Consider the following 61,910-nt stretch of genomic DNA (forward strand, 5'->3'; position numbering starts at 1 on the left):
GAACCCTACTTGTCTCCTCCTTATTAATAATATTAAATGCATTTCAATTATTTATCATGTTATTATCATTTCCATTGACATGGTATTGAGTTAATTTTGTACACCAACTTTATTAACAATTTTATCAATACACAAAGGCAAAGTCAAAATTTTTTTTTTAGGGGGCTGAGATTAAATTATAATTTTTTACAATAATAAAAATACAATTGCACTGCTTTAATAACCTATATCTTTATAATTTTAAAAAGATTAAATAAAAAATTTAACATTTTTAGGGGACCAAAGTGCAATTTTAACTTTACTAATTTAAAATTTTTAAAAATTGAAAGGAACTAAATGAAAAAAAAATCATTTTAGAGGTGGTCGGGTCCCTACCAACCCCTAACTACGCCCCTGTCAATAGATATACAAATAATGTGAGCAAAACAATTTATATAATAACATCAAAATGTATAATAAGATATTGATTAAAGTGGGAAACAAATTATAGATGGTAGTGGATGGGTTCAATATTAACATTTGTTTTGTTTTTTTTGGTTCTTCTTGGAAATAAGAGAACAACAAACTACTTTGTAATGTTATAATTTATTTAAAATATACAAGGCTATCTTATTCCACCACTTTACATTATCAATCTCAACGCTGCCTTGGATTGAGTTGGACTCGGTTGTATGAAAAAAAGAGTAAAGAATTTAAAAAGAGAAAGCAAAATGATTTCCCTTAATTATGGTCGGTTAAAGTCAATGATGTAAATTTCAAAGAGAAAAACAATAATGTAATTGCGGGAATGAATTATTTCTAATTGCATTTGATTAGTATGGTAATGGGGCAGAATTAGATGAACAGTAGTCAATTTCTCTACTTTTAGTATTTTAACTTTTTATCTGATATTTGAATTTAAAATCGGATAATTTAACACTCTCAAATCAGCAATTAGAATTTTAGATGATGTGAAATTAAAAAAAAATATTGAAGAATTACTTGAAGCCAGACGAGGAGAGCGAAGATTTTCGTCTTTACGCCCTATACTATTTAGATTTTACTTCAATTGCCGCTCATCTTACACGTGCCAATAGAATGGAAGGGCCCGCACTCCTACCCGTTTCAGTTTACAAATTATAAATACTCTTTTTCCCGATGCTTGCTTCCCTCAAAACCAAAAGTAATTCCTTCTCCCACAGAAGGTGATGTCAGCCTGTTTCCTTCCTCCGATCGGGTTTTTGCATTGAAGACAAGGAAAGAAGTACAAGGAAATAAGGGACTCGTGGAAGGCTCGCGTGATTCGTGGCATAGTGATGACTCCATCAACACATTGCTACCGATGATTTCCCTCTGATTTTCTTCGCTCCTACTTCAGATTGGCTTTTCTCGTATTTCATGAGTCATAGACAAAATAAACCCTAAAAGTCCCCCTTTTTTCCTCTCTCTTCCCCATTCGGGCAATTGTTTCTTGTTTTTCTTTTCAGGTGATTTCGCTGTATATAATTTCAGGTTGGATTTCTCTACTGCTCTTCATCTATTATCCTGCATTGCGTTATTTCACAACGTTGACGTTCTGATTTGATTTATTTTTTTCTTTTTTCATTTTGGTGCGCAGAGATACTGAAGATGGGAGAGTTAGCGAAGGTGTTGTATATAGTGGTGGTCGACGAAGGTGAGAAGAGGGACAAGGAGACGTCGTCGTTCCGATACACGCGTCCTGTTCTTCAAAGCACCCTCCAACTCATGGGCTGCAAAGCTCGTCATGCTTTCAAGGTTTTTTTTTTTTTTTTTTAAATTTCAGCGAATTATGGTTTTTTCGTTTGATAAAACTTTTTTTTTCCTTTTTGATCGATTGATAAACTATACTTATGAAATTATAAAATTAAAATGTGGATGCTGAGTTGTTAGATCTGTATTTCTGATAACGTGTTCATAAAATTCCTTTCCAATTTTATATGCTTTTTAGTTTTAATGCCGAGTCAAAACTATCATATTTTAAGATTTTGATAGTAGCAGCGATTTTATTTTATTTTTGCTTCAGTTTGTCAAAGAATCATCTTTCTGTCGTTGTCATAGAATTTCGACTGAATATAACTTCTCATTCTACCTTTAAAAACGAGATGCTCCTATTTATTTCCGGAAAATTTGTTGGGACTTCTGCAAATGAACGAAATCAATTATGACGGAATTAGTTCTGATCTGTTTCCATTTAGCTGTCATCGCCGGGTTCTGGATCTTGTTCTACCATGTCATGATGTGGGCCCTAGTGATTTTATTGCCTAATAATATTCATGTTGTCTGTTTAATTTTCTATTTGTAAATTGCTTTCTGCTTCCAATTGGGAGAGAAATCTTCCTTATCATCTTCAGTGAGAGGTTGAGACTAGAATCAGTTGCTTTATGTATGTATGCATGTTGAGATTGACGCTTGGTCATTTCCTCAATCAGAATTCTTGTCTGCTTTTACGCTGTAGTTGTTGAGATATGTCGTTTCATATTTAATTTTCTAGTTTGACATAAGTGTTTTTTTCTCTTGTTCCTTAGTTGTTATGGAAAGTAGATCCTCTTGCTGAATGCATTCTCTGTATTTCTTACCAGATTAGCAGCCGGGTTTTTGAGTTGGTAAGAAGTGAAGCTTCTTACAGTTCACTTCTTCAACAGGGAAGTGAGACATTGAATTCTGATGGTTTGAGATGGAACTCTGAAAAGGAAGATGCCTATTCTAACTTTAATGACTTCCAAAGAGCAGAGGCAGGCAGCCGTTTAACTTCAAACGAAGATGATAGAAATAAGGGTATACCATTTGAGCTGTACAAAAGACGTACATCTGTAGTTGTTAAAAGAGAAGCTTTCTTAGATGTTGTCTGTGATGCTCTGGCTGAATACAAGTATGTTGGTCCTAACCAGAGGGCTGACTTGGTTCTGGCATGCAGGTATTGTATGACTACTTATACTTGCAATAAGAAATTGCTATAATGTATGTCATAAATTCAATTCTTGCGTGGGGAATATGCCCCAATTCGTTTAAATTTCCTCTTCTCTTGCAAATTTCTAGAGGTGATTGTGTTGTGATAGCATGGAGATTTGTAATTCACACTTTTTTATTGTGTCTTATTTGACATGACAAAACATTCCTAGAATATATTTCAATAGATAGACTATTCAAGCATGATTTTCTTTATTATCACAAGTACCAAGTAAATTTTTAATGTAAGGTGTATTGTCTCCCATTGTAATTGTATTTGGTCTTCATTGCAGAATCCGAGAGAAGAAGGAATCTGTTACTGTGCTGTTGTGTGGCACTAGTGGTTGTGGCAAATCTACTTTGTCTGCTTTGCTGGTATCTTTATTTTACATATCTACAATTTGCGTGGTGCTAGTGGCTCTCTAACTACATTCTCTTACATCGCTAATCTTTGTGCTTTTGATAATTACATGCAGGGTAGTAGGTTGGGAATTACAACTGTGATTTCAACAGACTCTATTCGTCACATGATGCGGAGTTTTGTAAATGAGAAGGAAAATCCTTTACTCTGGGCTTCAACCTACCATGCTGGGGAGTGCTTGGATCCTGTGGCTGTTACAGAAGCTAAGGCTAAAAAAAGAGCAAAAAAGTTGGCTGGCATTTCTCAGTCACTGTCGAAGAGTGAGCTAGCTGATCTTACTTCAGCTGGCAAGTCTGATGCCAGGCCAGGGGAGAGTAATTCTACTGGTACTGAATTGATCGGTCCCAGACAGATGGCAGTCGAAGGATTCAAGGCACAAAGTGAGATGGTCATTGACAGTCTAGACAGACTAATTACTGCATGGGAAGAGAGGAAAGAGTCTGTAGTAGTCGAGGGTGTTCACCTAAGCCTTAATTTTGTTGTAAGTAGACATTTGGTTGTTTCCCTGCCATCGGATCTCATTGCCTCTTTTATTTTTTATATTTATTCTTTATCTTCATGTGCAGATGGGGCTTATGAAGAAACACCCCTCAATCATACCATTCATGATTTACATTACAAATGAAGACAAACACTTGGAAAGATTTGCAGTTCGTGCGAAGTACATGACATTGGACCCTGCTAAAAATAAGTATGTGAAGTATATAAGGAATATCAGGACAATACAAGATTATCTATGTAAACGAGCTGACAAGCATTTTGTCCCCAAAATAAACAACACAAATGTTGACAAAAGTGTGGCAGCCATACATGCAACAGTTTTCAGTTGCCTCCGTAGGCGCGAAGCTGGGGAGACACTGTATGATCCTATAACAAATACAGTCGCTGTCATTGATGAGGAATACCGGAATCAGTGTGCTGCCAATTCACTGAGCTCCAAGGGTATGTTTCAATTGATCCACAGGAGTGGTTCTTCTAGGCAACTAATGGCTCTTCTTAACAAAGATGGATCTGTGGCGAAGGCTTGGTCAGTTGAATCCATTGATAGTAATGGGAGGCCCATCTCTGGCCATGGAACTGAGGGTTTGAGTGGCATGCCCTTGTATGGACCTTTAACAATCGGCAAGGCTGAACCTGTTAATCTTCAATTTGGCCACTATGGAATTAGTGCCTGGCCTAGTGATGGAGGCACAAGTCATGCTGGAAGTGTAGATGAGTCGAGATTTGATGGGACTGATAATGGTAGTAGATACCAATCTTCCTGCTGCAGCTCACCAAGAATGTCTGATGGTCCTTCAAAGGAGGTAGTATCTTACAGTTTTTTTCTTTTCCTTTTAGAAATTTCTTTATCAATGCTTGTAGTTATCTTTGATGTGCTAATGTCAAATGAGATGAACAAAAAAAACTGAATTTACTTTTAATGCTACTAGTCTTAATTATTATTGCTTTATTATATTAGACTCAGTTTTTTTATTCTATTTCTGTCTGACAGCTAATGGAGGAAAACTCAGTGTTCGGCAGTGATGAAGAAGTTGACGATCCACCCGAGGTGGACAGTGATGAGGATTTTAGTGATGACTGTGACAAACGAGACCTTGAAGAGGTATGACAATGAACTTGTGTTAGATTGTCCAAGAGATGAAAAATGTATATCATTATGACATTGGTTTTAGAGAGAATTTGCAAGCTACGCAATTATACCTAGAGGAGTTATTATTAGTTCGTTATATATGTTGTTTTATGACATTCATTTTGTGAAAGTTGAATGATTGAAATGGCATTAAGTTCCTACAGCTTTAAGATTGGGAATGAATGCTACTAAAAATTTTATTGATTTCTGTTGTATAGGTAGGCTCTGTTGATGAGGGGTCAACAAAGTCGGATGAAGAGTATGATGACCTGGCAATGCAGGATGTGTGGGACCAAGCAATCCACACAAGAGAGGATCAATATAACAACAATTTGAATGCCTACCATAAAAGCGGAGGAGAGCAGTTGTCTGAGCCACTCTGCTATTACCACCCTTCGGTGTTATGGAGAAGGATGAGAGGGGATTGTCATTAGGTAATGTGCAGACAACAAAACCCTCCCTCGGCATTCCGCCCATGGGGAATAATAATGGATCCATAATCAGTGATCCCATTCTTTCTGGGGCTCCTTAGAATTAGCGGAACAAATTTTGTTCATCGCATTTTAGTTTTATAACTAATCTTTTCCTGGCTTTGTGTAATTTACCGGGTCATTTAGTTTACTCTCATGTTGGGAAAGGGCAATGATGCTTTAAAAAGCGAGGATTCCAGTAACCATTTTATCCCTCGCCAGCACCCCCCCCCCCCCAAAAAAATCATTATGTGTGATGCCAACGGGTATAAATAAGCGCCTCTATGAAATAGGAAGAAATGTTCAAATACGCCATAATCTTATTTAAAGGAAACAAAGACAACATAAAATAACATAGTTTGAAAATTTAAAACTTATATAAAAAGAAACACGAAGACAAAGCAAAATAAAATAAAATAGTTCCAAGCCCAACTAGTTCATCGCACCTAAATCCTCACAACGCAGTGATGATGGAAGATTTCAACATGTATATAAATGGAGCAAAGAAAACTATTCTCCATTCATGTTTCAGAGTAGCTCCGTATTGTTCATTTTAAACCCTCTTTTGTCAATAAATGAGCTACTCTATGAGCATGAATGAGCCTACACTATCTGAAATGTTTGATTAGAACTTTCCATCTTCAACATGGGCATTGATCTTATGTGCTGAGCTTTTTAATTATTGAGAGAGAATCTCTTTCAATTTCGATCTGACGCAAATAGTAAAAGCCTAATTACATGCCAATGCATTTACTACAAAAACGTCAAGTACGTTTTTATTGTTATAAACCCATGCTGCCATTATTTGTTTCTCATGATTTCTGCTAATCACTCCTGCACTTGCTTGGTTCAATGTTTACAGAAACCCCACATTGAAATTGAGTTTGACCAAGGGGCAATAAGCGGTGACCAGGTTATTGTAATAAGAACCAGTGATGAAGCTACCATGGAAATCAAATTAAGCTCACAGAAAAAAGAGACAGTGAAGGTATGAGTCTCTTTAGCACCTTCATGGATATGTGCTCTAACCATTCTGTCAAGTTAAAAAAATATAGAGATAAAAAACACTATATATACATTTTTTTTTCATTGACGTTCTAGGTAGGAAAAATGTAAAATCTAAAAAAAAAAAAAATTTGTCTGTTCATTACTCAGTAGAGTTGAAAAAATATGAAAGAAAAATAAATAAAACATATTTAAATTTGCGTAAGTTTGAACTTACATCTCTCAATTTCTCTCCTCTTATAATTTTTTATTATGTATTAAAATGAAAAATAGTCAACTCTTTTATTTTCTTGAATACCAAACACACTCAAATTTTATTTTCTTTTCACTTTTCCTTCCAGTTTTTCACTCAACCTTAGCATGAAGGGTGAACAACAAGAAAGAAGAGAGAAAACATGCAGGAAAAAAGCAATAATTCTTTACAAGTGGAAATGCTAATTGTCTAGGAGGAAATTGGAATACAAATCTTATTGCATAAACAATTAAGCGGGAGAACTACCTCATCTAGGATGTCAATTTAAGACACGAATCCTACGTTAACATTGTATATATTGGCGTTGGAGCACTTAGATGCATCTGATACAAAAATGCTCAACCAAATCAAATAAGTTCCAAGTCACTGAGTAACATTATGAGTCTCATGACGCAGCATCCCCACTCCTGCAATATTAGCTGATTGCAGATGTGAAGCTTACCGCCTTCGGGCATATACCCCTTTTAATCATTATGTTCATAAGCATCTTTGCTTTCTCAGTCTGATAAGTTTCACACAATATTTCCCCCATCTGATTAAATACAGCTATATCAGCTTGAAATCCTTTCCTCTCCATATCGATTCGCAACTCAAAAGCTTCATCAGCCATTCCATTCTGGCAAAATCTATCAATCAACATGTCATACATAACCTTGTCCAACTCAAATCCCATCTTTTGCATCTCCTCCACATACTTCATAGCCACTTCCATTCCTCCAACCTTAGAGTACCAATTTATTATAGGGCAAAATGTATCAGCATTTGGCTTTACACCTCTATCCCTCATTCTGCCTAACAACAATAACACACTCTCTATCGCTCCTAATTTACAATACCCATTTATCATCAAATTATACAAATAAGTATCAACTCTCAAACCCTTGTCATGCATCTCCATAACCAACCTTTCAGCTGCTTCAATTTTCCAATAGCTTGAATACCCATCAATCAGAAATTTATATGTCTCCACATTAAATCCTACTCCCCCTTTTCTCATCAAACCTAACACCAAATCCAACTCCTCAAAGTCCCATCTTTTTACACACGAATCTATCAATATATTAAAAGTTATTACATTAGGTTTAATCCCTCTGCCAGACATCTCCTCCATTATCTCTCTAGCTTTCTTTATATCCCCATTTCTACACATTCCATCAATCACACATGTCAATGAATAAACAGAAATTTCAAGACCTGATTGTACCATTTGACCAAAGAAATCTAAAACCAACCCCAATTCATCCGCTTTCTTAAGAGTATTTAAATGAACAGTACAAGTTCTCTCATTGATCTTAATCCCATTATCCTTCATATAATCAAATGTCTTGGATGCCTCACTAAAATTCCCATTATCAGAGTAAACTTTAAGCATGAAATTAAACAACTTTGTGGTAACTTTAGACTCAAAACAGCAATTCTCAACAGCGGAAGCTATAACAAGAAAAGGGTACCTGAGATTCTCATCAACAGACAAAGTTTTCAACATGGCTTCAGCATCGGCAAACAGCCTGGCTTTCAGGAGCCTACAAATAAGGATCAAGTGATCCTGAAGATGGGGTTTGAAGGAAAGCAAAGATTGGTTATTGGCAACAAAGTTGAAGAAACGAAAGCACTTGGAGGCTTTGAGATCTGGGTTAGAGAGGATATCACGAAAAGTGGTGGGGGTGAGAGAGGGGAGAGCAGAGGCATCGAGGGGGGTGGCAGGTTTTAGAAAGTGGGAGATAAAGTCGGGAAGGTGTTGAAAGTGTTTGGGGGAAAGGGTTGAAGCCGAGGATTTCTTAACAGTTTTGAGGGTGTTGAGAAAGTTTTGGAGAGTCATTTGGAGTTGGGGACCCAACTGGACTGCCAATACCTCTAAATCAATCCTTCTTTTCTTTTTTCACAAATCACCTCTCAAGAGTCTTACATAAATATTCATCTAAATTATACTTTTAAATAATTTATAAATAAATTATTGATTTAGAAGAAAAAAAGGACAATTTCCTTTTCTGAATTTGAGGGATAAATTGTTTATTTAAATTCTTAAAATCCATTAAGGATGAACCATTCTCAACTATTTATATGTTTGTATTCAGGATTTCAATCTCTTCTCTAAATCATATTACTGTAAAATTGAATTCAGGTGTCCTCTCAGCTTGGATTTCGGTTCTGCTTCACCACCTTCTTTCTCGGGCTGTGACTGAATCTAAAACTGGGCCTAATCTGTTGGTTTCTTGTTGAAGGGACTTACCTTTTTGTTTTGCTTGCTTTTTAATTTTTATTTATTTATAGAATAAAAAGTTATTATTTTAATTATAATTTGTAAATTCTATTATTATTTGATTTCAGTCTTTAATCCTGCTGTTAGTTTTTAGGAATGTTATCTGAATTGATTAAGATATTAATTCAAGAAAAGTTTTAGACCAATTGAAATAAACCAATTCAATTAAATTCACACTTAAATTGATTTTAATATTTTTATTAATTACTTTTTAATTATTTTTATGAGTATTATTGTCCATACAGAAAGACCTGAATTCGAATATGCTGAAGCACATTATTTTCTAATTTATGAGATGAGAAGAAACTTTTAATTATGTTGAGAATAATTTACAATCGATTAAAAATTCAAAACTGAAATCTGATGTCCAATAAATCAATTTATCGATTTGAAGAAACTAAATTGCGAGCACGGTGGGTGAGTGGTTGACAGGAAGCACAAGACCATCTGTTCTCAAACACCAAGCAGTAAGTCTAACTTTGGAAGGTCGCTTCTACTGAATTGCCATTCAAAGCCACTAGAAGATGTTTAGGGATATGGGGGACGAACAGATTAGCTTTGCCCCACTCAACCTTATCCTGCTTTATTCTCAATGCAATTTTGCTATCAAATTCAACTGCGCCTGCCACTTCTCTAAGATGCAAAAGTTTAATACTCCATACACATCTGCCTTATTAACAGCTTTGAGTTTTTGACCCACTAGCGTCTTCATAACAATAACGTTGCATGAATTACTGCACCCTTTCAGCTTCATTACATTATTATGGGCACGGCTGCCCTTTTCTTTTTTCAGTGAAAGATCTCATTCCATAGACCCATCTGCTGGTCCTTCACTTGCATGCCTGCCACGTGCACGCCCACTGATCAGATGGACCATAATCGGACCATTCTGGCTTTTGGAGACCATTCAACAAACATTCTATCACCATTTGACAAAATTTTGCTGGGGACCAGCTTGCTTGAAATGGCTAATCCCACTTTTCATACGCACGCACATGCATCGGCATGAACCAGTCTAAGACGAAAACCTATACGATAATATATCAATATCATTTTTCCTTCATGGGGTGCCGAAGCATATAGACATAATTTCATCAATACTTGTAAACTAAGAAGGAAAAGCTTCTTCTTTTTTTAAGTATTACTTCATCAAATTTCTTTTCCCCATATGTGTATTTCCCATGTGTTGTTTAGTTGTTGTATGTGCGCAGCATCGAGATGAGTTGGAAACCATCACCCATCATTCGTTCAAACAACAGCTAGCATCTCAAATATCTGAATTCTTCTTTTGATATTCACACTGTACCACATGCACTTCAACTTTCGTTATCAGTAACTAATGTGCACTACCTCTAATTTCCCAAAAGAACACAAATATCAGAGAGAATTCACAGTTATCTTGTATTATGCCTAAGACCAAGATCAATTGTCGACATATATATTTGCTCTGAAAATTTTATTGATATTATTGAAGGTAAAAAGGTATTACAGCAAACAATATTACCACGCAAGCAGGCCCTACAGTCCTGTGAATAACATCATCAACAACAAAATAGTCCACCGAAGACGAAGACAATTCAAACAACCCCGAAAGCTGGAACGGCAGCCCACATAGCAACCAGCAAAGCAATACCATCCAACCAGCATAAGCACAGCAACAAGAACATGAAGATATTGGAGCCATCCACTCCACCTTTTGCAAAGCAGTTCGATTCTCTATGACCCATCCAGCATTTGAAAAAGTTTGAGAAACAGTGAAGATGTCAAATCCAGTAGCTACAACCAAGCATTGCCTCTCTTTTAATTGATTTGCCATGGAAACGATGGAATCATAGAGAAATCATACTTTTTGCTTAACCCCGTTCCCAACCTCGGAAAACAATAAAAAACTAACAAAAATAATTTGATGAAAAAATATCTAAATGACAACTTAACTAGATCACAGCATAACTAACATTACAGCATTAATTCTGCAAAAGAACTGAAAATCATCATAATCCAAGTGTACCAGCGGACAGCCTATAACACGACATGACATGGAATCTCACCACAAGAATATGTTTTACAAAGTAGTAGGACCACTTATAGAAATCATTACTGCGAAATATTTTGTTGACAAAATACTAATTTACCTCTGAGTCCCAGCTGGTGAATCCTACAATTAGATTTCTTTCTTCCATCACAGCTGCAGTACTAATGTTTTTATTAGACATGGTTCCTATAGCTAAGATGCCCTAGGCATATGTAGTGCTTGATTATAACCAGTACTTTAGATTTTCAGATGTGCATTAAGAATAGCTGAAAGGAGAATGAATCATATCGATATATATTCGGTCATGTCTCAAAAAATGACCGATAGATAAGAGATATAAGTACAAGAACGAACAAGTCTATTGATTGAGCACAAGCTTAGACTTTAGGATGCCAACTCATTTATATATACACAATTAACACTGCAAGAGATGACAATACAAAGTAAAATTATCATACACGTGTACTAAAATATGTTACAGTAGACAAGGGGAAAATTGGGTTGTAATTTGATTAGATAAACTGTTGTATTTCATAGTCAACAATGTTTGCTGAAAGGGGAAAATATTAAGTCATTTTGGACTGGAGTATTACTAAGCTTACAGTTTGTGAACCAACATATAAGGCGGTGAGAAATAAGAGAAGATCTCAAATAGAGTAACAAGTATGATAAAAACCACAATATCATGATAAGCTAATGCTTTAGGCTAAGCTTGAAAATATTCCACTCTTATAACTGGCTTCTTGTTTTAGCAGATATATATGAGAAAAAGAAATATATATATATATATATATAGTGATTCCTGTTACTGCATATGTGTACTAGCTGCAGCCATTGTACGGTATCAATGCATCCTTGTCTTTCTTTTGGAGAACGAGAGAAAAATTAAAATGGGGCCACCATTAACTAATGATAAGATGAGACTTCAATTTTCTAATCCATGAGCATCTGTAATTCTGATGATTATTAAGATTAAAGCAGATGGTAAGGGTAATGTTTCATATGAGTACCAGTCAGAGTTGATGAACAAGAATTTCAGAATAATTTCTCTCAAACAAGCATTTGCAATGCTTTTAAGGAAGAATATACGATATATATATTTACCAGCTAACTATTATAAAAGTTTGAAATAACATGATTTCAAGTTTATTAGGTTTAAAATTATTCAGTGAGTTTTGTAAAAAGCATTCTAAGCAAATATGAAGGAACTAACGATTGAAGTTTACTTGGTTCAGCTATTGATCATTGAGTTTGTGGGAGAACTATTCTTTCACAACTACTCAAGTATAATATCCCAAAAGTCAAACTGAAAAAATAGCACAAAGTATATTTTGTAAGCTAGCTTGTTAATCAACTTCTGAACATGAAATATAAGAACATTTAAGTTGTTGATTTGACTGTCATAAATGAATAAACAGAAGTCGATAAGAAACTGTGTAAGTATATAATGTTCAAATAACTGCCATAAAAATAGGAGAGACGGATATAATCCAAGGTATAATGATGAGTGGATGACTACACTCACTCACGGGAGAGAACTAAACGGATCAAAATAAAGATTAGAGAAGAAAACAAAGCTAAAGGCCCAAGTTCCAATGCCCACTCATTACAAATTTCCATATGTAATACTTGCTAGACCACAATATATACACAGAAAACCCTGAAATATTTTTTCTTCTAAGAACTTGTTTAACATATAATATATATAAATTCTAAATGCTTTTCGAACCAAAGTAAAACTAAGAGCTTCATAAGACCTATAAGCCAAATCTAGAGAAGAACCCCATTTCTAACAGATGGAAACATTGAAATTACAACATGCAAAAGGAAAGTTGATTCACACTACGCATGCTAACGACGTAGTACTGCTACTTTCTTCGCTTAACGCTTTATTTCTCTTTAAAGTAGAACAGACTGTAAAAAAAGGATTTCCCAGAATTAGTAACTTATAATAAGGTTATACGGTGTTAGAGTTGATAATTAGTGGGCCAAACTTTTCGTGTCAGTTTTGGCTTAGAATTAATGCAGCAGTAAGGAACTTAGCTGAAAGAAACTATGGGCATATACCTTTAACATATACATATATATGATTACCAAAGCTTGGAAAGTGATAGAGGCACACGGATATCCATAATTTTACACACACTGAATTATCCCTTTCATGACTGAAGAAGCAAATTTAGAGACTTTTATGAAGCAAGTTAATGTGTTACGTGTATTATTGAAAGGGATGACATATAGGTGGGGCTGGATAGTCTGAGAGAGAAAGAGAGAACATGTTTCAGGGTCCAAGTTGCAAAGATGCGCCTCTGGTGGATGGTCCACCAACAAAGGGTGATGGCTGATTAGTGCAAAAGCCCATCAAACTCAAAACAATGGCAATGGCAATGGCAATGTGACATGTTCCCACCATCATCTCTCCTCCACACATGAAGTTCCGGACAGCAGTTCCATTTTTCAACGATCTACTGATTCTACAGTTATAATCCACTTGGAAAAATGCCCACAATGTTTTGTTTTTATAAAGTATGTAATCAAATTTCTTTTGAATCTTTTTCCCTAGTGAAGACAAAGGTGGTGGGAAGAACCAAAATTTTAGCAGTAAGCTATTTAGCTGATATCATCAAATCCCATAAACAAACAAATCTAGTATATACCTCATTTCTCTAACCCTTCTTTCCACAGTTTCTGCTTGAACCACTCCTGGAGCCGACCATCCCTAGCTTGTTTAGCTTTCATCGAAGCTCATTAGACCAGAAAGATTGTTCCTTTGCCTGTATATCTGCAAATAACTTGAGTATGAGATAATCAAAATCAAAGATCTGCAGAGTATAGGAATGGATCTAATTTCTTTTAATAGAAGATAACACAAGAGACGAAAAGAAATGGATCAATGATAAAAGTTCACCTTTTTGACATATTCTCTTAAGAGCTTCTTATGTCAAGGCTCCCATCTTTTTCGGTTGCAGGGCAAAGTCTGTTCTCCATGAAAAGGTACCCATTTCCACTGTAGCAGTTTATTTGACTCAGAAGAATAATCATAGATCTACAAGTCAAAGTCCTTTAGAAACACCCTAGTATTCACTATTCGTTAGGCTTAACATACCCTGCAAAGCGAAAAAAAGAAAAAGAGAAAGGCCGTGTAATAAAAGCATCAAATCCATTTTATGGAGAAACCCTTCATTAGTACTTAAAGATTAGCCCGTGAAATCAAGACTGGTATAAAAGAAAAATAAAAACCCACCTGACAACAACAGAAAACAATAGAAGGTGGGGGAAGTTGCAAAGAAAGAATCAACTTCTTTTTGTTGACAAGTGCAAAACTGTACATTTGCAACTGAGATATCTCGAAAGACTCGTATAATTTTTTTTTCCTTGTTTTGTATAGTCGTTTATTGCCGATGCAGCATCATCAAGATTCTCACTTTCAAAGATGTTTGGCAATAAAATTTAGGACAGGGAGGGAAGAAAGGAGAAAGAGGAAAGAGAGTTAGTATTATTATCATCGCCACCGTGCAGTTGCATGTGAATCTTGATGATGCTACTCCCGCAAACAACGACTGTTAATCCATCCATCCATCTATCTCTCCCATATCCTTGCACACATATATAGAAAGAGAGACCGCTTTCGCTAAAACTCGATATCTATCTATATATACACATGAGCTTTATATAAATGGAGACGAGACGGGAGAAAGATCAAGGAGAGTTGAGACGTCGAGTTTGACCCAAAGGACCCAAGAACATCGAAATTTTAGGATGAAAAAAAAAAAGAAAATTAAAGAAAAAAACTTAATGTCCATTAGTTATTCTTTTATTATATTTTTGTATAGCATCAAAGGAGGAGGGGGCACGAGGGCCAGCTGATGTGGCCTGTTACCACTGGATCAAAAATAAAGTGATTACGTGAGAGCTACCCAAGAAGAATCAAACAAGTTGAAGCCTTGAAGTAAAGTTGGATATCTTCTTATTATTTCGACTCAAATGTGTTTGATTTTTCTAAAAAAATGTATTAGTTAATTTTACCACATTTGGATTTGTTCATCCCCACCACTAAATCAACTAAACAATTTTATCCACTAAATATACGTAGGGTCTAGACCTGTCCATGGGCCGGGCGGTCCGGCCTGGCCCGACGGCCCGCCCGAAATATGGGCTTGGGTAAAAAATGAGGCCCGTTTAAAAAAAAGGGCCGAGCCTCGGGCACCACTTTTTTAGCCCGGGCCCGGTCCGGCCCGAATATAATAAATATATATTTTTTAATTTTAAAATACTTTTAAAATATTTTTTATTTTTTTATTTTTAAAATAATTTTTAATGTTTATTAAAAAATGGGTCGGGCCGGGCCAAGCTCGGGCGTATGATATTTTTCCCGGGTCAAGCCTGGGCAAAATTTCAGGCCCATATTTTAGGCCAGGCCAGGCCCGGGCCTAGGAGGCGGGCCGAAAATTTTTTCCGGGCCCGGCCCATGGACAGGTCTACGTAGGGTGAACGTTGGATGAAATTTAGTAATTTTTTTAATTAATCGAGTTTACAGATCGTATTTTATTATCTTAATTTAATTTGAATTTTTTTAAAATCAAGTCAAGTGAAATGAAATTCGAGTCAAGTTGAATCGAATGAAATTATTCAAGTTAAATTAAAAAAAATAAAAGTGTCAAATTAAAATCTCGTTACAGTTTAACTAATTCCATGTTAATCCACTAATTGTACGTAGGAGTGAGCATTCGATCAAATCGAGTGGAAAACTTTCAAGATAATCGAGTGGAAAATTTTCAAGATAATCGAGTTGACAAATCCTATTTGACCATCCTAACTCGATTTGAAATTTTTTTCGAATCAAGTCGAGTGAAATGAAATTCAAGTCGAGCCAAGTCGAATCGAACCGAGTGAATTTGTTTGAGTTAAATTAAAAAATTTAAACATGACAAGTTAAAATCTTGTTACAATCTAATTAATTTTATGTTAGAGCACATAAATTTGAAACCATATATATTTGAAATTTTTTTTGAAAATTATTTTGATTTTTTTTTTTGTAAATTTTGTTGAGACTAATTTACTCATTTTCAAAATTGATAGCGACTAAAAAAGTATTTACATCAATTTATTATTCAAATTATTAGAATTATTTAAGTTATTCGAATTGTAAAATTTAGCTCGACTCGAACTTGAAATTCGAACTACATAACACGATTTTTTTAAATTTTTTCGAATCGAATTGAGTTTTGCTCATCCCCAATTATAGATAATGAATCACAACCTACAATATGTTAGAAAATATTATAGTTATATTTGTTGTAATGACTTTTTAAATTATTTTATTAGTAATGTATCTTAATATGATTATTGAAAAGATTATCTTAATATAGTACACTTATTATATAGAATTATTAATACATTAAATATAAAATATATAAAACCATTGTTTTTTTTCATTATTTTTAATATATTAATCATTATCATTTATACGTAGAAAATCAACTTATTAATATGATAAAGAAAATTAACATATTAATTGTGAATGCCATATTTATAACTAAAGGTGTATGGATCATTTACCTGCCAAATATTGTATTGAAATAAAATCTTAAAATAAATGAAAATTGAAAGTTAAATAAAAAAACTTTTTAATACAATAAGATCTTAAATTTACACGCATATCTAATTAAATTATCATACAGACATAACATGTGTAAGTCCACGAGCACCCTTAATTAATATGTTAAATGCCGGAAAAAACTTAAATATGAGGCCTGCAAATGTGATTTATAAGTTTATAAGATTGAAGAAAATATTTCATTGAGGTTGTAAATAGTTTTTTAATCTAAATATGATTTCAAATCAAAACATAAACATCAAGCAAAATCATGTTTTTAAACTTGGATACTAACGTTAAAAGTACTATGGAAGTCTTTGTACAAAGAGTCGGATTATATTTTGTTCCATTTATTCGATCAGCCACATCAATTTTTAACAGTGAAAACGGATGAAAATTTTATCAGAAATGATCAGTTTGCTCTTTGATCTAACGTGTAGGGACTGATTTGCCCTTTTTTTAGGTAAAGGGGGTAAAATACAATCTAACTTCTAAAATAGAGGTCTTCATGGTACTTTTATTTCATTTTAACTCAAATCAAAATCCCAATATTTTTAGTTTTTGACTCTTTATTAAAGTGTTTTTATTTGAAATTACTTTCTTATCCTCGTTGAAGAAGTTCAACATATTTTTTACTTTATAAGATATGTCTAAAATAGATATATTTTTTACAAAAACACTTTTTAACAGTAATAATAAATATTATCAAAATTTTCAAAAATACATTCCCATGAATATTTTCTAAAATATGTTTTAACTTCAAAAGTGTAGGAGGGAGTCTAGAAGTGATCATGGGTTGGGCTACCCGGCCCGGCCCAACGGCCCACCCAAAAATAGGAGGGATTGGTAAAAATATAGGCCCGAAATATGAGTTTGGACAAAAAATAAGGCCCGTTTAGAAAACGGGCAGGGCCTCAGGTAAATTTTTTTGGCCCGAGCCCGGCCCAAATTATATATTAAATATATAATTTTATTTTTAATCAAATATACTTTTTAAAATTTAATATGCTATTTTCTTTTTAAAATATGCTATTTTGGTGTTATAAAATTTAATATGGGCCGGGTCGGGCTGGGCTCGGGCTTAGCAAATTTTTTTCAGGCCGAGCTTGGACAAATTTTTAGGCCCATATTTCGGGCCAGGCTCGGGCCTAGAAAACAGGCCTAAAATTTTGTCTGGGCCTAGCCCGACCCATGATCACCTCTAGAAGGGACTAGTGACAAAAAGGTTTTTTTTTTTTATAGATAGAGAAGTAATTATTACTTTGAGTTAATTGTGTCATACATCTCAAATTATAACCTTCATTCTAAATTGACCTCAACCTTTAAAACATTCTAATTATATTTTCAAACTATTGAGGTTATATCAATAAGGTCCTTTCATTACCAAAGTCATTAATTTAATTGTTAAATCATATGCTAAATCTCATGTGGCATAGTTTAAAATGAAAATTGCAAAATGAATATTTTAAAAGTCTTGATTTGAGGTTTTGAAATTTTTACGAAAGTTTTATCTTCCATTCCCATTTATTCGGTTTTACTTTATTTTTAGTTTAAATTTTAAAACTTATGCTATAACATTCTATTTTTCTTTAAAAATTTATTTAAATTGTGCACATAAAATTTGGCATGTTATTTAATGGTTTTAATAATAAGACTTAATTGATATAACATCAAAATTTTAAATATATATTTAAAACATTTTAAAGTATAAAGACTAATTTAAAATAAAGATGATAGTAGAATTAACTTTATTGCTTTTACTATATTATATTTCAAATTAAGATATATATATAACACTAAAAACTTAATTGAGTGGGCTTTAATTTAATTGGAGTTTTACAGTCGTTGGGTTTTCATTGGTTGATGCTTGGCTGTACAGTACAGCAATAAGGTTGCCTATCTTCCTCAAGCCCTAGCTTTTATCTATACTTGTGGGTAATGGGGTTTGGTATATTTAACAATGACATGTAGGAAACCCACTATTAATGTACTGTATAATAACAATAATTATTTTGTAAAATAAATAAGATATTTTTTTACAAATAAATGAGATATTTTGACTTTATTCCTTAAACCATTTAAAAAAACTAAGTGTGAATATATAAAATATTATTTATTTAAAAAAAGAGATTGAAACTTTATTCCTTTAATCATTGAGTTGATTTAGGATTTAATGGATTATAGGATGAGATTATGGTTATGTTTGATTTGATAAGGATTTCTTTCATGTTTGCTTTGAAGTTATATAAGTATGGTGGATATTAATTAAAAATCTAGTGATTGGTTTGAAAGTGAAGACATGGCTGCACACTAGAAGTTAGTCAGTCCATGGTTTTGTATCACGTTCATCCACATGACAAGAAAGTCGACAAACATCCCAATTATATACGCTTTTATTCCATCCGCGTTTAATTTTGAAATTTAAACAGCCTGCCAATCCCATTGCCTTAAAAAACATGGGATCAAATAGCCCAATTACCTAGTGATATTTACTAAAATCAGATGCATGGCATGATTTTGCTATTGTTAGTCATATAGATAAGGTGCAGGGAAGGATGATGATATGAGGAAAGAGAACCCAAAAATCCTTTTCCACCTGTGTGTTGCAGAGTGATGTTTTTGGCACAGGAAAAAGTAGATAAATTAATAATAATAATATAAGTGAATTGATAGATTCTTTCAATCAAGCCTCCACCTGAACCCTGGCCCAGATTCGAACAATCTGATGTGGCTGGTGCTCGTTTTTCTTCTCATTTTGTTCGCCACTTGGCCTCTTTTTCTTTTCAATCACCATGATTGAGAAATATATAATTTTATATTACTTTTTCCTATTTATCACTCTTCTTCCTTCGACAAATTTGATGCAGATATTAATAAAACTTGGATTCAGCTCAATTACATTTTTTTTTTGGGGATTTTAATTTTTACGTTTAATATAACAGATGGTCCTGCCAAATATTTTAATCATCACATAAATAAAAGCCATCCATTAACGAATAAAATGAATGGCTGTCATAAAATCAAAATCCGGAAGCATAGACGCGTAGTGGTTAACACCGAAATTCACTCTACTTTTGCTAATAAAATTCCTGTTTCATGTGAAAAATATATTTATAAATAAATCCAAAAACTGTACTCTGTATGTCAGAGATTCAGTTTATATATTATTAAATTAAATTAAAGAAATTAAAAAAAAAACTGTATGTATTGCGTTTGTAAGAGATTCAGTCCGCAGGTCTATATATTATTTAACAATCTTTAATGTCTTTTTTTAATAGAATAAGTTGCTTTAATTAAAATATGTTCTGATGTGATCAGAAACCCAAGCAATGATTCCACAGTAACACTTGGAGAAGTGCCAAAACCCTCGATGGAAGATTAGGAGTTTAGTGTCTGCACCAAGGACAATGACAGCTAAGCACAAATGCTCTTTCTTTCAACAACGGTGAATTTTCTTTGAAATTCAATCTTTAATTAATTAGTACAATGGTATATGTGGAATTTGAGATCAGATCTTGCACACGTTGCATGTTCCAACCAACGTAATCATGATAACGATGTAACATCAAGAACAAAAGGCCATTGCCTCTTTTTGTCAATGTAAGATTTATATTTATTTAGAATATTTTACCTGAATTTAAATGTGGAGGCTTAGATATGCTTAAGCAAATTTAAGAAGTAGTTTGAACCAAACAAGTAATACAATGTTTGATTAAGACGGATGAGGGAAAAGAATGAGTAAAGAGGAGAGGTAATGAAAAAGGGATTGAAATTGAAGTGCCAAGTAAGGAGGGCTTTTTGCAAATGAAAATGAACCGTAGTTGCTGAGTATAGGGTTAGCTATAAATGGATGGTGATTGGGATAGAGATAGAAGGTAGGCGGTTCGCCATAAAATGATGATTGGCCTTTTCAGAGTCAAAAACGTGCCACGCCTTTCACCTTTTAGCCACTTCATCCTTCCGCGCTTTTCCCATTTTCTATTTCACACTAAATAAAACTTAATATATGATCTTTCAGGGTAAATAAATAAATATTTTTTTAATTTTTGCTATGGTTTTTCTAATTACAAATTTGGAGATGAGCGGCACGACTCCAACTTTAATATATGACGTCAATAAACACATAAAAATAATTATATTTGATGAATTTTAGTTAATATATGAGACTAACTTTAATATGTTTGTCGTATTAGATTTTGAAAAATCACAACCTAATTTAATAAATCTAATAATTATCATTTTTAATGACTAAATTTTTAAAATTTGAAAATATAAAAACTAAAACTAACCGAATTAAAGTATAAAATAACAAATCCACAAAATTAATAACATAATTTAACTCAATTTTCTTCAAACTAACAAAAGAAGTTGGCCAGAAAGAGAAACTAATAAGAGACAAAGAAGATACACACATGTGCGCGTGTGTGAACCGAGATGAAAGAGTTTTAGTTTTTAATGATATTTGTTGTGTAGTTTAATCTAGTAAGTCTTTTATTCGACTTCTTCTCTCTCGATATGATTAATCTCTCAAGTGAAACTTAATAAAAACTTCCCATTTAAAGTTGAAAATAGGTTTGAAAGAAGAGGCAGAATCAAAAGCTTCATCTACGTGTTGCATGCATCACGTGTGCATTACGTTTTAATGACTTCAAAAACAATATAATTAATCATTTTATTAGATGTCATATTTAATTTAGAAAAAGGACGGTAAAAATGGAATTGACAAAACAAGTTGGAGAAAAAGGGGGGTTGATGAGAAAGTTGTGGTTCCAATATTGCTGAGTTGGAGGAAAAATAAATAAAGAGAGGAGTATGGTGATGGGTGGTGGTGGGGAAGGGAGTTTCACGTGGGAAGCACGGTGGTTCCAATGGTGAAAACTGAGAATGGGGCGTGGATACCGTACGGACGGGGCCACTACTCCACGTGACAATGGGGCTGCTCCAAAGGACAATGTGCCGCCGACACCCTCTGTCTTTAGGCTCCTTTTTAATAGCGAGGTGCGACCAGGCACCTATTCGCCCCCTCCGCACTCAGTCCCATCATAAATATATGAATATCTAATATAACTCATATAAAGAATTTTATAATGAAACCTTCGAAAGAGGATTGTGCACGGATTTTGTTGTCATGAGTATTTGAGGCGTAATCTGTTATAATCCATCATCGCCTTCTACAAACCCAAGTATATGTCCAGATGTTCTCCTTCTGTGTAAAGGAGTTTTATTATTATTTTTAATTATAATCTGATTTTCAGGTGAAGTACTATTAAAATATTGTGGCTTATTTATTCAAAACTCAGAATTTTCAGAAAGTAAAACGCAACAAAATTTCATGAATCCAGTATTTTAATTAGTCTTTTATAACATACCAAAGTCACCTTTAACCTTTATAATAAAGGTATAAAAATTCATATAAAAATTTCAAAGTAAAATTTTTTTATCTAAAAGTAAAAAATTCATATTCTGAAGTTTATAATAAATAACTTATGACTTGAAAATACAATTTCAAAGTAAAATTACATTCTAAAATTCATATAAAAAACTATCATTATGTAATTTGCAGGCTTAATTAAATGACAGAATATATGTATGTATACACATATAAAATCTATGAAACATCAGTCTCGTGTTCACACACCAAAGAGATATCAAGACACTTACTTGAACTTCTTAAACCAAAACCCAAAAGTAAAAAATAATAATCATCTTAAAATTCCTTCTAAAATTATTTTAAATTTGATGGCTATTTTTCTCAATAATATTATCTTTTAAAATTTTAACTCTATTAATTTTCATAAAATATAATTATATTTAACATTTATTTAATTATTTTCCAAAAGCGTATACATCAATCAGGATGACATCTTTTCGTTAACTCAAACATATAGGCAATCTAGCTGCCTATATATGATAATAATATCCAAGTTATATCACATCATTTAAAAACTGTAGTTTGAAGTATAATGAATGCAGATGGTACCTTTTCTTTTCTACTTTTGATTTAATAATTTGACTCTTCGTAACTATGATATGAACCCTAGGCGTAGAATGCGGTATTTACTACCCGTTTGTTTTTTTTTTTTTGAACTTTATACCAGTGTTGTGGTTGAAAGAAAATAGTTGAAGTTGTCCATCAGGTGGATCTACCGGTGGCTAATTCTGAGCATTTCGTTGTATATCCGGCGGAGGGTGACTGATTTATGATATGATATGATCTGATCTGATCTGATCCTCCTGCTGTTGCCTCTGACAAATCAGCTGTTTCAAGTTTTGGCAAACAGCAACTTGAAATACACTAGGAATAAAAAGGCCGACCTCACGCTTTTCAGTATAGCAACGTCTACAGGGAAAACACTCAATTATTTGTTAGCGGAGGATATTGAGCTGTTCATTGTAGACTTCCAAACAAATGAGGCAGAAGACGAACACCATATACAATATATCATTTTTAGATAGGAAAATATCATGGGAAATCCATCGATTTACATTTGAAGCTTACAACGCAGTTCAAATAATAAATGTATATAACATCGATGATAGTAATAAATATGGCAGTGAATTAAAATAGTCATTATGGTCGGTGTTTTTTTTTTAAGTTTTTGTTTTTAATTGTGCTATGTAAGATTTGACATGTAATTTAACGATTTTAATAATTGAAGGATATGATTGATATAATATTGATAATTCGATAATGTAATTAGAATGTTTCAATATTTGGAGGGCAATTTAAAATAAGAGTAATAATTTAGAGATATTTACTCCAATAATAATGATATTTTGGAAATATAGTGAACATAGGTGGATTATTGGTATCCCTCTAAATGCGAAATAGAGGGATGTTAAAATTGATGTTAGCAACAGGTATATGTGCCTCAACTCGCAGCTCTGAAGGAATGCAAATACAGCCACAGCCATTTCATCCCTTGTTTGCCCACACATTAGTTTATATTTGCAATAATCTTATTTGTATAAAACTTAGATTTGACTTCGATTAGTAATATAAATAATTGGGTGTATAAATTGTACACTGTGCACAAAGTGAATTACTTATTTTTAACCGGAAGTGAAAATGCTAAATGTTACATCTCAATTTGTTTTATTATGAAACGAGAGGCTAAGAAAATCTTTAATTCCGCATGCATGCGATGGTGTACTAAATTAATTCGTGGCTACTCTTTTGTTTTGGACGGTGACCCAAAATCATATTTTATGGGGAAAATCAATTAGATCGACATGACTGACGGTGACACCCAAGAAAAACAAAAACAATTCATGAGGGCTCCATTACAATAATTAACCTTAATTTGTTTCATTCACCTTTAAGGTTTAGCTTTGGAAGGCCAATCAGAACAGTAGACATTCACCTTTAATTCTTGAATAAGGAATTAAATAATTTTATCATTATCTAAATTGAATTACAGAAGTAGCTACATAATCAGAAGAGTGTTGGATTTCTTACATGTGAATCACAGAATCTTGTTTTGTGTAAATGGGACGCTGTTTTCCCTTGAATTTTATTTATTTTTTCATATTCACATTTATTTTTTTATTATTTCATTATATTTTTTTGACCCCTGCTGTTAATGCTGTTAAAAGAATAGTAATCAATTAGAAACACCACATATGTCTCAGTGACCGCTAATGTGGTCATCAACCACGTTAATTGTCTATTGACCGTATCAAAACATTGTAAAAAATATTAAAAATATATAAAAATTGTAGAGAATATTTAAATTATTAAAACATTAAAATGGTATAAAAATATTGTTAAAAACATTTTAAAATTGTAAAAGAAGTTGTTAAAATCATAAAACATTATTTAAAATTAAAAAAAGTAAAAATGTAAATAATTAACAAATCGATTGCTTCTTCTTCTTCAACTTTCTCTATAAATTCCAAAATAATACAAGGAGATTTTTATGTTACCTTTTACTTTCTTTTCTTGCTTTATTATGATGGCATTCTTGTTCTCATATTCACAGTCTTCAAACAAGTAACAATATATGATTCGATTAAAAATTATAAAATTATTTAAAATTGTGAACTAGCCAATTAAATGTTTAAATGCTACTTATTCACAATTTTAATAATTATTCATAATTTTTAAATAAATTTCACAATTTTGATGATCTTTACAAATTTTAAATAGTGTTTTTATAATTTTAATAACTTTTTACAATTTAAAAATATTTTTAACAATATTTATTTTTTTAAAAGTTTTAATATTTTTTTAATATTTTTTTATATATTTTTAAATATTATTTTATGATTTTCAATAAACTCTACAATCTTTTGATCTAATCAACACGACTAATGGCCACATCATCGTCCACATTAGTGTGTTTTGGTTGGTTTCTTTTTCTTTTTAACATCATTAAAGGAAGGGGCCAAAAAGTGTAATAGAATTATAGTTTAAGTATTAAAATGGAACAAAAAAAAGTTTAGGGAACAAAATGAGTAAATGGGTATAGTTCAGGGGCCGAACAGTCAATAAAGCCGAATGGGAATGGGGAGCTGTGTTAAAATACTTGGGCTGAAGGAGGGCGGTGAAGTCCATGGACGTAACAGCCTATCAGTGGTTGAAGCTGGGGTAACCCCAAATTCTTATAGTCTTGGGTTAAGGCTAAAAGCCGAAATAGATAATCTATATGATCTAAAACTTTTAGTAGTAGTAGTTTGGGCCTATTACACCATACCTAAAACCCCAGAAGATTTGGTGCAGTGGTTTTGTTGAGGATGAAGCAACCTTTGGTTTGGACTCGGAGTGCCAAGATCACCTGATTCAAGTTATAGTAATTAATGCGTAGCCTGGGAATGAAAATGACGCCCATTGTCCCTCCACACCTGCATCGTGCCTTGCTTAGCTACCCTTCAAGCATACCATGATTGTTATTCTAAACCATCTTTACATTGATCCAAGACCCAGAGTGAGGCACCAACATCCGTATCGGCATTTGCGTTAGCTCAGGGCATCCATTCCAAGCATGTTACTGCGCTGCTGTACAAGCCAGTTCCAAGATTTACGTTGGGTTGCTTGCTTGGTTTGTCCTTGTGATGGTGTTAGTTGCAATGGACTCAAACACTACTTAATTAGCATTTAGCACAAACAATATTTATTGGTTGGTCGACCATTTAACCTCAAACTTAATATTAACTAGGAGCTGGTTTTATATATTATAGATTTTGACATATCAGTTATGTTGTGAAGTTGCTAATGGATCTGATAGCCATACTGGCCATCACATAGTGTTCTATCACAGGCGTAGACTTTTGTGCTGCTAACACGTCGATCATCCGATCACCATTGTTGATAGAAACAGGTGCTTTGAAATGAGCCAACTACCATCAAGCTTATCTTCAATCTTCAACCCTTTTTTTAATGAAGAAAAATTATTTTGAGATTAATCAAAACATATTAAAAAGATTGGTTTATCATGTGATGATATGCATTTCTGGATTAGTACGATGCATGAATTCTAAAAAATATTTTGAACAATGTACTTGTGTACGGTGGGTATTTTATCAAGCATTTCAAACGATGTTTTTCCAGGTTTATATATATATATATGTGTGTGTATAAGTTTTAGCAATGCAGAAGTCAATGCTCCTGATGATGTATTAATCATAGTTCACGCTTTATGGCCTCTCGAGATAATGTTGAGGTGGATTCTTATGGTCAACGTTCATTACTTTAATTGTAGTTGCCTTGGCTAGCTAACTTGATGAAATCTTGTCATCAAACTTAATCAGTTTTGATTAGTATAACTAAACTTTGGTTCTTTTCCTTTTGTATGGTCGGCTATGATTGATAGATCAATTAAAAGTTATCATATAGTGAATAAGAGCTGGCATTTATCTTTAAATGCTTTACGACATTTCTGAGTTTAATCATTCCACGATTCTTATATATTATTCTAGTCAAAGTGTATGAAATGCATCACTTGACATATAAAGAAAAAAGAAATGTTAATTCAGTGCAGATTTTCGCTTCTAAAAGCTGGTAAGCTTTATCCATTTCCTAGTAAGCAATGTGATGAGGGATGAGTTAAACATGTTATAATGGAGTTTTTATTAATATTACACAACATTATCCTCCATCTTTTTTTCCTTTTTCCAACTTCTAGATGCCTTAACCATCAGACTCTCGCTCTTGAAAGATGCAAAAAAATTCAAGCGGAGTTACTTTCCTCTTCATCTCCATAAAATTCCAACCATAGGGTACACTTCCAAAAGCTCTCGGAGCCTGTGAAAGGGTAAGACTGAGATATATCATATAGTTTCTGTCTGCATCAATAAACCGGTAAGCAAAAGTAGCAAACTATGGGGAAGAAAGAAAAACAAAACTCTAGTTTATGCATTAAGAAATAATGAATCATTTGACTTATGAATAAGTACGAAATTGTGGGCATTATTTTTATGCTTTTTTTATTAATATTTCAACTCTGGAGACTGAATTAAATTTCATCGAAATTATTTGCTATATGTGAATTTTGGTCAAGTTAACGAGGGGTTTGAGTTGCCAAACTAGCCCAAGTAGGGATGGACATGTATATTTTATTAATTTTATCCTGTTTTTGAGAATTTAAGTATAGGTAATTAAGTAAGTTTGTCAAACATTGATCTGTCAAGGCTTCTCCTTTAGTTTAGGTTAACATAATAAACAAGGGTGATTTCAGAAACCTTTAGCAACATGTAGAGGATGAGATCACGAGGTTAGCATGTGTACTTCCACTTTGTTCCAGGAGACTGCTATTACCATTTGTCAAGCTGTATGTATCTGACCTCATCAAATGCAATAATAATAAACTAAAATATAGGAAACAAAATACTAAAAGTAACTAAAGCAATACATACATCCAAATTTATACTGGCTTGGACCTTTTGAACACATATATCTATATATTTCTAGTTTTGCCGACCTATTAAATTATATTTAATATCTATCAACAAAAAAATCGTAAGGGCCTGCTGGACTACTATTTGCATTTTAAAGATGGAAAGCTAGGATTTGCCTTTCTTTTTCCTTGCTTTGATTTAGATGAAACAGAAATTGATATCAAGCTGCACATGAATGTTTTTGGATGGAGGATTATCCTACTTACTTCAATAAAATATTTATTTTCAAAAAAGAAAAAAAAGTGAGATTGATCACTGGCTATATAATTGACATATCATTGGAAGAATTACAGCTTCAATGAAACATAGAAAATCACAAAAGCCCTATATTAATCAAGGTCTTATTTATTAAGGTAAGCATTGGTAGCTGGACCACAAACATCATTAGCTTGGTTAAATCTCTGTAATAGACTAAATTAATTACTTGTAGCGACTCGGCCGTCGAGTCCGAACCACTCCATCTCTGCCAGGGAAAATGTTACTGCCCTATAGTGCCCTTATTTCTCAAGTGCCATTGATTATTCATGTTGATAATATGGGGTTAGTTTGGTAGTTTAAGCAGCTGGTGGACCCCACTACAGAGTACTAATTGATCCCTTGAATATATGATGAGACATTTTCCCTTTAGCTTGATGCGGCGAAGTGGATTAATCTTTTTATATACTAATTTTTAAATATCTTTTTAACTGTTGGGAATCTCCATTAGCTCTTTAAACAGCTCTTAAATGTCAAAGGCATTCTCATATAAATACCAATCAAGTTTTCTTTAGTCTAAACAACAATAAAGGAACTTCCTTTCTACACTTTTCCTGCTTTGGCATATAGAGAGGGAAAGGACCAATTTAGAAAAGAGAGACAATGAGTGACATTGAGGGATCTCCAGGAAGTTCCATGCATGGAGTCACCGGAAGGGAACCGGCTTTTGCCTTATCAGTAGCTTCACCAATGGTCCCAACTGATACAACAGCTAAGTTTGACTTGCCTGTGGATTCGGAGCACAAAGCCAAAGTCTTCAAGCTTTTTTCTTTTGCTAATCCCCACATGAGAACTTTTCACTTGTCATGGATCTCCTTCTTCACTTGCTTCGTCTCCACCTTTGCTGCCGCACCCCTTGTTCCCATTATTCGTGACAACCTCAATTTAAAGAAGCAAGATATTGGGAACGCTGGGGTTGCATCTGTTTCCGGTAGTATATTTTCAAGGCTAGTGATGGGTGCTGTTTGTGACCTTTTGGGACCTCGTTATGGTTGCGCATTTTTGGTCATGTTATCAGCTCCAACCGTCTTTTGCATGTCGTTTGTTTCGGACGCTGGAGGGTATATCGCTGTTCGGTTCATGATCGGCTTCTCCCTAGCTACATTTGTGTCTTGCCAGTACTGGATGAGCACGATGTTTAATAGCAAGATCATTGGGCTGGTCAATGGAACTGCAGCCGGATGGGGTAACATGGGAGGAGGTGCAACTCAGTTGTTGATGCCCTTAGTTTATGACATTATTCGTCATGCTGGAGCAACTCCATTCACTGCTTGGAGAATCGCTTTCTTCATTCCTGGATGTCTTCATATCATCATGGGGATCCTGGTCTTAACACTTGGCCAGGACTTGCCCGATGGGAACCTAAGCAGTCTACAAAAGAAGGGTGATGTTGCTAAGGATAAATTCGGCAAGGCAAGTATTTTTATTTAATTTCCCAGCAAAATTTCCATGATGTCAATTGCTTGCGATTGCTAAAAAGGAAATGGTTTTTATCATTTCAGGTGCTATGGTATGCCATCACAAATTACAGGACCTGGATTTTTGTCCTTCTTTATGGCTACTCTATGGGAGTTGAACTATCAACAGATAATGTCATTGCTGAATATTTCTTTGACAGGTAAGTCTCCCTGCAAAAACTATACATATTTATTTTTTTAATTCAAAAAAAAAAACACTAACAAAAAAATCTAATGTAATTAAACCAACAGGTTCGATCTCAAACTCCACACAGCCGGAATTATTGCTGCTACCTTTGGTATGGCAAACATTGTTGCTCGACCCTTCGGTGGTTATGCTTCGGACAAAGCAGCCCAGTTGTTTGGGATGAGAGGCAGGCTGTGGGTCCTATGGATCCTGCAAACATGTGGAGGTGTCTTCTGCATCTGGCTAGGCCGTGCCAATACACTTCCCGTTGCTGTCTTGGCAATGATCCTCTTCTCCATTGGAGCTCAAGCTGCGTGCGGAGCCACTTTTGGGATCATCCCATTCATTTCACGACGATCTTTGGGAATCATTTCAGGTCTAACAGGTGCAGGTGGAAACTTCGGGTCCGGACTGACGCAGCTAATATTCTTCTCAACCTCAAGATTTTCCACAGCGGCAGGTCTTACTTGGATGGGAGCCATGATCGTGGCTTGCACTCTTCCCGTGAGCCTGGTTCATTTCCCCCAGTGGGGTAGCATGTTCCTTCCGCCTTCAAAAGATGAAAACAAATCCACCGAAGAACATTACTACTCCTCAGAGTGGAACGAGGACGAAAAGAAACAGGGCAAGCACTCCGCAAGTCTCAAGTTTGCCGAGAACAGCAAGTCTGAGCGTGGAAAGCGCGTGGCCTCAGCACCAACCCCGCCCAATGCAACACCGTCCCAGGTTTAACCTATCCAGGCGTGGAACAGTAGATATTACAAATTAATCTTTCTTGTTGAATAATGGGAAGGGTTATTGTACCGTGTTGTATTCTGAATCTGAACCTTTGCCTTTTCATCTCTTTTGCTTCTTGGGAAGCGCTTCTTGTGTTGTTTAGATGCAACATTAATACTATTATAATATCCATAACTAGGATTCCAAGTTATTGAAGAAAAGAATCTAAATGGGAATTGTTTATTGATGTGCGTGGCAGTGGCAATCTTAATTTTTTAATATCAAGGGAAAGTTGACTTGTCTTTCATTGTGAAACACAACTCGAGTTTTGTCCATGCATATGTAAGCACAACATATTAAAAAAAATGTAGGGCTGGGCTAGTTGGGAAAAGGGAAACAAAAGAGTCCTGATTCATACTCAGGACACTGGTCACAACATTAGTGAAATGGGATTTTTGGTTTTATATTACAACTTTGCAACCACAATTCCATTTAAATCGTGAGGGTAAAATTTTTACCCACCTACTTATCTTATTCAACACTATTTTTTGGTTTAAGAAAAAAATTCAAATAAAATCGAAAATTTCAATAATTTATCAAACACTCTCAACTTTTTCTATTTATTATTATTTCTTGGAGCTTTATAAACTTTTTGATATTACATATTTTTAGATTTTTAAGAATTTAGAATTTTTAAAATTTTATCTTTTATTTTATAGAATTTTATATATTTTTACTTTTCTTTTGAATTATTTATATTTTATATAATTTTTGGCCATTTATATTTTATACAATCTTTTTACAATTATTTCATAGAAATGACGACATAGCTCTATGTATATGACATGCTGTGTCCATGATATGGATAAAACAATGCCACATGGTGCTTTGTTATAGATAAAAATTTCATATGGTTTTATAATGTTTTTAGATTAAACGTTATGATTAGATATGTTAATGATACTTGTTACGTAAGTTTGAAGGCTCATTTGAAATTTAAAAGGGTTTAGATAAAAATATTATATTCGAAAAATGAGTTTAGGTAAAAAAATTAGTTCTATTTAAAAATCTGAGTCGAGTTTGGGTTTGAACCTTCAAGGCCCAAGCTCAACTTATTTTTCAAGTTTGTAATGTTTATATTATATTATTTTTATATATTATATAATCTATAACACATAAAAATTAAACCAATAGTAATATATAGTACTATTCTAATGTATACATTAACAAAATTTAAGATCACTATCTATAAAACTGTAATAGATAAAAAATATTAAATTATTAAATTAAAATAAATATTTTTAAAATTTTAAAAAATTGAACAAACCTAAAACGATCTTGGATTAACTATTTACAAATATTGACGTGTTTAGGTAAAATCTTATACTCATATATTGGGCTGAACCAAGTGTGAGTAAGCCGACCCGACTCGACCCATGAACACTTCTGATTGTGATAGAATGTAAATTTAAATATAAAAAAAAAAGGGAAGAAAAAACCATAGAAATGAAAAGGAAATATTGTTGCGAGACTGAACCACGGGCTTTTAAAAACATTAAAAAGATAACTTCTAATTTTAACTCTACTCAGTGATTAAGGCACACTATTTTTGGCTACAAATCTAACTTTCCAAATTAATCTGAGACGATTTGAGCGTATGAGTATAAAAAATGGTATATTCAGCAAAGGATGTTCCAACTATCACGGCTCTCTATTTGAAAATAGAGCTCCTGCTACAATAATTTATATATATATGGCCTTTTCGTATAAATCAAATGGCAATTAGGTTATTCAAAGTCCACTTTTGATTTAGATATTATAATTAACCTGACCTTCTGTAATATAGTGCACCACAGGTCGATAGTCAAACATGTTTACAACCACCATCTAGCAGCAACAGAATAGTGGGAACCCTGTTTTATTGGGAAAATCATAAAACTATGATTGGTTCTTAGTAGTTCTCAAGTTGATGGGATACCATATTGTGAAAAAACAAACTGACCCTTTGGGATATACGATAGGGCCCACCCCCGGGCCCCAAGTTCAAACAATCACAATAACTAGGAATCTCTGCTGCTACCCTCCCAGGGCTTTTACAAAGTTAACGACCAATTCCTTGTTATACAACATCAACACTTCCTACCACACTTTGTCTACCTCCTTTCCTGTTGCCTACTAATTATCTCTTCGGAGGGGCAGAAATGGCAGAAATTGAAGGTCACCAGAAAGCTCCATGTATGGAGTGAAGCTTATCAAGTACTTTAGGTACATGCATGAAACAAGGTATCTTATATCATCTCTGAAACACAAAAAATTAATTTACTTCTATTCCTTAGCTGAAACATGATTCTCGCCTTCCATGGGGCAGCAACATTTTGGGCAAAAACACAACATTGCTGTTCGAGCTAAACTAGCTTAACTTTCCACTCCCTCCACAAGTAGTACAAGATCGAGTAGAAGAGCATTTTGTGCAGTAGCTCCATTTCTTGGGAAGTCTGAAATGATCCAGCTCCAATCCTCAACATTTATAGCATCAATTAATATACAGGGGAAGAATGAATGAGGAAATATATATATATAGAGAGAGAGAGAGAGAGCGAGAGAGAAAATACCCAGCTGTGTATCGTGTGGCCATATTCTTTGCAGTCAGTCTTGCCCTTTCTGCACTTTCTTCTGACATTTTTTTCAACACAAATCCTTCACCTCTACATTCTGAACATATCCCAGAACCCTCACAATCTTCACAAGTTCTCAAAGGAACCTTCAATCTCAAAGGAAAGATCAAAGGTCAAGGCTTCGGCAACATTCCAAACCAAATGCACTCGTGGAACGCACAAGGAAAATTTTACTTGCTTCAATGTTTATGAAATCAACATTTTTAAAATCAAAGGAGGAAACATAAAGAGTACTAACCTCAGTTGCATCAGAAGCTTTAGTTCTCCTAACAAGAAACGTTGCTGCCGCTCCCACAACTGTTGCAGCGATTGCAACTGAAGCAGCCGTTTCCGGCAGTGCCAAAGATGGCGTGGCTAATTTTCGTCTATGTTCTTTTGGTTTTGCAGTAATCAAGGAAAAGGCTCTATGATCTAGTGCACTCTGGACTTTTGGCCACGAATCTCCTAGTGCTTCACAACATCATAAGGAAATATCAGCAAAAGCAACCTCCAACTTAACAAAACAGTATCATCATGTATAAATTGCTAAAGGATCACAGCTTACTTGACCGACGCCCTTTTACTTTTTTTTATATTATCCAGGGTCAATCAAATTAGCTCGCAAAGCTCAAGCAAACTGACAATTTTCCACAATCCATCAATCAAATAACACTCCAACAACGCAGATAAACTGCATTCTGTCAGGTTAAATGAAATGAAAATCCAAAATCCAACTTAAAGAACAGAACAGACAGGAAACAAGGGCCCAATTCCCAGGGGAAAGGAATCTAGTTTCTATCTTACTCAAAGCACCTAAGTTATTTGTGGAAAGAAATTAGGGCATATCAAAGGCTTGCCTTTAGTAATCTATAAATTCTTTGATCCAATCACAATTTTTATGGAACTAACACCATCGGTTGAATGGGAGAAAAGACTTGTAAGATGGCCAAATTGAGAGAATCATATGATAGCCCAGAGCAATGAAATCAGATTAACAAACACAAGGATTTGCTCCTCCAAAAATCATTAGCAGTAATGAAACCAATCAAGTACTACACTGACATGGGCCATGACCTTCAGCTTCTATAATCCAGCAGACCTAAAGCCTTAATAATAACAATTAATCATAGATATAAAGGTCTAAACCAGAAAGATTAAAACCAAAGCATTTACTCCACCCAGAACTCTCACTGAAACAACAATCTCCAACTAACATTTAACTCTAGTGTCTCCCCCCACAGCGCAACCAACCCTATTCTAATGTTCCGTTCACCCGCCGCGACCATCAATAGCTTGAAAAAACAAGTTCAAGCAACCATCTTTAGCTTAAATGATTGCACCGTTAAATCACAAACCTTTCTTGATAAATATTACAATAAAGGAATACAATATAACAACCACCCATATAGCTTCATATATTCAGATAAAACAACAACCCCGTGGAGACCAAGGCCTAATCTTTAATGGTTAATTGTCGATTTCTCATTACAAGGACTCTCATTGTTTCAAATTTAGGTGCATCTATTACAGCCAACTACTTCCAGTTATTTTCATAAAGCTTGAGTGGTTAAGCTCGTAATAAAGAGAGAGAAAATGAAAATTAACAAAGTCTACCTCAAATTTCTCATGTGTATATATATATATATATATATATATATCAAAATAAATGAGAGTTTATAGTTTGTTGAGACTTACTCCTGCAGTAGGATGTAAAGGTTAAAGTCTGAAGCGAGAGCTCCATGGGTCTTTTATTTTAGCTAACAGAACAACTGGTTTTTTCGAGTCTCAAGTCTCTTATCTACGCTGTCGTGTAAAATAACAAGTTAGCCCTCATTCAGCAACAAAATTACGTAAATACCACCCACATCTACAATTGACAACATATCCAACTATTAATCCTCTGGACATCAACACGTTGACATTTTAGTTTTACAGCATTAACCAACACTGAACCCGAATTTTAACAACAGAACCCCCCATAGCCATAGGTAACCCTGAAGTGTATCAACTTTGCTTGCTGTTTGATAAAGTTCATACTTCTTTGGTTTCAGTTTCTAGGCAAGGATAGCAATAACTCTATACTAAGCTGTTGCTGAATATTGCTTTTATGTTTCAACCAGTTCAAAACTTAATGTGCATTTAAGTGAAGGGCCACAAATTCTAGACAGCTATTCAATATACATCGGCCTAAAGCTTCAAGATGCATAGACAAAACGTGAAACTAGTCCCCGATTTGCACCCTGGAAAAATTGCAGGACTGGTTGAGAATTACTCTACGAAGTTAATGCATCTAAATTTAATAAATGTCAACACCTCTAGACATAAATCGTTTTTAATTTTGACATTAACGGTGCACCTTTCTCTCACCTACTGCTAAACCCCTATAGATTAAAATACTTATTCTGCCAGTAACATTGCCAACCAGCCCTTAATTGATTACAGGCGAGTAATTTTAAGCATAACCCTTATGTGGGTTAGCTTCCATTCACCTACATTGGACAAGTGGCTTATATATTTAATGCATCCATGTTGGCAGAGAAAAAGGAGACTGGGCCTTGATATGAAAATGTCGACCTACATTTGAATAGTAATATTACACATTTGGGAGGAGTTTGTTTTGATGCTTCAGTTCTGAGCTCTCTTCTATTGCAAAAATGAGTAGATTGCAGGACAGGATTTATGTTATCCGGTTGAACTGATAAATGCCCTGATGACAAACAATATTACACAGCGATCGATATTATTGGTATTAATGCAAGAGGCAAGCAACAATGAATACCAGAAGTTGGGAAGAAGCTTGAGGCAAACCCTGCCACCTATCACAGACAAAAACCAATAAAATCAGTGGTCTGTTTCTGAATATTTGAAAAATATTTCCGGAAAATAGATTAATTTAAAAAGAAAAAGAAAACTGATATCTTTAAGTATTTAGATGATTATAGTAAAATGTTTTGCATTTTCTACAAAATTTCTTGAAATAATTTTTTAAAAGTTGATTTTATTAAAATAAATACAACATAAATATATTTAGTACAAAATATTCTAGTACCATTTCTTTTTGCATTCAAATTTGATTTTATAATAATTAATATCATATATATAAACTTAAAACAAATAATATCTAATTAAAACTTAATTTAAATTAAGTATATTATATATACAAGGGTGGATAGTGACATGTTAATTTAAATAAATATTCATATTTTATACTATAAAATATTTGTTATTAAATATTTATAAATAGTAATATATAATTATTATTAAAATATTAATATTAAATTTTTGATAATATATTAAGAATATTATTTAAAATGCAAAATTATTATATTAAAATAATAAATTATATTAATAATTAAATATGTATGTTTAATAAAATTAAACATTATAGCCAACAACTTTTGACCCAATAACAAGAGTATTATGTTTAATAATATTGAATATTATAATATTTGATATTAATATTTAAATATTTTAAAAATTTAAGTAAAAAAATATTATTATTATATAATAACAGACTTCATTTAAATTAATTTTATATAAAATTAAAATGATTTATAAACGAGCTGTTTTTCAAAATATAACTTAAAATTTTAAAATCATAAATCATTTTGGTAAAATAAACACATTTATTATATTTATGGCTACTTAATGGGGATGTAGTAATAATTGATTATTTGCATGCAATGAGCGTATATTGTCTAAGCCAAAGGAAGTGACTGAATTAAAATATATTACTGTTCTAAGATAGCGGTCCCTATGGAGATTAAAAAGTTTGAAGTAATGAAACAGTCTACATTTTGGTTTGATTATGTAATAAAAGAATCTCACGGACATCCCAATTTCTAAAGTAAAAAAAAGAAAGTACCCAACCAAACCCACCTCACCAACTCAGCATCACACCTCAATCTTCGAAACTAATGCAACGCCATAGCTGTGATGTCATTACCCTTCTTTATTTTGAGCTGCTCACGAGCCTATTTAATAAGATCACCCTTTGCCACTTTGTTTGCAACCATCTTTCGAAAGCCTTTTGCCATCATAAAAACACCCTGTCCAAACCTCTCCAACTCACCCAAGGAAACCGAAGCATTACGAGAAGAACACAAAAGAACGGGAGAAACATTACGATCCCTCCTAATTCCAATAATGTCTGCCACAAAATGTTGCATCGTTTTCATCTGTCTCCTCTTGATGTTTTCTTCTTCTTGGGATGTTGCAATGGGTGGTCGGTACATCCCATCGAGTGTTCCGAGCACAATGAGGCCTGCATCCGTAGATTACGTGAAGATGAACCCTCAAGTACTACCGAATCACAAGCACAAGGTTTCCCATGAGAAGGAAGTAAAGAGTTGCATGCCAAAAGGGTTTCGCCGTTCATCAGCCCCAAGCCGCTATGTTAACTATCAAACTCTTGGTTCTTCTTGTGCTACAAAAGCGCACTGAGCTGATCAGAAGCCTTTATCATGCCATATACTTTTGTCTGATTTTAAGAGAAATATGTATGTATAATAAGAGTTCGACTTGCATCATTATTATTATTAATTTTGAGGGACATAATGCTTGTGAGGGGGGAGGGAGGCATAATGCCTAAGTGTTTGAGCATATATGTATGTTGCCAACATATATATATTTTTGGCTGTCCTAGTTTTCTGCTTAAAGTAAATATTGGAGTGAGCTTATATGTACAAGGAGGTAGGTGTTTTAGTAATAAGATGGTTAAAGAATCTAAAATATATTAATTATGAGATTAATTAGTTCGAGTTTTTATCCATTTATGAGATTTATTTATACACCTGTTAAGATCATACATGTAGCAATCTTACATAGAGAGAGCGCTTAACTAATAAAGAATGGTAGTTGGAAATAATTGAAGGGCAGAAGAGGTTTGTTAACTTTGAGTAATCATCAGTAAAAAATAACCAATAATCGCATTCTTGTAATAGGACTATCGTCTCTAATTTGAAGTGTTAAATTACATGCAATAACTAGAAATGAGGAAAGTTGTTAGGTTCGAAACTCGATTTGGAAAATGGGAGAATTTAGACAAATATATGAGGCCTGAAAAAATAAATTTGAGTAAAATTTAAGGTCCGTTTTTTATATGAGTTAGACATTGGATAAGAGTTTTTTGTCCGAGCTCAGCCCGACTTAAAGTATTATGTTATAAAAAATAATTATAATAATTATATATGTTTATATTTATATTAAATCACTAACCCAACAACAATTAAATCAATTACTCAAAACCTAAATAAAAGTTACACAGCTAAATAATTCAACTCAAAATATAAAATTTTAAAATTATATTTAATACAATAAAATATTTATTTGTGTTTTAACATAATAAAACATTTATTATATTTATGGTAGTGTTTTCAATGTAAATAGCTTTTAATGTATTTTCAACGTGTTAGAAAATTTTTATTTTAGTCCCTTTTAGTACATTTAATGTATTATATTTAAAAAAAAATTAAATATGATCAGGCGATGAAGTTGAGTTTACCTTTTCTTAAAATGAATTAAACTTAGACTAAAATAAACTTATATTTAAAGTAGTACCAAGCCCAAATTTAAAAAATTAATCTAAATATTTTGTATAGGCCTGACCCAAACCTGATTAGACATTGCCCATGAGTTACCTCTAAATTAGTTTCCAAAACCCTGGACTGTTGCAGAGTCTGAGCAAATGCTTGGTATTTGCGGATCATGGTCCTAGCTTAGGGGTGACAGCGCTCAGCCCTCTCAATTTTTAAAAATTTTAAATATATATATATATAAAGAAAATAGTAGTGCTTGAGATTGATGCGTTTGAAGCTGTTAAACGACGATGTTGAGGTTGAAAATGGTAGTAGCTATTAAATGATATTCCCAGCTTCGACTTGCGCAGCACTAACACTTGTTGGAGCGAACTTCATTAATTGACTCCTCAAAAAGTGCAGCCTTAATCTCTGCTACTTCTTCCAAGGTCTTAGCCTTCTCTCTTCTTCTTCCTCTTTTCCGTCTCTATGTCCTGCAAATATTTCCAAATTAATTAAAAATGTTAATAGTTATAAAAAAAAGTTATTGATAAGCCAAATATCATATTTACTGGACAATGTGCCGAAAGCCTGCAATGGAAGCACAGTAGCAGCATTTTAAAAGACACGAGGAAAGGAGGCAGCAATCATAAATTTTAAAACCTAAGCACAACAATAACACAGTTTCATGTGTTAACCTTTTCAATCTTCTCTCTCATCGCATCATTTTATTTTATTTTCGTTTTCTACTACAATTACTATAATGTAACAAATTAAGCAAACTAAAACTTTTACCTACACACAAACAACACCAGATGAACATTTCATTTGAAGGCGATTGAAGTTTTGCATTTCAATTCTTACTTCTCAACTTCTCTATCTTTTATAAGTTTTTTTCCTTTTTTGGCAATGTTTTAAAAAAGTAAAACCATGATTTTTCCAAATCTTAAATCTGGGATATGGTTAAACCTTGGGCATTTGACAATTGAGAAATCCCTTAACTTCAAGGGCTTGAATTTTTACCATCAGGAGCCCATTTTGAAGCCCAAACTAGTAAGGGGAATTTGAATTCCAAATGTCTTTTCCTTTTTTTCTTATTTTATTTTATTTTTGAACAATGTCTTGCTCTTTTTGATAAAATACTTACAACTACTTATAGTCTTTTTCAACCTATAAATGGGAGGATAATGCGATTCAACGCACTCGAACCCACGTCCTCTTATATTGTCAACAATGTCTGTGTCAATCGACATTTGATATCCAAATTTTAAGGAAAACATACCTTTTTTTTATATATATACATTTAAATGTAAAAAACGTATAAATCATTGAATTAATATGGTTAACTTAGCCGAATCAATATAATTTTTGAAATATTTGATATTTATTTTATTGATTAAGGTTGATGTTATTAATTAGATGGAACAAGGTTAGGAAGAAAACGTATGGAAATCATGAGGCATGATGGTTACCTTTCAATTGCTAAAACTAAAAGAGCAAAACGGGGTATCATTTATCTTTACCATGAGTATTCATTACAGCGCAAGGATATGAATCAAGTTTTGCCATGCCAACGCTCTCACCTCATTATTTCATTGTTACACTTATATGCTTGGCTCAATCCCTATATTTATATTTACTTATTTGAAAATGGGATTTAAATTTATATGTTGTCTATAAATCACTTAATATTTTTTATTATTGACGTCAAAATTAAATCACTCAAGACAATTTTATGTTTCTCTAAGAAATTTGAATATCAAAATATATTTGAATAAAAATAAAAGCATTCAATTCAATTTAACGAACAAAAAAATCTAAAAATATACAGTGGTTTAAAAATCTTGTTAATGTCCATATTTAAAACAAGGTAAATGTAGGTAATTGAGTACAGTATTGTTGTCAATTGAGTTTAAGTGCACTGAACCTATAATGAAATTATTAAAAATATATATACTGAGTAAATGCATCGTTTTTTATTTTCTTTTTTTTTTTGTCATAAAAGTAGGCCCTCGGCATGTATTTTTTATTTTTATTTTGATTAAACAGGCTATGTTAACCGAGTTGTTTGGATAAAATTAGAGAAAGTATGCGACTAAAAAAACAATAATTAAGTGGCAATGATTTGTTGTATCAAACAAGTTAAAGGAAATGCATATTGTTCATCATTACTCTTTTGTGTTTACAATCAATTCCCAATGGAATCATGAGGGGACACAACAAGGAATTGCTATTTCCTTGAATCACAAGCCAAATAATATTATTAATAACATGCACTTTGGTTAAATTTTGCTATTAATCCTTGTATTTTATAAAAAATATAGATTTAATCTTTGTACTCTTATTCGATTTTAGTCTTTGTACTTTTCGAATCGGTCACTTTAGTCTTTGTGTTTTTCAAAAGTTGAAATTTTAGTCCTAACCTAAATAGTAGCAATTAGATATGTTTGGTTAAATTTAATTGCTAGTTTTGCACTATGTGCACAATTATCGATTTAGCCCATTTTATCCAATTGGATCATTCTAAGTCCCTATACTTGTTGAATTTAAAAATTTAAGTCTTGATGCAAATGATAATAGTTAATTTACTAACTGAGTTGTTAACGAGTAATATGAGGAAATAATAAATTAACATGACATTACATTACATATAACATAATATGTTTGACACATGATATTTTATAAACAACATAATTTTACTTTAAAAAAATTAATAGTTAATGCTAGAGGAGGAAAATATATGAACTAAAAACAAAATGCTATTACTACTTAGCAATTATCAGCAGTGCCAGGCCATAAAGCTAAGCTCAAAATTACAACTTGGTTTGAACATTTCTCCAAGAAATAGTTTCATTTTGCCACAATCTGAATCAGGGCATGAACCGTGACATAAAAAGGTTGATTTGGGCCCAAAGTAAATCAATTAATATATGTTTTATATGTGGTGGGATGTAAATTTAAATAATGGAAAATCAACTTAGTGTGGTGATGGCCACTGGAAATATATGTGATCCACATGTTGTGTATATCTCATTTAACATGGGCACCATCTTATCAACCTTATCAGTCAACATAAAGTAGGCATCCAGTTCATTATCCCGCCAAAAAATGGAATCCAAATATCTGATGGATACATCATACGAAAATATTCAGAAAATTTACTCACTAAATTGAAGTGTTCACAGTCTCTTCTCATATTTCATTAATAAAAATATAGAACTGTTATATTAGAACAGAGATGACCAATTAAAAGTGGATTCCAATTTAAAAAGAAAAAAGAGAGAGGGACAATATATGATGCTAAAGTCATGAAAGATGGAAGCGTATTCAAATGGCACAAACAAACATAATTGATTTATTTCCCTCTTCAGAATAATAATAATAAAAGCGACGCTTGGAGAAAAAGAGTTCAGAGTTGACAGAGAGATGCCATGCAATGATTAACAAAGCAAAACCAGAAAATATTATATATCGATGTTTCCTTGTATGTAAAGATAACAAACTTGGGTCAAGTAATCTAGCAAACATTTGCCCAGTTTTTAGATTCTTTGTTATTCAGGACCGAGGCCTTTTCCTTTTTATCTTACTCTTATCAGCGTCTTCACTATTTTCACATTCAACCCTCTCATATTGAAGTTCTTTCTCTTACTCAGATCCAGGTATGTCTCTTTCTTTCACTCCTCTTTAGCTTTTGCCTCCCCCTATTATTAATTTCTAATTTAGTTTGTTTCACATGGGAGCTTAGCTTATTTTGTCTGCTGTTGGGTTTTTAAGTTACTAAGAAGAGACAATAAATTTAAAGCTTTAAGGTTGTTTTTTAGTTGCTTATATGTAGTTCTGCATTAGTTTCATCAATAATCAGTAATTGTACGAAGAAATGATGGTTTCTGTTCAAAGTTCTGATTTTTTTTTTCCCTAAAGCAGACAAAGTTATGGGTTTCCTTTAGTAAGTAGAAAGGTTTGTTTTTATGTTGAAGTTTTATTTTTTTTAGAGTATTTTCCTGCTTTATTTTGTTTTGTCAATGAAATGGAGCACCGGGTAGTTTGAGTTGCATCAGTGGACTGTATTTTGCTTTGATTTCCTGGCGAATTGATAAGGTTGATGTGGATTGGTGGGTTATCTGTAATTTTATGATGTTGGGTATTTTTTGTTTTATTTGTGTGCTTCATTGATTGCGTTTCATTTATTATCTCCATGAAAGTTCATATCCTGATTTTGTTTGAAAGGGTATGGACAATCCTTTGTTTTATTAATCCCGCAATAATGAATACATGGTGTTTTAACTAGGAGTCGTGAAAGCATTCAAAGTGTGGATGGTTAAATATTGCCTGCAGTTTCAGATTGATGTGATCCCTTAATTTCCTAAGTGAGGTTGTAGGAAGTTTCCAGTTCAATTGTAATTGCTGTTTCTACAATCTGAACTTTTGGAAATCTCTAGTGGTGTAAATGGAAGAAATACAGTCTCAATCAGACCATTATAGGTCTTCATCTTCTTCAGCCAGTAGTCCTGCAAGTAGGGTGCCTGCATTTAATTTTTTCTATTTACGGAAACCTGGTTCTCTCGGACAACCTATCTCATTTGAGGATTCACCTGAGTGGGAGGATACTGATGCTGATGTGAGAGTGGAGGAAGGAGGTGGTGACTCCATCAATGCTGCAACCACATCAGTGTCGCCATCTCTCTCAAAGCTCAATAGTGGGTCCCTGCCTTCACCACACCTGCCTGAGGGTGCAGCTGTTGCAAGAAAAATTGCTGGTGCATCGGTTGCATGGAAAGACTTGACTGTTACTATAGAGGGGAAAAGGAAATATTCTGATAATGTTGTGAAGGGTTCAAATGGTTATGCATTACCTGGTACAATGACTGTAATCATGGGTCCTGCAAAATCTGGGAAGTCCACACTCCTGAGGGCTATTGCAGGTCATGTTTCTTATGTTGGCTACTCGTTGAATGATGAGTTTTATTTTTTTATGTTGTTACCCCTTCTCTATTTCAGATGTTTATGACTGAAATTCTATTTTCTGTTGAGTTTAGGAAGATTACCTCCTGCAGCTAAAATGTATGGCGAAATATTCGTGAATGGGGCGAGAATGCACATGCCTTATGGTTCATATGTGAGTTTTAGTTGCATTTTCATGAAGGGTGAAACTTTTACATGTTACTTTCGTTGCTTCCTACGGTCCTTAGGTTGACAGGGGTCAGTCTTTGATTGTAAAAGTGACTACTTAACATCTTTCTTGTCGAAATTGATGTTCATTATTTATTTAGTTCGCCTCTAGTAAAAAAATTGCATTTGGCATTTTGGAATTATATTATGCCCAACTGGCCATACAGAAGTTGAAATATACCTGAAATTTCTAGACAAGTCTCAGTCCACTTTTGTATCATACATTATAGGAAAATCTCATTCTGTAAATACTCTTAACTCTTAAGTCATTAATCACTCCCACTTAAGCCTCATGAGTTTGGATTCTATGATTTCCATGCTTTTGAGCTGTGCTAGTTTTAGTTATTTTCCTTCTAAAAGTTTATTCAATTTTAGTTGAACAGAAATTGCAAGGAACCATTCTGGGTTTTTTTTTTTTAAAAAAATAAAAATTGAAACATCCAATCTACAGGGATTTGTTGACTTGGAAACCACTCTAATTGGTTCACTCACAGTCCGGGAGTATCTATACTACTCTGCTGTGCTCCAACTTCCCGGATTTTTCAGTCAGAAAAAGAGTGTTGTAGAGGAAGCCATCCATGCCATGTCATTGGGTGACTTTGCGAACAAACTGATTGGTGGTCATTGTTTTATGAAAGGACTTCCTAGTGGTGAAAGAAGGCGTGTTGCTATTGCTCGGGAACTTGTGATGAGGCCGCATATCTTATTTATAGATGAGCCTCTTTATCATCTTGATAGGTAGCTTATTTATTTATTGGTATTCTTAATTCAACTCTTAACAGTGTTTTACTTTTTTTTTCCCTGTCTCTTGCATGCTCTACAATGTTTTACTCTCTGATTGGCTTGCCATCTACTTTCCAGAAAATCAACATTATTTATGATGTTATGATAATATTCTGTTTTATTCAGTGTCTCTGCCCTGTTGATGATGGTAACACTGAAGAAACTTACAAGCACAGGATGTACTCTCATTTTCACGCTTAATCAGAGCAGTACAGAAGTTTTTGGTCTCTTTGATCGTATCTGTCTGCTTTCAAATGGAAACACTTTGTTTTTTGGGGAAACATTAGCTTGCTTGCAGGTAATTAATAATATAATATGATTATTTTTGCTAATCCTGTCATTGTTTTGATGCTTATCAGTTGTGACTTCATCATGTAGGCATCATTTGATGAGGAAGAAAAGAAAGTCCATTTAAAGATAACATATAGCAAGTAAAATAAGATAGAATACGTTTATAAAGATTTGAATATATTATATATATTTTTAAACTTTTCATTTGAGTACCTGCTGTGGCTTCTGTTTATTCTAATTTATCTCCCTTTTTCTCAATGAAGCACTTCTCAAATGCTGGATTCCCTTGCCCAATAATGCAAAGTCCTTCTGATCACTTTCTCCGCGCCATAAATACAGATTTTGACAGGATCATTGCGATGTGCAAAAATTGGCAGGTATTTAATGATTCTCATTCTTCATATTGTAGTTCAAAGCCTTACTGCACTTGGAACAAGTAAAGCCCCAAAATAAAAGAGTATGAAAAATGTCTCAAACTTGGATCAGATCTCAAAAGCTGTTGGTCCATGTTGGCTAGATGATAAATTAAGAGGATTAAAGTGCTTGTGAAGTGCATCATATTATTTTGTTTTACAACTATACTATATTTGGTACTACCACGAACTTGACCTTGCCCATTATTTGTGGCTGCACCTTTTATGTCTTCTAAATTAGAAAAATTGTCAATGGCGAGTTTGATTCTACCAAAATGGAGGCCTTATCGATCTTGACTGTTTCTATGGTTTAATATTTTACATTTATCAATGGCTTCTAGTCTTTAATGTTGCTAATTTGGAGTAATTTACTAATAATATGAGCTGCTACATTGTGACAGGATGATAATGGAGACTTCTCAGCTGTGAACATGGATACTGCTGTTGCAATATGTACTCTTGAGGCAACATATAAATCGTCAGCTGATACTGCTGCAGTTGAAACTATGATACTGAGACTCACTGAGAAGGTACAATTTGTAGTCTTATATGTGTTGAAGTTGAACCACTTATAATTTCTCGGCCTTGACTAATAGGAAGCTTTAATTACCTGTATGACTACTTCTTATATGAGGCATTTGTTAGATTTGAAACTAATGATGCTCCCAAATCTTACTGTTTTGGTATACATAGAAGAAACAGTTTAATATACCTCATGTCCTCAAATTAAAGGTTAGCATGAGCAAAGGTAAGTGGATGACAGAGTGTAGCTGGCTGACATATATTTACCTTGTATCTTAGCATTGTTCATGCATGACTTCCTCAAAGTTTTGTGGTGGCTATAGGCTAGCCTTTGCAATTTTCATTCACTTTTGTTGCATTCCACAGGAAGGGCCACTTCTCAAGAGCAAGGGCAAAGCTAGCAATGCCACACGAATTGCAGTATTGACTTGGAGATCATTACTAAACATGTCAAGGGAATTCAAATACTACTGGCTTCGTCTAATTCTTTATATGCTTCTTACATTGTGTATTGGAACTATATTTTCTGGCTTGGGCCATTCTTTGTCCTCAGCTGTGGTGAGTAAATCCAATGTATAAGATTCAAAATATCTTTGCTGTTATGTTTTTGGTAAATTTGACAAGCATTTGTACGGATATTATGCACATATTTATAGTTGTTATAGTTGCATCTTGTTTATTCTCTTAGGATATTTCTTCTTATTGTTATATGCTTACTTTGTCTATGGTTGGTTTGCCATAGTCATTATGTGCTAATGTCATGCTTTTATGGTAAGTTGCTGATAGTTATAAGCTGCTCTGTTCTTCTACTACTTTCTTCTGCGAACTTGGAATTTTCTCAAGTAATAATTTAAAAACTGTCATTTTTCTGGTACCAAACATTTTTGTCAATTCGCTTTATCCATTGATGTAATGATAGTCATAGAGATGCATTTCATGGGCATGCTTGTAGCAAATTAGGGTATGAACTTTTTGTGATAAGAAAGTGGAAAATGTAGATTGATTCACACACGAGAGCTCATCATAATGATTCTTGCCTCATGATTTTTGAATTTTAACAGTTTGGATTTGTATTCTGAACGATAACTAAATCACTTATGAAGCATGAGTGCATTTCTAAATTTTATTTATTTTTTCTTATTGCAGACAAGAGTTGCTGCTATTTTTGTATTTGTATCATTTACTTCACTTTTAAGCATTGCTGGAGTACCTGTGCTAATGAAAGAAATCAAGGTGATCCTTATCATTTTTTGTTCGATTATGATGGCTATTTGCAAAGTTGCATGATTGGTCCTTTTCTTTCATGCTCAAATTGTGCTTTCTTTTATATGAACAAAAAAAAAATGTACTTACTTTTTTATTTTGCAGATATATGCAAGTGAGGAATCAAACCAACATTCAGGAGCTTTAGCCTTTCTGTTTGGGCAACTACTCTCAAGCATTCCCTTCCTATTCCTCATCTCAATATCATCAAGTCTTGTCTTCTATTTCTTAATAGGACTACGAGATGAATTCAGCTTGTTGATGTACTTTGTGCTGAATTTCTTCATGTGCCTCTTAGTAAATGAAGGATTGATGCTGGCTGTTGTTTCTTTGTGGCAAAATATTTTCCAGAGTGTCTTAACACTTGTAACCATACATGTAAGTTTTCACTATATAAAAGACAAGTAATCTTTGCATGCCTTTATAATTATTTTCAGTTCCAGCCTTTAGCTTTTACAAAGCCTTGGAACCTTATGATCAAAATGCATGATGTTTCAGGTGGTACTGATGCTCGCAGCGGGCTATTTCAGAATCCGAAGCAAGTTGCCCGGACCTGTGTGGACGCATCCATTATCATACATTGCTTTTCACACTTACTCCATCCAGGTGTGTGCTTGATTTTAACATTAGTTCTTTTAATCATTATTACAAACCACATAGTTCAGCATCATGTATTTTTCACTATATCAAACTGCATTTGCAATACTCTGTCCCTGTAGGCATTGGAGAATCCATTCTAGGCAGTCTTATCATTACTGAATGAATCTTTAAAACTTGTGACCTGTGTTTCTGCCATAGGGACTTTTGGAGAACGAGTATCTAGGAGTGAATTTTGCCATTGGGCAAGTGAGGAGCATATCGGGTTTTCAGGCACTGCATAGTGCTTATGATATTTCTCCTAGAAGTAACGCCAAGTGGGAGAATGTACTGGTATTGTTCCTCATGGCAGTCGGATATAGAATCCTTGTGTTTGTTTTGCTACATTTTTATGCAAGGAAAAATGTATCCCTACATAGACTTTTCCGGGGCAAACACAATTCAACAGCCTGAGATGAATGGAAGTGGTACTATCATCTTTGTCAGCCATTCAAATTGTATAATCTTCTTTTATATTTGCTTTGTTCAATCCCATGCTATCATTCATAAATTAGACTTTGAGTGACCCAGGAAAGGAGTGCCAAACTTTGATGCATCAGTCATTGGCACATGAAAATTTTGGAATGTTGGGGTTTTGGCTGACACCGGAAGAAGGTAGCTTTGATTAGAGATCATTCATAACAATGCTCAATGGATATGTTGCTCACAGTTGCAGATTGAATCTTAGTTATGTTTTATAAAGTAGGGTCTTAGCCATTTGATAAGCTTTTCTAGACATCTTAGAATTAAATTACCGAAAAGAAAGAACCTTTAGCATTTCTTTTTCTTGTTTTTGTTTCGTTTTCTCCTTTTCCCTTGTCTTGGCAAAATCCACACGCATACGCATCAAAAAGGAGTATTTGTTGAATCCACTTTCTTGATAGGGTCTACTTCCACTCGAATGGACTGCTTTGCTGCATAAATGTCACATTGAGGCATCATAATGATGGCAAATTCATGTACATGTGCACCAGCCACATCATCATACAAAAAGGATGGGTTCTTATTGTTTGTTTTTATGCTCGAGGAAAATGGTAAACTATACATGAAAATGAATGATGAGTCACTGAAAATGAAGGAAACCATTTTGGAATATGGAAACAATGACTGAAAGAATAGAAACAAATATCAAGGGCAAAAACGTAGTTTCTGTATTCACAGAGAGGGGTTTTGAACTAATAATTATCCCTTTTTCCCTTGGACAGAGATAGATTAGAATATTACAAGTGACACATAGGATTAAACTCAATTAATTACAGCTTTCAATGATTTGAGTTCTATTTTCATATCTGAATAAAAGGCAAGTATAATTAAAAGAACAGGATCTGGATTCTGGAATATGACGATGTCAATCATGTTCAGGATATCAAACTTGAGAGAGACAATTCTTCAAAGCAGCATGATAAGAATTTAAAAGAAACCAAGTATTTGCCCATCAAGTTATAGAGATTTGACGCTCCAGATTGTTGCTCTTTCCCATTCCTGAACTTGTCTCTCTCTCATATTTTGTACCAAAGCTTGCAACAAGGTGATGACAACATCTAAACATGAAGCTTTGGTTTATTATTGCACACTGTCCCTGTGGTTGGTATGTCCCCCCCCCCCCTTTTTACTTGGTGTAAAATTTGAGCACAGGGAGTGGCAGGAGCCTGCCCTGTGTACCTTCCAGGAAATGCTGCATATCGCTCACCCATTTCCAGTCTAGATAAAAGGACAATAACAGAGGCCTATTCGTACTTGAAAACCAGGACAAACAAAGAAATTGATTCTCCCAATCCCAAATAAGGACAAACAAAAAGTAAAGGCTTGAAGTCGCAGGTTTATACACCATTTTTGTCAAATATCCCCCCTTTATGATTTAAACTCTTCAATATGTATTTTATACAAAAATGACTTCCTTCAGCAAAGATACTTTATTATTCATTTGCCTGTGCTGTGCCATTATTTTTGTTGATCCCACCACCATAGTGAGCAAAGCTTTTGCACGTTCATAAAATCCTGCAGGCAAACAGCATTGATCTTCTCCTCCTTACTTTGAGAGTTTCCCTTTACATTCTTTTTTGGACAGTGGTTGTGCAATCTTGGCGTTTCACATTTCACGGGAACTGAAGATAATGCTTCACTTGTATTGGCAAACATGTATGCTCTTGGGATTTGGGAGAATACAGTTTTTCATATCAGATGTATGCTATTGCTTATCAACAAAGTTATAAATCGTGAAGCTGTTATGATATCAAAGAAAAGGAAGACCCTTAAATAGTTCAACACTTTGGATGGGGTGAAGGGTAGATGAGATATTTTAAAAACAAAGAATCCTTCATGTCAAAAGTATAATTTCTAAATCGTTTTGTGTAAAGCATTTTCTTTCTCCTCTCCTTTTTCCTTTGGGGTTTACATAGAAATAAAAAAACTAGTAAATAGTAAATAGCAAATGTCCACATCCTTGGGGCTTCGGGTCATTTTTCTTCATATTTATGGAGTGGCACCAGCCTGTATTTTTTTTCACTTTAATCGTCACACCAAAAGTAGAAATTTCCAGCTGTGCAAATTAAAACATGACAAGTCCTACAAACCCCACATCACAAAAGGTTATAGTACTAAGTAGTAGAAACAGTACGGAGAACAAAATAAAAAAAATGGGCCACATAGCAAAATACTACTACTAATCACATTAAAAATGCCAATATTCAACCTTTTTAACAACATCAAAACCCTAGAGACCAACGTAATGGGAACTCAAAGACGTTTTAAAGCTCCAAGTTTTAACACAAAATTTTCGTTTCCAAGTGAGCTCTTCCCATTTGTTTCTGTTGGTGAGTGAATGAACAGTCTATCGATGGGCATAGAGAGTGCTAGTAGATCTTCCCACTTAGCCGATAAGCTATACCATAAACACCATTTATCCTCACAAAATGGCACAAGCATTAGGATTCTCATCATTAAACATCTGGTGAGGTGGGTGAACAAACACTGGATAGTTCGGAACATAGGCCGGGTAACAATGCCCATGACCATGCGGGTGTGGGTGCCCGTATCCGTACCCATAACCCGGGTATCCATATCCAGGATAACTCGGCATGTAGCCAGGGTAACTTGGCATGTATCCATATCCATATTCAGGTTGAACCAAAAACTCCATCCTGTTGCCTTCCACCTTAGCACCGCCGCCGCCAGAAGGAACAGCATTAGCCTCATTTCCACCATCTCCACCAGCATTGCCACCTTTGTTCTTCTTCTTCCCGCCGCCACCCACACCACCACCACCACCACCACCAGTTCCACTACCAGCACCATTGTCGCCACCCTCCTTGTTGCCATCTTTCTCTTTCTTAGGTAGCACAATCTCAACATTCTTCTTGAGTTTGTCTTTCAAAACCTCGGCCAAGGCCTTAACATCCATAGTCCCCTTAACCGTGACCAGCTCCTTCTGCGTGTCTACTTTCAACTCCTGCACCCCTGTATCGCCGTCACAAATCAAACGTCAGAAACTACAACAAGATTCCGACGACGTTATAGTAAAGGTATGGTAAATAAAAATCTTGCTATCTACAGTCCAAAACCAGTGATAAAGTCACCACCTTTGGTTTCAGAGATAATTTTGCGAATCTTTAGAATGCATCCCTGGCACTGGCATTTCAGTTGCACCTTCAAATCCGCCGTCGTCAACGGAGCCTAAGCAAAATTAATAAATAACCAACTTAAATTCAAAATATAAAAAGATTATTAATTTGTTTTACTTAAACGGCAGGAAGTAATAAATTTTTGACAGGGATGTGGATTTGAATGCACTTCAATTCAAAACCAACATGCAAATGCAACAATTTGATTGCCGAAAATTAAAATTGAGAATGGCAGCAAAAAAAAAGATAATACCTCTTTGGGTTTTTTCTCTTGTTTACTATTATCAGAAGGCTGGTTTTTGTCTTTCTCAGGTTTTTTCTCTTTTTTGTCTTCTTTGTTATCATCTTTCTTAGGCTGAGGAGCAATGACGTCAACCTTCTTCTTAGACTTCTTCACGATGTTCTCTTTGATGGCTGTTGGATCCACAGCTCCTGTCACTGTCACTTTGCTTGAGTTGCTCTCCGTTTTCACTGTCTCCACCCCTGCAAAAAGATGAAAAAAAAAAACAGAAGAAATGTTTCAAAAACCTGAGAGAAAAAGAAAAAGGTAAAACCCATGAACAAACTGGAAATATTCAAACTTGGTTGTTGTTGTTATCGGACAAAGAAGGGAATATATTTATACCTTCAAATTCACGAACGCATTTGAGGATTTTGGAAGCACAACCTTCACAAAGACAGTCAACTTTGAAAACAACAGTTAAGGAACCCTTTTCCTTCTTATCTCCATCTCCTCCTTTCTTGTTACCACTCTTTTTCTGCAACATAGACAAAGAACAACCCATATAATATTATCAATAATGATAAAAATAAATAAAGGAAAAGCCAAAAAAAAGGAGATATGGTATTTGCAAACCAACCTCTCCCATCGCGAGTCAAAATCCGTTATGCTAAGTGGTTTTGTTATGAGTGGAAATAGGAGGAAACAAAGGGAGTGAGAGAAGTTGGGAGTATATATATACATATAAATATAGTGGAGGAGATGACATGGTGGAGTAAAATGCTGATGACGTATGTATGTATGTATGTATGTATGTATGTATGTTTCATGGATGGTTTTAAATGAGAAGGGGAAGGGGGGTGGCTTAGGTAAGGTTTAAAAAAGGGTGTGATTTGTGGGATTGGAAGTTGTTGGCTGTTTCTTTCTTTCTGTCTGTTTATGCAGCAGTTGCTTCTTATAACAGTAATTTACTCCGCCACCTGCCCCCAAGTACTGCCCTCTTTAACAACACTGTACCCTTCATTTATTTTCATTTTCATTAAAATGTCCCTAAACCATAGGTATGCGATTCATCCCTTAAATAGCTAACTTTGTACTCCATATATGCCACTCTCCACTTTCAAAACTATTGATTGCGACTTGATTTTTTACAAGTGAAACTAAAAAATCATGCACCACTTCTCCGTTATTTTCAATTAGTACTTAATTTTAAGAGAAACCAACCACGTTTCTGATTAGTAGATGGGCCTTCATTGTTGTGGAAACCCATCCATTTGGACTAATGACTCGACCCACTACATTTATCATACAAGCATTGCCCAACATCTGGGCTCAACATTTGTTTAAGCCACTTGCGTGAAGACTAATGGCTGGCCTCCAGTTTTTACAGAAATTGTTGGCAATCTTGAGCACCCTCCGCAACTCAAATTTTATTATTAGTCTTTACCTTATTCTTAAATTTTAATTTTAATTTTTATATTCTAAATTAGTTAGTTTTAGTTTATAGGTTTTTTTATAATTTGAACTTTCATTCATGTAGGTTTGAGCATTTGATCAAATCGAGTGAAAATTTTCGAGCTAATTGAGTTGACGAATCCTATTTTATTATCCTAACTTGATTTAATTTTTATTGAATCGAGTCGAGTGAATTGAAATTTGAGTCCAGTCGAATCGAGTGAAATTGTTTGAGTTAAATTAAAAAATTAAATGTCAAATTAAATTTTGTTACGGATAACTAATTTTATGTTAGAGTGCATAAATTTGAAACCTTATATATTTAAAAACTTTTGAAAGCAAAATAATAATAAAAAATAATTTAATATAATAAACTTGAATTATTAATTAACTTATTTAGGTCGCCAAAATTATTATTCTAGAAAACTTTTAATTTTTTAACTTTCTTTATATATTTTTAAGAATATTTTTGAAATTTTATAAATATTTTAATTTTAAAAATATTTTGAAATTTTAAAATTATTTTATATTTTTTGTTGAGAGAGACCAATTACTCATTTTCAAACTTGATAGGGACCAAAAAAATATTTACACCAATATGTTATTCGAATTATTCGAGTTATTTGGATTGTAAAATTCAACTTGACTCGAACTCGAAACTCAAATAACTCGATTCGATTGACTCGGAATTCGAATTTTTTTCTAATTTTTTCAAATTGAATTGAATTTTACTCACCCCTACATACACGTCAATTTGTTATTTATATTTACATTAAAATCACTTAGTTACCAGAATATAGCAAAAAGTTACCAAGTTTTACTTGTAAAAAACCATAGCCCGTAGAAGTGTTTATTTAAACCCTATTTCTTTTTTGCCAAATCTAAATCTAGTTTAATATCGCTTATATATTATATATTCAAACTGCTTTCAGAAATTTGTTGTAAAATGATCACTAAAACTACGAGATAATCTTTTACAAGGTTAAAGAATATTAAGTTAATTAGTTTCTTTATCATATGCGATGTGCGGATTAATTTGTAAATATCAATTTTAATGTTCTATATTTATCTATTAAATAAAAATAAAATAACATAAATATAATTTTTAAGTTAAAAGATTAAAAACCATAAAGATAAAATTTATATACAAAAATATTTACCACTCCAACTATATATAATTATTGTTAAATAAATTTGAGAAGAAAACAATTTCTTGTTTATACCCATTATATAACAATTTTATTAGTTTATATATAAGCTAATGAGAGATGAATCACCCGTAAATTCCTTAAAACAACTTGTACGTACCCAGGAACAAAACATTGTTCATTATAAATCTTTGTTTACCTTAACAAGTTTGATGTTTGTCTTTCAAGAAAAAAAAGGTTCATTACATTTTTTTTTTTTTTGCCAAGACAGAAACGGGAGAAGGGTGAAGAGGTGTTTATGAGTAGAATCTAATAAGGTTATAACTTGATCTAAAAAAAAGTCTAAGCTCAGGTATGATTTCATCTAATTTGCCTAAATAGTTGATTTCTTTATTTTAAAAAATAAATACTAATTTTATAATAATATTATATAAACTTATAATGTGATTTAAATAAAATAATTTCAATTTGTTTACCAAAACAAAAGAAACTTTGACTAACAATATAAAGTAATTCAAAAAAATTTAATTTTCCTAAAAAAATAAAATTGGGGAATAGAAATATATCATTTTTTAATAATATGCATGACATCAGTGGAGCATTGAGGCTAACAATGGTTGCTGCTTAATTTTTGTGTTTATTATATACATATATATATGGTACACAAAAATTTGATAAATTTTAGGGGGAGCCATGGCCCCGCAAGACCAGTCCCCCTTTATCCACCCCCCAGACCTTCTTCAACGGGTTTGATCAGATCTTATCTTAGGAAGAATAATAATAAGTAAGAAAGTAGGTTGTCAATGGGCGACTGGAAAGTAGAACATTAAAAAAAAATAAAAAAAGTTTTGTCATTTTCAAATAGGAGGTTCTCAAAACTGATGTAGTGAAGCAAATTAGATCAGAGCATTGCCATTTTAATGACCGGAAAAGTATGGTTAGCCTTGCTATTTGGGTTTGTAACTGTCTTGTTTTGACACATGTCTATAGGTTGTTTCCACAATTCTGAAATCTGGTTTTAGGTAGGGGTGAGCAAAACTCGATTTGACTCGAAAAATTTAAAAAAAAAATTCGAATTTCGAGTTAAACGAATTGAGTTATTCGAGTTAATCGAGTTATTCGAATCAACTCGAATTTTTTTTCGAATTTCAAGTTCGAATCGACTTGAGTTTTCGAATTCGAATAACTCGAATAATTCGAATATCAAACTATAATATTTTACATTTTTACCCCAAACTCCCAAACCTTTTTACTTTTCCTTCAAAACTTTTACTCCTTCCCACTTTCCCCCAAAATTTTTACTTTCCTCCCTTCCCAACCCCCCAATCTACGCAAAATCTATTTCTCACCAAAATTTTACTCTCTCATTTACTTTTTCTCAAAATTTTACTCTCAAAAACCCTCAAAACTTTTTATTTTCCCCCAAAATTTTTACTCCCTCTCACTTTTCCCCTAAAACTTTTATTCCCTTCCCATCCCACCTCTCATCTATCCCAAACCCTCCCCCCTCAATTTTTTTTAATTTTTTCCCTCCAAAATTTTACTCCCCCTATTTACTTTCTCTCAAACTTTATTCCCCAAAACTTTTTATTTTTCCCCAAAACTTTTACTTCTCACCCTTTACTCTCAAATAAAAAATCAAAATTATCCCAAAAAAATCACTAAACATAAATAGTAGATATAAATAAAATTATTACTATTTATATTATTAAATTAAATTTCACATTTTATATCATTTATATTATTGAATTGTTTAGTCATATTGAATATTTATATTAAAATTGAATTATTAATTATGTCATAAAATATTCGTGTTAAAATTTTATATTGGTATCAATTTCACATTTTATTTTTAAAATAATTTTATTAAAAATCATATTTTTACATTTAATATATTTTTAATTCCAAAATATATAGTGACAAGAATCAAGATAATTGAAACAACTAAGCAAGCAAAGAAGCTAACCAGTATATAAAAAATTAATAAATAAATTATGAGGCGATGAAAGTTAATAAAAAATTTGATTAAGGTGGACAAATTTTATTACAATGGGTGACAATGGTTATAAGGACCCAAAATTATTTTTTAAAATTTAACTCGAACAAATATATTCGATTCGAATTCCATCTCATTCGACTCGATTCGAGAAAACTTCAAATAAAGTTAGGACGACACCCACCACTCTGCTTTTTCTCTTTATTTCATCTCAACAAACGTAAGGCCACTTCATTTACAATGAAGATTATTATTATTATTATTATTATTTTCTTTTTCCTGACTTATTGGTTAATTCTGTTGCAAAATGGTAATCCCCAGCCAGTTTGCAGTTATTATTATTTAGATCAACTACATCTAAACTCAAAATCCCCGTTTTGAACTAAAAGCCGATATTCACCGAGCCAAGTTAAATTGAGGTATTTATGAAGAAAACCACAAGCAGTTTCGGAGTTTATAGACCAAAATCAACAATATAAACATCTAAATTCACCATATTTATGCATGATTACTACTTCAAAATAGTAAAGCAGGATGTGTTACCAAATTAGGCGGTATGCGTCTTATCGCACATTCAATCCAAAAAGCAAGTTGTGGATAAATCAAGCATTTCTATTTTAGTAAGTAGATACAGAGCATTTGAAAGCCCGACTCAACGTCTTGCTCAATTTTTAGTTGTTTTTCCGTATACAAATTTATACTGTATTAATGAATAAAATATAAAGAATGTCATGGAAAACAATATGGAGATAAAAAATAAAAAAAGCCACATGGAGAATATTGGCAAAAACAAACCTTGGTTTGGCTCCCACAGATTTAGGATAGTATTGAGGAAGAAAAAGGACGAGAAGGGTTCCCTACCAGACGAAGAAGACAAAAGAAAAAGAGAAAAGGGCCCTACTGACAGCCTATTATTATTTATAGCCAATATCTGGCATCTTCTACTAGCAGTACGAGTCATAGTTTGGATGATCCATTTACACTTGCAAGGGAGACAATACTTGTTGAAGGTCTCCACTTTCCCTCTTACCAAAATGCCTGTTACTATTATTACTTTTGTTTTTTTGGTGAAACCTGTTACTACTATTTAATCTTATTATTAACTACAATTTTTATCCCAGCTGCTGGGTCGCCCACGAGGCAGCGCTTCCCATTCAAGTGAACTGGCAGATGTGGCAGACACGTGGCATTTCGTGATTAGAAAGTATCCAAAATTCCCACGTGCTATCGTGGGTTGGGTCACGTGGCCTTGGAGGAACGCGGCCCCGACCCCAGTTGGTTCATTGGACAGACATAAATATATGTAGTTTGCCTCGCATAAAGACATTAAATAATGGAGGCTTGTCTTGTCAAAATCTTTATTCACCACTTCTCTTTTTGGCTTAACAAATAGTAACAGATTGAATTCTAGAGCCTTGCCTTCTATCTCTCTCCCCCTCCCCTAAAACTGGACTTTGAAGACACCTCCCAACTTCTCTTTATAAATAAATAGACTTGATAAAAGAAATTTGTGAGAGATGGTAGATGGGCTTAAGCTCTTTCAAGCAACCAAGTCTTGCTAAGATGCAGCCTTTATCTGCATTTGCACCTGCACCTTCTTGTTTTTAATTATCTGCTTCTGCTTCAGAAACCAAATGTGTTGATGAAAATAGAATAGGACCGAAACAGAAAATAATAATAAGGTGCAGGTGCAGGCGCAGCTGAATGCCATTTTGGCCTTTTTCTTTTGGACACAGCGTGTACTTATCCATTTCACATTAACCATGGTAAGTAGCTTCACCTTCTGAATTCTGTTATACGTGTTTTCCTGTTTACCTTTCCATCTCTTTGGTTTATTAACAAGGTCCAAGAGGGCTTGCAGTTCCAGGTTTCGTTAAAGATCCCGCGGCCATCGTTATAGTGTTGAAGCTTTGAAGACGTTTTGTTACTCATTACTAGGGCTTCTCAAGGTATAACAAGTTTAATGTTACTCTCCTTTTATATATATTTTTCTTTCTTTTCCACAACAGCAATAATTTTGATTTAATTTTACCGGCAATGGCTAAAAGCTTGATTTCCTGGCGAGATACATACTGGATTTTCAAAGATCATAAATATCTGAAAGGGGGACTATTTTTCTTTTTGTTCAAACCTGAAAGGGAAATACTGAAATGTAGTGCATTGGGGGGGGGGGGATATATGGTATTATTCCTTGGGGGAAATTCATCAAATGCCACATCGTGTCGTCAATCATTTCTCCTGCTTAGTGAGTACATCAGACAGATTTTGTTTCTTCTTCTGCGGAGGGTGAAAAGCTGTTGTGCACCTCAAGAACCCTACAATAGATAAGACGTCCTTCAGCAGCGTAACTTAAAAACTTTTTTCAGGATGGATCGAATTCAATCAAACTATCTTCGAAATTCTGTTATATATAAAATAAATCACACTACCAGATTGAACAAACATGTCTTTTTGTGTAAGTATCCGATTTAATGCAGGTTTTAGCCGGTTCTACTAAATTGCTAAACTTTTTTTTTTTTAATTTTTCTGGGAAACCCCTTCAACAAACTTTGAGCCTTTCGCTCTAAACTTTGCTGCATTTGAAAAGTTGTCACATTCCATAGCACTAATAAACCTTTGCTTGTTTGATAGATCTTCTAAGTACTACAGTAGTTTTGCTCAGCCTTTTTCTTTTCTTTTGCAAAGTGAGTTATATGAGCTTTAAATATTTGCACGAGTTGGTGAACTAGTAGAGGATGGGACCGTGAAAGGTGATCAGCCGCTGCACTATTAGAGTTGCCTTATTTAACTGGTACATATTAGTAAGTCCCAGCCAATTTATTTTTTGTTCCAAGTTTTAAATGACAATTAATAGGATCTTAATTGAGAGAAATTCATAATTAAGCTTCTCCCCTTGCTTAAGAAATAATATATATATATATATATATATATATAAAGATTTCTGCAAACAATTATGATTGCAAAAAATAAGCTTTAGGGAGAATGTTCTTGTTCGGCTAAACATGGCTTTTTACAAGTTCCCTGAACACTCAGGAAAAGAATAATATATAAATATAAAAGAGAGAGAGAGAGGCAGCAACATCAAACGTGCGGGAAGGTTTTAAGTGATCGGTTTAATTTACCCTATGAATATGTTGTAAGAGAAAGAAAGAATGAATGTGCTTATAAGCTAGCAGTAACTAGGTGTAATCAAAAGAAGTGTGCGAGTGAATAGGTTCGAATTGTGCTACTCTCATTCTCACCTCTAATATTGTATAAAAAGCAATTGTATTTGATGTAACACTTTATCATGTAACTTTATGAAAATTTTATCTTGTTAATGATATGTTATGGCACGCCGTACGGACATATGTTGAACTAGAAATGGAAACAATATGATTTCTAGCATCCCTAATCTTGCTTACCATATTGCATGGCTTGGCACAAGCTGCCTGTGGAAATAAAGCCGTGAAGCTCATGAATATGTTATTGTTAGCTTCCTTTAACAATTAAATTTACTGCCAAAAAAAAAGGTGAGCGCAGCAGATATCCGTAACGTGGACTGCTGTTCTGGTTGCGGCTAAAACTGCTTTACAAGTATTTACCAAGACTGAAGGGCTTCACAAGATTAGCTTATTCATTGAATATGATCCTATGAATGCTGCGCATTGCCCTTGGGTGCTCCGAAGAGCAGGTTGCAGCCAGTGATTGGTAGTCAAACTCTCATGTAATTCTGGTTTTGTTGCTTTTTGTCTGACGTTGCTCTTCTTTTCATTTGAGTGTATTGGTCTTACTTCTGACTGTTGTTTCTTTTGATCCCCTTCAGTGGAGTTTTTCTTGTATCATCATACTCATATTTTCTGATTTCCATTATGGAATAATAGATATTCTGGTATACCAAGCAACAGCTTTTTTTGTTTTGGGGAAGAGATTTTCTATAGTTATAGTATATGATGAGATATCATGATGTATGAATCACTTATATGAGAAAAATTAAGAAATTGATGCTATATAATTGTGAGTCGTCACTGCCACTTGTTGGATCATACTGTACTGGATTATAATTCAGAATAGCAGTTCTGTTTTTCTTTTTAACTACAACATATATATACTAATATATGCGGTGTAAGATAGAGGCAAATACGAGATGCAGAATACCAATAATCTATTAGATTTTTCCTATATTTAATTTTATCCTACTAATGAAGAAACATTGAAGTTTGGACCAGACTCAGTAAAACTGGATGCTTTTTGTGGTCTGTAGATTTTTGCTGGAAAGGGAGTTTTGAATTTGGATTTATTTTTCGTTTTAATAAAGAATGCAGTCTTAAAACTTGATTTATGACGCACTCACTCAGTCGTTTTGTGTTTTTTAATCCAATCATATCTCAATTTACCATTTATTCCAAGTTTTCAAAAAAGGGGTCTTTACTTGATCAGGGGGAAGGGAAGAAATTTTAGGAATTTTGAAGTTGTTCAGTTTTTGTTTAATGGATCACTCATTTTTGTACCATTATAATGTATTTTTTAAAAATGTTATTTATTCTAGGCTTAATCAAATTTACATGTTTTGTCAAAATGATTTTAATTATATGTTTAAACTTTTTTTTCCATAAACCTTTGTTCTTTCTTTCAAATTGCTTTTTCTAATGATTTGATGAAAGTACTTTAAAAACTTAACGAATATTTTTAATGAGATATAATTTATTATTTAGGTAACCCAATAAGATAATTACATATGTAAAATAAATAAATCATAAATGATACATGAAATTAAAAAATCTTAATTTAAAGAAAATAATCTAAAAAATGAATGCATACCAAAGCTTTGAAAAGTTAGTTAATAAATCAAACCGAAAATACTTCATTTTGAATTTTTTAGATAATTATGTTTATTTTCTTTAAATTAAAACTTATTTTTTAACTTCATGAATTATTTAATATTATTTTCACATGTAATTATTTTATTGATTTATCTAAATAATAAATTACATCTCATTAAAAATATTCCACATCATCCTGTTAGCTTTTCTAATGGTACTTCCATAAAAATTGTTAGAAAAACAATTAAAATTGATGACAAAAAAGACTCAAAAATATAATTAGGACCATTTTATAAACATATAAATTTTAATGACCAAATTTATCATTAAACCTTTATTCTAACCTATTAGTAATTGATTATGGGACAACTGTGGGCCTCATTGATTCACACTTTAACATTTTAATAATATTAAAATGATAATTAAAACTCACTATTAAATTAATCATAATAAATAATATTTTAATTTTAGAATCAATTCTATTAGAATTTTTCTTTTACATTATTATAAACAGATGTTTCATTTTAGTGATTTTTTAAATATTTGATGTACTATTTTTATTTTTTTCGTTGTAATAATATAGACTCTATTAGATTTTTGAAATATTTTTATTTTCTATTTTAAATTTAAAAACAGATTTGGTAAATATAAATAAAAATATTTTTAATAATGAAAACATATTTAGTAACTTATTTTATTTAACAGAAAAAAATTATACGGACTTCAACCAAGATACATTAACTGTTAGAAAACTGTTGAAAAGACACAGGAATATTTTTGCAATTATATGTGTGTGAAAGGTTGGTCAATTCATATAAATTTAAAAATATTTATTTTTACAAATTATTTTATTTTCATCATTTTTACTTTTACAAAATATTTTTAGTAGGAAAATGAAAAAAATATGTTTTATTAATTTTTTAATTTTCACAAATTTTCCGAAAATTAATTTTAAAAAGTTCAACTAAACATATTTTTCAATGCTTTCCAATTTCTAAAAAATAAAAATTCTTGAAATTAATCAAATGCAACCTTAAATTCTGGTAGAATGAAAACCATTCTAATATCAACTAGCAAGATTTTAAAACAAAACATATTTAAGAGTATGATATGTGATTCAAGGTATATGGAAATAATCATCGATTTTGGTTCTTGAAATTGAAAATTAAATTCAGATTAAAAATATATAATTATATAAGAAAAACTATAAACATTTAATTTTTCATAAGAAAAAATGTGAAAATTTAATTGAATTTCCTTTTGTTACATTGATAATGATTTTCTTATGAATTAATTT

General features: G+C 33.2%; 6 protein-coding genes and 1 long non-coding RNA gene across 10 annotated transcripts; 3 read left to right on the forward strand and 4 right to left on the reverse strand.

Annotated features, from left to right (window-relative positions):
* Nucleotides 1–1,156: 1,156 nt before the first annotated feature.
* Nucleotides 1,157–5,618, forward strand: LOC105768888 (P-loop NTPase domain-containing protein LPA1 homolog 1). Its single transcript, XM_052630947.1, is given in 9 exon segments — nt 1,157–1,491; nt 1,598–1,755; nt 2,580–2,914; nt 3,240–3,321; nt 3,423–3,848; nt 3,934–4,671; nt 4,860–4,970; nt 5,216–5,395; nt 5,398–5,618. Coding segments are annotated over 8 exon segments (2,151 nt in total). The 5' UTR covers nt 1,157–1,491; nt 1,598–1,608; the 3' UTR covers nt 5,530–5,618.
* A 1,134-nt stretch (nt 5,619–6,752) lies between these two features.
* LOC128041276 (pentatricopeptide repeat-containing protein At2g28050) lies at nt 6,753–8,611 on the reverse strand. The gene has a single exon (XM_052630948.1). The coding sequence runs from the start codon at nt 8,542–8,544 to the stop codon at nt 7,141–7,143; it is 1,404 nt and encodes a 467-aa protein (XP_052486908.1). The 5' UTR covers nt 8,545–8,611; the 3' UTR covers nt 6,753–7,140.
* Nucleotides 8,612–10,426: 1,815 nt separating this feature from the next.
* On the reverse strand, nt 10,427–14,839 carry LOC105770690 (uncharacterized). Of its 2 annotated transcripts, XR_001126288.2 has the most exons (3): nt 14,262–14,773; nt 13,926–14,124; nt 10,427–13,799 (listed from the first exon to the last, which is right to left on the reverse strand). It is a non-coding gene; the product is annotated as an uncharacterized LOC105770690 (long non-coding RNA). The 2 variants fall into 2 exon arrangements; XR_001126284.2 differs by having other exon boundaries at nt 13,926–14,839.
* Nucleotides 14,840–28,274: 13,435 nt separating this feature from the next.
* LOC105770319 (high-affinity nitrate transporter 2.1) lies at nt 28,275–30,368 on the forward strand. Its single transcript, XM_012591463.2, has 3 exons — nt 28,275–29,177; nt 29,267–29,382; nt 29,474–30,368. The coding sequence occupies exons 1-3, from the start codon at nt 28,368–28,370 to the stop codon at nt 30,138–30,140; spliced, it is 1,593 nt and encodes a 530-aa protein (XP_012446917.1). The 5' UTR covers nt 28,275–28,367; the 3' UTR covers nt 30,141–30,368.
* Nucleotides 30,369–32,013: 1,645 nt separating this feature from the next.
* On the reverse strand, nt 32,014–34,606 carry LOC105770320 (uncharacterized). 2 transcript variants are annotated; one of them, XM_012591466.2, is made up of 4 exons: nt 34,475–34,606; nt 33,039–33,250; nt 32,738–32,886; nt 32,014–32,620 (listed from the first exon to the last, which is right to left on the reverse strand). In XM_012591466.2, exons 1-4 carry the CDS (start codon nt 34,518–34,520, stop codon nt 32,536–32,538), a joined length of 492 nt encoding a protein of 163 aa, XP_012446920.1. In that variant the 5' UTR covers nt 34,521–34,606; the 3' UTR covers nt 32,014–32,535. The 2 variants fall into 2 exon arrangements, with proteins under 2 accessions (XP_012446920.1, XP_012446918.1); XM_012591464.2 differs by having other exon boundaries at nt 32,014–32,642.
* A 6,976-nt stretch (nt 34,607–41,582) lies between these two features.
* On the forward strand, nt 41,583–48,149 carry LOC105769658 (ABC transporter G family member 3). The gene is made up of 12 exons (XM_012590428.2): nt 41,583–41,954; nt 42,584–43,217; nt 43,332–43,411; nt 43,916–44,202; nt 44,374–44,545; nt 44,802–44,915; nt 45,353–45,481; nt 45,840–46,031; nt 46,620–46,706; nt 46,842–47,114; nt 47,235–47,342; nt 47,535–48,149. Exons 2-12 carry the CDS (start codon nt 42,743–42,745, stop codon nt 47,784–47,786), a joined length of 2,169 nt encoding a protein of 722 aa, XP_012445882.1. The 5' UTR covers nt 41,583–41,954; nt 42,584–42,742; the 3' UTR covers nt 47,787–48,149.
* Nucleotides 48,150–49,898: 1,749 nt separating this feature from the next.
* Nucleotides 49,899–52,004, reverse strand: LOC105769660 (heavy metal-associated isoprenylated plant protein 3). 2 transcript variants are annotated; one of them, XM_012590430.2, is made up of 5 exons: nt 51,853–52,004; nt 51,618–51,750; nt 51,246–51,475; nt 50,951–51,044; nt 49,899–50,828 (listed from the first exon to the last, which is right to left on the reverse strand). In XM_012590430.2, exons 1-5 carry the CDS (start codon nt 51,859–51,861, stop codon nt 50,278–50,280), a joined length of 1,017 nt encoding a protein of 338 aa, XP_012445884.1. In that variant the 5' UTR covers nt 51,862–52,004; the 3' UTR covers nt 49,899–50,277. The 2 variants fall into 2 exon arrangements, with proteins under 2 accessions (XP_012445884.1, XP_012445885.2); XM_012590431.2 differs by lacking the exon at nt 51,853–52,004 and having other exon boundaries at nt 51,618–51,777.
* Nucleotides 52,005–61,910: the final 9,906 nt, after the last annotated feature.

This window comes from Gossypium raimondii, chromosome 5 (genome assembly GCF_025698545.1).
Source record: "Gossypium raimondii isolate GPD5lz chromosome 5, ASM2569854v1, whole genome shotgun sequence".
NCBI lineage: Eukaryota > Viridiplantae > Streptophyta > Magnoliopsida > Malvales > Malvaceae > Gossypium > Gossypium raimondii.

Bases quoted from the DNA above. Each gene is read 5' to 3' on its own strand.
- LOC128041276 (XM_052630948.1), bottom strand. From the start codon at position 8,544: ATGACTCTCCAAAACTTTCTCAACACCCTCAAAACTGTTAAGAAATCC.
- LOC105770319 (XM_012591463.2), top strand. From the start codon at position 28,368: ATGAGTGACATTGAGGGATCTCCAGGAAGTTCCATGCATGGAGTCACC. The intron at 29,178-29,266 runs GCAAGTATTTTT...TTATCATTTCAG, and splicing joins CTAAGGATAAATTCGGCAAG to GTGCTATGGTATGCCATCAC. The intron at 29,383-29,473 runs GTAAGTCTCCCT...TTAAACCAACAG, and splicing joins GCTGAATATTTCTTTGACAG to GTTCGATCTCAAACTCCACA.
- LOC105770320 (XM_012591464.2), bottom strand. From the start codon at position 34,520: ATGGAGCTCTCGCTTCAGACTTTAACCTTTACATCCTACTGCAGGA. The intron at 33,251-34,474 runs GTAAGTCTCAAC...GATGTTGTGAAG, and splicing joins CTTTACATCCTACTGCAGGA to CACTAGGAGATTCGTGGCCA. The intron at 32,643-32,737 runs GTATTTTCTCTC...ATAAATGTTGAG, and splicing joins GCCACACGATACACAGCTGG to GATTGGAGCTGGATCATTTC.
- LOC105769658 (XM_012590428.2), top strand. From the start codon at position 42,743: ATGGAAGAAATACAGTCTCAATCAGACCATTATAGGTCTTCATCTTCT. The intron at 43,218-43,331 runs GTCATGTTTCTT...TGTTGAGTTTAG, and splicing joins ACTCCTGAGGGCTATTGCAG to GAAGATTACCTCCTGCAGCT. The intron at 43,412-43,915 runs GTGAGTTTTAGT...TCCAATCTACAG, and splicing joins ACATGCCTTATGGTTCATAT to GGATTTGTTGACTTGGAAAC.
- LOC105769660 (XM_012590431.2), bottom strand. From the start codon at position 51,777: ATGGGTTGTTCTTTGTCTATGTTGCAGAAAAAGAGTGGTAACAAGAAA. The intron at 51,476-51,617 runs GTATAAATATAT...ATCTTTTTGCAG, and splicing joins ATGCGTTCGTGAATTTGAAG to GGGTGGAGACAGTGAAAACG. The intron at 50,829-50,950 runs GTGGTGACTTTA...ACGGCGATACAG, and splicing joins AATTATCTCTGAAACCAAAG to GGGTGCAGGAGTTGAAAGTA.